General features: G+C 30.0%; 6 protein-coding genes across 6 annotated transcripts in view; 1 reads left to right on the top strand and 5 right to left on the bottom strand.

Moving 5' to 3' along the window:
- LOC112681212 (KICSTOR complex protein C12orf66-like) overlaps positions 1-141 on the top strand; it is a 4,939-nt gene extending 4,798 nt beyond the window's left edge. Inside the window, exon 9 of the mRNA XM_025551476.1 lies at positions 1-141. This exon is cut by the window's left edge and continues 87 nt beyond it. Within this exon, the coding sequence (XP_025407261.1) occupies positions 1-66 (66 nt within the window). The 3' untranslated portion in view covers positions 67-141.
- A 619-nt stretch (positions 142-760) lies between these two features.
- Positions 761-10,333, bottom strand: LOC112680783 (platelet-activating factor acetylhydrolase-like). Its single transcript, XM_025550981.1, has 9 exons — positions 10,288-10,333; positions 7,818-7,921; positions 6,498-6,615; positions 5,547-5,712; positions 3,267-3,402; positions 3,072-3,188; positions 2,853-2,944; positions 987-1,300; positions 761-922 (listed from the first exon to the last, which is right to left on the bottom strand). Exons 1-9 carry the CDS (start codon positions 10,331-10,333, stop codon positions 801-803), a joined length of 1,215 nt encoding a protein of 404 aa, XP_025406766.1. The 3' UTR covers positions 761-800.
- A 12,286-nt stretch (positions 10,334-22,619) lies between these two features.
- LOC112680559 (mediator of RNA polymerase II transcription subunit 15-like) lies at positions 22,620-24,694 on the bottom strand. Its single transcript, XM_025550691.1, has 2 exons — positions 24,352-24,694; positions 22,620-24,281 (listed from the first exon to the last, which is right to left on the bottom strand). Exons 1-2 carry the CDS (start codon positions 24,418-24,420, stop codon positions 22,791-22,793), a joined length of 1,560 nt encoding a protein of 519 aa, XP_025406476.1. The 5' UTR covers positions 24,421-24,694; the 3' UTR covers positions 22,620-22,790.
- Positions 24,695-41,403: 16,709 nt separating this feature from the next.
- LOC112680607 (transcription factor SPT20 homolog) lies at positions 41,404-45,525 on the bottom strand. The gene is made up of 2 exons (XM_025550766.1): positions 45,298-45,525; positions 41,404-43,493 (listed from the first exon to the last, which is right to left on the bottom strand). The coding sequence occupies exons 1-2, from the start codon at positions 45,316-45,318 to the stop codon at positions 41,862-41,864; spliced, it is 1,653 nt and encodes a 550-aa protein (XP_025406551.1). The 5' UTR covers positions 45,319-45,525; the 3' UTR covers positions 41,404-41,861.
- An 8,028-nt stretch (positions 45,526-53,553) lies between these two features.
- On the bottom strand, positions 53,554-60,681 carry LOC112680221 (translation initiation factor IF-2-like). Its single transcript, XM_025550262.1, has 3 exons — positions 60,579-60,681; positions 59,686-59,819; positions 53,554-55,151 (listed from the first exon to the last, which is right to left on the bottom strand). Exons 1-3 carry the CDS (start codon positions 60,600-60,602, stop codon positions 54,182-54,184), a joined length of 1,128 nt encoding a protein of 375 aa, XP_025406047.1. The 5' UTR covers positions 60,603-60,681; the 3' UTR covers positions 53,554-54,181.
- A 646-nt stretch (positions 60,682-61,327) lies between these two features.
- Positions 61,328-64,082, bottom strand: LOC112680229. Its single transcript, XM_025550271.1, has 2 exons — positions 63,976-64,082; positions 61,328-62,064 (listed from the first exon to the last, which is right to left on the bottom strand). The coding sequence occupies exons 1-2, from the start codon at positions 63,997-63,999 to the stop codon at positions 61,468-61,470; spliced, it is 621 nt and encodes a 206-aa protein (XP_025406056.1). The 5' UTR covers positions 64,000-64,082; the 3' UTR covers positions 61,328-61,467.
- Between the last annotated feature and the right edge of the window lie 8,007 nt (positions 64,083-72,089).

The raw sequence follows: 72,089 nt of genomic DNA, 5'->3' as shown, positions 1-72,089 counted from the left end.
GCAAATGCATTTGAATTTGTTTCACAACTTCGGTGTCATAGACTTTTTACTTCAGTCAATAGATAACATTTGTTAATCTCATATGTTTTGATTAAATTTTTAAGTAAAATTATAAAAACAAATTTATTATAAAACACATGACATATTGTAATTTATTTTTATAATGGTATTAGTATAAAAAGACCAGATATAGGCCAGCATCAGCTACCTCATTCATGAGTGTCATTACCACATATTGTTTAACTTATTTATTTATTGATCATTTTATATACCACTCTTGTAATATATATATATATATAGTTTATGTAGATCTACACCTATGGGCGTATAATTCTATGTACAGATACAGACATAATATGAATATTATGTTAATAGTTATTCAATTTATCTGTTGTCTATAGATAGTAATATGCTGTTTAAATTACAACTATTAGGGAAAATCATAGCATCTACTCATATCTAATATGATTTATTTTTTACTTCAAAAATAAAAAATCATCTTATAATCAAAGTTTTGATATAAAAAATATCTTTTGTTTGGAGTCAAGGTAATATTTTATAAAATAATCATGTTTTATGCACAGATACTCTACTTCTGCTTGGCTATAACTTCAAAATATATTTTTTAAGTGCATTTTATTTTATGATTTAATTGATAAAAACACTTCACTTAAAAAAATGCATATTTATTCTATAACTTATCAAACAATTGTAGTTTTAATATTTAATTTAAACATCACAACATTAACATTTAATATAATTCATATTTTACACAATCAAATTTAGGAAATAAATATTTTCTACCAAGGAAATATACCCATTTTTCTTATATTTACTTTGGTATAGCTAATTACGTCTTCAACTAAATCATCATTGTGTTCTTTAAAAAATGTTTGAGCATTATCACAATCACTTGGGTAACCTGTGAAAAATACACAAAGCCGCAGAAAAAATAAAAATTATTTGTGAAAAAAGGATTTACGTACCAATCATATCTCTTAAGAATTTCACTACAAGAGAACACTGTAGGTTTAATGCTATTTCTGCATCCATCTTCTTCAACATAACTAAATCGAGCCAGTATCCGTATATGTAAGGTGTGTCGGTCGGACTTTCATGGGTAGTATTCTTCAACGTATACAGTTGTCGAACGCCTTTGGAATGGACATACTTGCTAATTGAATTTAAATTTGCTGGATTATGGAATGTGTGGGAGTTGATGAATAATAATGGTTGCTGTATGTCAAGGAATGGTTCTGATTTTAATGGAAACATCCAGCCATCAAGAATTACTGCAGCTCTTTAAAAATATATAGAAAAAAACCATTAGTCATTTTTATTGAGATCATATTATGTTGGTTACTTTTTTCTACATTTATGTTGGTTTAATTTAATAACTTATGAGTAATCATAGTCATATACAGAAAAATAAATATAACTTGAAGTTCTTTTTTTTAGATGTATAAGCTTGATTTCTAATTATTTTCAAGTAAAATATCCTTATATGGGATAGGGTGTTAACTCGGTATATACCTAGCAACATTTCAAAGATATCAAGTAATTTTTTTTTTGTTGTTTCAATACGTTTATTAATATTTTTAATTATTCATAAGGATTAATAGTTTTCATATAAAAAAATTGTGGAAATAAAATACGTAATTTATATTTAATGGAACTCCCTTTTCCACATGTTACGCTCATAATTTATTAATTTGGCTCTTAATTGGAATTTAATAAAAATGATTTAATTCTGTAAAAAAAATAGTATCTATGCACAATTTATTTAGGAAGAACAATTTGTGCACATAGAAACTATTGATGGGAATTAATTCCGTGTTGTTCAAAAATCCGGATTTTGAATTTCAGAACTATGGATTTTGGTTTAAAAATTAGACTCTATTATCCCGTATTTTGGATTACCCATCACGTATATACCTAATTTGAAAATTATTTAAAAAATTAAATTTTTTCTTATAATTTAACATTTTAAAATTTAAATTATTGACAAATGATAATATCTAAATAAAATAATATTTATTTTATTATGCTAACAAAAATCTGAAAAATAAATTAAAACTATCTTTTAAGATAATCTACTATTCAAGTATATTAGTATTTATAATATTTTTAATGGCTTAGAAATAAAATCAATAATAAAAAAAAAAAAAAAATGCCAGGTACAAAACTCTGGAATCTATTTAAAAATTAAAAATTGACTTTTATTTAGTATTATAGCCAAATTGTACCAAACGTTTGAATTATGGGGGACTACACCCTTACTCCCTTTAAATATTTAATACCGGTTTACATAACAAGTAAAGGTATGATTTAAAAAGTCCCGAATTTTTAAAAAGTAAATTTGGGCTCCCAATTTTGTATTCTAAATAAAAAATAAATTTATTACAAAATATTTATAGTTATCAAAATTGTATTATAAGTCATTCATAAAAGAATACTAATTAAATTTTTCAAAATTTTTCAAATTTAGAATAAAATCCGGATTTCAGATTTTCAATTTCAAGAATCAAGATTTTCGAATTTTGGTAAATCCGGACTTTCTCCATCACTAGTAAGAACCAATCTATGTATTATCTTTACAATATATTTCAACTTATAAAAGTTGTATTATCGTAACCGTAAAATATATATATATAATTGTTATTATTTAAACCTTAATAATACTTAATGCTTAAGTAATGCTTGAGCAAAATGAAAGATTAAAAAGTATTGCGTTAAATGATCAGATTACCTATTTCATCTAGATATAATTTTTAGTGAATAGCACAAACAAACACACATAATTAAAATTATTCAATTTAACAAAATTGTAAACTGTTTATGAAGCCACTTACTGATAACGGCTGTCTTTGCTCGCATTGTACAATGCAGTTGCTCCTCCAAATGAAAATCCAATAGAGATTATTTTGTCCACATTAATCTTGTTCTGATAGCACATAAATACGTTTAAATAATAGGTCCGTGGTATACAATGTTGCGTGTTTTTAATTGCGTTGTAAATAGACGATTAATTAAAAATATTTATTAATCAAGTATATTTTTATAGTACCTACCTTGAATTGTCTAAGATCGAATGACGATGACTTGAGTACGTTTTTTATCTGAGTCCCTTTATTGATTTCTAAAAGCGTGTTCAGAAGTTTGGTACACTCTCTGTGTCTTACTTTCATCTAATTTAATTAAGTAGACGGATAATTATAATTTTTAACAGTTGTGCTCTATAGTTTTAAACGTAATAACATTTTTACCTGATTGTTTCTGAAAGTGTAGTGGTCCGTATTATTGTTGATTTTGTGTAAATGTAGATGGTGGATCCACGTGCGACAGTCGCTTTCCGCGTTTTCCGGACTATCGTAGAAAAATGTCACTGGCGACGACTTATCTCTTACTCAAAAAAAATAATTCAAATTGTTTTATACATGATTAAGTAATATTGAAAGGAGTAGATACACAATATTTTGCATTTCAATGATATTTGAAGCGCACGGAGCAAAAATAATTATCAATAAAATATTATGAATCGATCGTTTAAAAGTAACCAGTCTTTTGTATTTGGCTACAGTTCAAGAATATAAATTAAATAATGTTTATATTATCTCATATTTAATTATGATTTTAAATGTATGAAACTGCACAAACGCACTTTCTTCAGATCACACCAGTAATTTTTTAATGATCATAAACAAATTAAACGAAAAAAATTGAAATGAAAATAGTCAAACATCAACGCAAAATCTTTAAAATTTATTATTTATTAATTTTAAAATGTTAATATTAACATTTATAAATAGGTTGGAGTGCACTCTACTGCCATAGTTGTATTTTATTTTTTAAATATGAAGCGTAACATTTTAATTAACTGAGCTGTATTAAAGGCTTTTAATTACAAATAAAATATACACAGAAATATATTTATCAGAATATAATATACCTGTTAAAATCACCAGGGATAGTTTTAGGGGGGGAGGTGTTATACTCCCCGAACGTCGGTGGAACTGAATAAGTAGTCGACAAATTAAAATCGAAGACATTTATAATATATCAATATATAAATAATATATATAATTATGGATATTTGAATGCACATTAGTAAGCACATTTATTTATACATAAAATGTATTGGTTGCCTTTGTCTAAACTTGTATTATTATGTTATTTTTGGACTAAACGAGTGAATTAGTAAAAATAATTAAAATCAATTATATTGTCTCGCGTTTTTATCAATCCCCACTTTGAATAGTTCCTCCGCACGATTGATCACCCGGCACATCACACAGTCGTAAATATGTACGGGAATTAATGAAAATTAGGGCTCACAATATGCTCTAAAAAAGTCAAATAATGAATTTATGATCTACAAATTCTAAACAAATGCCCTTTTAAATATGTTTAATGTTAATAATATGTTTATATCCTAATGAAGTCAATTTTTTTAAATATAATACGAGAAATAGGTAAAAAACGTCCAAATAAATTAAAAAACTCAATAAAAAAAAGTCAAAAATGCCACATAAAGTATAAAATTCGCTAAAAATACTGAGATACTTTGCCTTGCATTTACAGTTTAAGTAATTAAAGCATCTAGTGAACGAACTTTTAGCAAATTAAAATTGATCAAACATAGTTTTTGCTCTATAATAAGTTTAGATCGTTTAAATTTATTAATGACTTTAAATTGTGAAAGAGACTTTACTGACAAAATTGACATTTATTGTATTTTTCAAAAATAGTCTTCTGCTAAACAAAAAAGAATTTAAATTTGAAAAATCCAAAAAAATCAAAACAATAAATAAAGATTTTATATTTTTATGTTAATAATAATAAATAATCATATGCTTTTTAATAAATTAGTATGAAATAGTCAATTAAATATGTGTCTATTAAAATTGTCTATAAACCTTTAACTTAATTATATTTTAAATTTGTGGGTTGACTTCTAAATAATCTCATTTAATGTTTCTATTTTTAGATTCTAACACAAATCTTAATAAATTTGCATACAGCTAATATTTGTAAATTAACCACTCCCCCTCTCCTCCCTATACAGTCAGAAATTTTTTTGGATGCGCCCCTCTAAGTATTTGTCTTAAAACTGTCCCTGGACATCAGCTAAGTAATAACCCAAAATACCGTTTATATAGTAGAGATTTTATAATAGTAATAATATGTTACACGTTAACAAATACGGGGAAAACGGGATTAATACAGGACAGACTTGGGGGAAAAAAAACGGGACATAATTATGTATTATATATTTCGGGACAACGGACGATCGAGACAAAACTGAAATACGCGACAATCCCATACAATACGATATGTATGATCACCCTAGGTTAAGTTTATGTCAGACGATCGCTGCGGATAGGGGTGTATCATTCGGGTTGGTATACTTTAATTTTGCGTGGTTGTCGCACCGATTTAACTTTTATCCGGCGCCGTTCACCGTTTTCAGTACGTATACGTGTGCATGTGCGGTACACAATATTATAATTTCACTCGACTTGATTTTTCAATACAATCATAATTACCTGTGTTCAATGGCAGCCACTATAAACCCGTACGACGCCAACGAGTAACAGAAATTTGAGCTGACAAATCTCGTCGCCGCGTAACCGTGAGAGAATATGACCAAGGGGAACGATTGTTCTCCGTCCGATACGGGCGCATCGCTAATGGACGGTATGTAATACGGTTCTGAAAACATCATAATTTGTAATAACGTAATATTTTTTCGTGAAATAATTTTCGATTGACCACCGCACGCCATAGCATGTTTTTAATAATAAAAAAAAAAAAAAATCGTGTATTCCCGTTCGAATCTCGGTAATATTTCCGTTTTGTGTCCGCGTGCGTTTAACGCATGGATTGCAGTTTAGTTTACTATGTGGTGTACGAAGAACCGAACGCACTGTTACCTATCGCACCGTTGTCAGTTTTCTACTCGTAGTTAAACTGTTGAAACGTGTGCCTGTAACGATTTAAATACGTCGATCTACTAATTTGTAGTGTGTCGGAACAAAGCGTTTTGTAAACCTGTATTGTACGTAAGTGTTATTTTCATCGTCTCACGAATCGTGGCTCTGACGATCTAAAACATTATCCTCGACACATGCGTTTACTCTGGTCCATACGTATTACACAACTCTAATTATCGTTTCACAATTCTTCCACTCGTAAATGCATTGATACGTTTATTAGCAATATGTAATATTGATCCACAAGGTTCTATAACTGACCGTAAACATTTTTATCGTACATAGGAGATCTATAGAGATATATCTATATCGCGGTGTAATATGATTCGAAATTTACGAAATTATTGCAGACTTATGACTAATCAATACGTTAGTAAAAAAAATTCTGGTATTGGTATTTCCATATCCATTTCCGGTTTTACTATACCATATAAATCGTTTGATTTAATATTAAATACAAATTGATATTATAAATATAAATTAATGCGTGAGCCAAATCATTACTCATTCTGATCAGTGTCGGACCATATTTGAATATGCAATAGGGTATACGAAGAGCACTGGCAAATGCTTTTAAGTACATTTCGTGTGGCATCCACGGGACCCATTTGTCGGAGTATTTCTGTAATCAAAGTGGAATTATTTATTACTAACATAATTTATTATTTTATTATATAATCGGTGAAAATATTTTTACTTATCGTTCACATTGCTTTAGTTGTAAATAATTTTCTTTGTAAATTAAAATGTAATGGTTATAATATCTGTTTAATATGTATCATAAAATTAAAAATATTAACGAAAACGTTAGAAATGATTACGCATTGTGACATCCATATTATTTCCGAACACATTATACCATAATAATATTGATATCCTAGTTTTATAGTTTAAACTTTTAATTAATCAATAACATAATGTATCTTAGCGGTTAGAAACTATCAGCTATGGCTTGCACAAAACACATTACATCAGTCATTATCATGTATATGGTATGTTATGCCGAATTCGTAAAATTACCGATTATATGAAATCTACGAACATTATTTTCTTTTTTGCACATAATAAATATATAGGAATGATACAATTATTTTATCGCGTAGTCCCTTTAAGATACACTTACCTATATACCGTATATGATTGTAATAATTTATTATATTCGATATATTTTTTTGGAGATGGTTAAATCTCTTAAATAGGTATTATTAGTTTGTACATATTAAAATATTATTGCAATTGTGTCGAATGAATTTTAATAAAATCCTAATTGTTTATTTAAATCGAATTATAGTTAGCGATCTACATTTATGTAAAATAAATCCTAATTGCTTATTTTAAATAGATAAAAATATTATATAAAATATTATACTATATTATAATATATAATATTATATTAAATTACAATTAGTAATCTAAATTAATAAACAAGCAAGTATTATTTTATTATAATGGTTTGATTTTATAAAAAATATTGTACGAGTATATTATCTTAGTTCATTTACTTGGTTCCAATAAAATTACTAGATTTTACTGCACTACATTGAAAATAATTCGAATGATGAAATGTAATTAACGATATATTATAGAACTTAAGATTTTTTACATTAATTTGTTAAATAAAAAAATATAAAAATTTATATAATTATATTTAAATTATTAATTGGTTAAATTTATCGCGGACCTTGTAAATTATTGTTAATTTGGAATTTGGTATTTAAACATGAGTATACAACTAAAAAGTAATTTGTATACAAATATATATATTTACCAAAAATCACTTTATTTTAAATCAAGAGTTTTAATGTTTAACATTCTTATACTTACATTCAATTGGTCGGATGGAATATTAGTAGGATAAAATATTCTTGCGAAAGACCCTTCTGATGAATATTCTGTCATTAGTTCCATACAACCTGTTGCATATGGACCTAGAAAATATGAAATTATTCTTAAATATGATAATTGTTAACAATATTATATACAAATAAATTATAAATTATAATAATTACAATGAAATGCATGTGACCATGATATTTAATATAGACTTACCTAGTAATTCAAAATTACAACGCAAACTGTTTTTTAAAATAAAGAATTTAAATAATATAAATCAAATCTTAAAATATGCAGGACTAAATCATTTTTAATGTCGAATAACGAAAAAGAAAGATTTATGCCCTCAAATTATGGATTTGCAAATTGTACCAATATATTTTTAAGAAACATCAATAATAATTATTCCATTATGTAGGTTTTGTGGTTAGATTATAGTTTTATGATGTAGAAAGTTGGTGAATTTAAAAATACTAATTACACTTCAATAATATTTATTTAATAATTTTAACAGTTTTGGATAATAAAGTATAAATGGCTTAAAAGGTGTAGCGTAGTATTAAATAATGTTTAAGTAAAGAAAAGAAGGTAACTTGCTATATGATGTATTTTGTAAAATAAAATAATCTAAAACAAATTTAAATTGTATTGTGTTCTATTACTGGATGTCTAGAGCCGAATGATTCGTCGACGAATATATTGTAAAAATTATTTTTAAAATAAAAAAAATAAAAACCAGTAATTACTATCTGCACCTGATCATAATTTAATACGTATGTATTTTATTTATAACGTACGGTAAGTGGTTTTAGTGTTGGTTAAGCATGGTACGTTAAATTTTACATTGAACTTGAAACAGTGAAGCGGGTAAGAAATGTTATCAGGAAATCATTATTCCAAATTATAAATCCAAGGATGCAAAGATCTATGATTATTACTATTATTATTTCTATTATTTTTAATATGTATAACATATTGTTCGCCTTACAAAATTTTCTCAATATTCTCAAAATATCGCCTTTAAAATGTATATATATTTTAATGTAAAAATCTAAAGTAACAATAGAGAGTGTCCACGGTGCTATTACAACCGCGTGAATGGTAGGAGAGATATTAAATTATCTTAAACTAATCAATTCTTGTGACACCTCAAACGGTTATGTTGAATCCAAATAAATGTAATTATACTGTAACGTCTATAGGTATATAAGTATACTGCGTGTTTAGTATGCATAGATAAATATAACTACAAATTGCATATACGAGACATCGAGGGAAAAATATGATCAGAGAAATGAAAAACAAACTGGCGTTTCAGTTACAGTTTACATCATAGTAAAATAAATCGTGGGTTTAGCTTAAGATTTTTATAAGTAAAGTCATTCTCAGAGTGAAAAATAAATTATCAATTGAATTCGAGAAAAATATTTTAAGTGTTAGTGTTTTTTGTATTATTGGTGGGGTTTGTTTTTAAATAGAAAAGCGAGATGATATCCGTCGTCGGATAAATAGACCAGAACAATAAAATTGAGCTATTACACGATAATAAGTATTATATAAAATCATTGAGAAAATAACAAATCGAAATAAATAATAATAATTATTGATTAGTGAATTCAAATTGATTTACGCCATTACACAAAACTCGTAATTTATATATAATATTGTGGGAAGTCAAAACTTATTATTTTAATGATTTCGTATCGACTTGGTCATTATATAACATGTTTGATCTTGTTATCGAGACTTCTAATATTTTTAAATTATATTCAATTTTTCTGACGATTAATAAATAAATCGTATACCTATTTATTTAATATTTTCTATTATGTTACAATTTTTTCTGTAATATGTGATTGTAATTAAATACTGTATATAATATGACCTGAGAAATTGACAGTGGTTTAGTAAATAACTCGTTACTATGCATATATATGACCTTATCCCTTCAATATCACAATATTATGCAGTAGATGTATAAAATTCATTGTTTATGTTGTGCAATGGACTGTGGACACTTGCTCTGAACAATTTTGCGAAACTATTTTAAATCTGTATGAATGTATAATTTCTGTATTGTGTGTCTAAAAGGGACTATGATTCTGAATATCTTTCACATGTTTTCTCTTCGTTTGTTGTGGAATGGGAACTTTTTTAATTTTCTTCTAATAAAGTACCAATTGGTTAAACAATTAAAGCGGTTCGTTTAACACTGTACCATTTTGTTTTTATTTTAACTGAAAGCAATTAATTAGCAATTATTTTTAAGAAGTTGGTTCAGTAAATATTTAAACATTAATTTCACTAAACTATTTTGTTAAAAAAATTTTTTTTTTGATAAAATACACATAATGCTCTCGATTAATGGCGATGGTAAATTAAAAATAAGTGTGATAATAATTACATCTACTACTTTACACCGAGAACAATCATAAAAATTATACTTCTCTAGAAATCTTACCCATAGGAAAGGGCAAATGGAGCCTTTTGTTCTTGTCCGAGTCCATTTTGTTTCACAAAACTTTAAACCAGCGATTTATTGTTAGTATACCATTGGATTAGCTAGTGTGTAACTGAATTGTGGCTGGACGTTAGCGAAATCGGTGACTGAGTAGTTTTCCTACACGTTTTACAAATAATCCAATGTGCAATTCTACAGTGGGGGAATACCATAGTGGTTCAGTAAGTAAACACATAAACACGTACATTCACATATATGCATATGTATATAAGCATATATTTAATTCACACATATTAATATAAATATACCATGTATTATGTAAATGTAGATACTTGTTTATTAAATTCGTACATTTTTTGTTTTTAATGATATCTCTATCACTTTTATTGTTTTTATTAAAAAAATATTAAATATAGATTATAAATATTTGTAACACTGAATCCATCATACATTTAATTATTATTATTCGTTGCAAATTTTAGTATTAAACGGTCTCAAACGTTATTCTTAAAGTTATTTATTTCAAGCAGTACAAAAATTAAACACGTTTGGTTATAGTAATCGCTTTGTATATAGCTATATTTTGTTTTTTTTTTAGTATGTTCGAAGGTCGATTATATGGATTATATATGTATTATTTATGTATTTTTATCACATAAAAGTGAATGATAAAAAGTTGCTATAAAATAATGATGTTTTGCTGATAAACAGATGTATATACCTGTAAGTCCTAATATAAACGTCAGGTTTACTTAGGTTTTTCGAAAATTGAAAATGAATAATAAAATAATGAATTGATGAAACTTATATACTTATAGTTATCACCGTTATATGACTATTATATTTTATGATATATAATTCTAAAAAAAAAAAGATGAACCTCTTCCTTGAATGCCCATGCCTAGCAGACAATAGAAAAATCTTCCCACTACCAACGAACCCAGAAGATATCGTATCATTAAAAAACTTAAATTTATTAATACACTTCCGAAAAAAATCAGCCCGTACCACCGAATTTAAACATTTACAAAGGCTAATGACTTTAATGTTGAAACCTTAAAAATAATCGAAAAAAATAAATGTATAAAGAGGTGTTTAAATTTAATTGTTATGTTATATTATTAAGTCAGTGTATTTTAAATATTTATATTTATTTAGATTTTGTAAACTGAAATATTATTATATTTTTTGGACATATCAATTTATGGTTCCAGATTTATGAAAACAACCCAAAACAAATACATATATATGCAACTGAGAACAATTATAATTAAATAACAAAGAAGGAAAAATATGATCATCATGGAGAATCCGTAGAAAACTGTACATTTTTTATGGTTATTTTATACTCACAGGATTCATGTAGGTATATAGTGTAGATTAAACAATTGTAAATAATTGAATCTGAAGAATAGGTTTAGGTAATATTATAGCATCACACAGATAAATTAAGTTACTGACTATATGGTATATGAATATCTAATGTATGTAATATAATAATATTAATATAAATAATAATAATAATAATATATAATCTATTTATGTCTAATGTTAGGATCTCATATTTAATCAGGTATAATATAAATGTGAGTAAACAATAATATATTATGTCTACATTGTAGATTAAATTACATTTAATCTTATTGTTTAAAAAAAACGAATCAATTTAGTTGTAGGTATAGTATTACGAGGATTTAATTAATAATAATCTACCAACTAACCAGTTAATATTATAGTTGAAAGGTAATTTTGGATGGCCTGTTTCATGGCCATGAATATACCAGTAATTATAAAATCGAAAACAAGTTGTTCTGAATGTACACACCACTTCTGTGGTTTAGTTAATAAATACACTGTAGTATTGAATAAATAAAGTAACATCATTGTTATAATATAAGACATATTGACATAATAGTATTGTATGTTTACACTGACAATATACTAGAGTCGCAAATAAGAGTAAATAATTTATCCATCGATTATAGAGTTCTTTAAAAGTTAAGAAATAATTAAATTTGATAGCCGGATTATTAGTTTATGCCATAAATTGTTGAGCATTACGAGTAAATTATAATTTGAAATAAAACGCTTAATGAATTATTATAGATTTTTGTTTGAAAAGTGATTGCCAGTAAAAAATGTTATCACGTTATACTGAAATTGTGTTTTGTCAATTGTAAATATGTTATTAATTTTATAGGTTTTGAAATATTTTCAATATTCGTAAACTGTTTAGTATTGTAATTTTAAAGTTTCAGAACTCAAAAAAGTAAGAGATACAGTATGGAATAATTCAAAAAAATGTATGGTGGTAATACAACCAATTTTTGATAAAATTAATAAAAAAATTAATTTACTTATAAAACAAATGTCAAAACTATATAATTGTTATATATATATATATATATATATTTTGATTATTAGTTTTCCCCCGTAGTCCTTCAATTTGAATATGTTTTGTATATGCGCTTTAGAATACTCTAGAATTTAGGAAAATTTTCTTTTTATTATTTTTCAGAGGCATTTTTCAAATTAAATATTTTTTCGAAGAAATAGTTACTAAAATATTTCGTACTGTTTCTGCTTATATCGTTATAATTTAAACCAAAAAATCTAATTTCTGGTAGTTGCCTCTCCAGGAGTTTTCCCCATTCATACCAACTGTGGCCAACTTACATTTTCTATGTATATGTCAGTGAAACAGGTAATACATTATTATTATTTTGGCGATGGCTGTCACTTTTGTATATATTAGCCGCAAGTCTAACTAGTCCTTTATATTCATTATTTTTTTGATTCCCAATAGGGATAGAGACCTGTTGGGTTATTAGATATATTAGGTGTGGTTTTTTCTTCTTACGGATTTGTTTTTTTTCGATTCACACTTTTTGAAGTAGTTAAAATCTCGAAAAATTCCACATGGCATCTCTATATATTAAAAACTGAGTGTATACTATTGAGTACTGCCTAAACTTTAACCATATCGTAAAAATAAACCAGCATTGTAGAATTTAGTCTTTAGTTTTTTAATAAAATCTTGATAATATTCGAGTAAATCGAAGCTGATTTAAAATGATTTTTCAATTGTGATAAAATTGCCACATTTAAATTCAACGTTGCTTTTTAAATATTGTACAAGTTATAATTTTTTTTTAATAATACCTGTAATTATTGTTATTTTTTATTCATATTATTTAATGTACTTTATGTATAATTATGTAGACGCCCTTCACAATTCCATATATCCTGTCACTGTGTAGTCATTGTTGTTTAATCGTATGGCCGAGAGCATTGTTAAGTTGGTGAGATTTTCGACTGTTGAACGCATACAAATAGTACATCATATTTAATTGATTTAATACATTTAAACTGTTTGTTATGGATATCAATAATCAAACAGTATGATTTTTAAAATTATAGTTTACTTATTTTTTTTTTTTTTTATGACTTCGATAGTTAAGAATGACTTTCACTTAACTTTCTCATATTTTTTTTACTCTCGGTTACTACATAAATGAGTGTATGACAGTAAAATAATTACGAAAATGGCCTTAACTTTTCTTTAGTGTTTTTCTATATTTTCAAATTAAATTAGTCTATTATACTACATAGCTATTATAAACGCGTAACGGGAAAAATCATTTACAAAAGAGGTCAGTTATTTTATTTTTTCAATATCATAAGCTTTTATCACATTTATACCTATGCGTTAATGAAATTATACTTGACTTCATATTTTTATACTTATTTATGAAGTGGTTTCACATTGTAAAATAATTTTTTCAAGGATTGTAATTTATGCTTGAACATCAACCACATCCTTCCTCCGCAATTAATTCGTTTAATCGCTACCCACGATCATACAATATACGTGTAATCTGACAGGAACACTTAGAAATGATACTATCACGTGTCGTGCAACACGGTTTAACGTCAAAAAGTTTTGTACGCTAGTTTTTTTTCGACTCGACTCTTGTTGACATGTATAATTCTACGATATTCGATATATTTTTTTTCATCACTATAATACAGCGCACAAGAATATTGGTGCCATATTTTTAAACACATGCGTTTAAGACGATACGTTTGATCAGTTCAAGTGCAATACGTCACAAACTGATGTCGATTTCCCTCGTTAAAATCATTCATTTATAGTCAATATACAATATCCGTACTCAGTGAAAACAAAATAATTCCATTTTTCGTAAAAGCAGACATTTTGGTTTCAACTGAGAAATTCGATGGTTTTATACAGGTGTTTGGTATCGCTGAAATGATAAAATTAATCGCGGTCGACGAGTGCCGATTACGATTTCGATATTACTGATAGTAATCCACTTCACCGATTGTATTTTAAATATAACTTGTACCAGTAGGTACATCTGATGCGGTCGTAAGCTGCGCTACTCTGCAATATAATATTATATAAAATAACATTTTGTTTCAAAAAGAAAGCGATTGTTTGAATTTACCAATAACCCGCTTTGACCCTAAAAACAGGTTTTTTATGTAAAAAATAGCATATTTTCTATTAAAACCCATCTTTAAATGCATTTCTTAATAAGAGAATATGTGGTACGTCCAATATATTTGAAGTTTTGTAAGCGAACACAATATAAATCCAAGTGCTAAGCAAAAGTTTGTTATATTATATGTGAAATAATGAAGTTACAGTAGAAATTCGATTAACCGGGAGTTGGTAAATTGGGTCACGGGAAAATAAAGGCAGTAGGTAAGTTGGGTTTCGGGAAAAGAAAGGTAGTAGGTAAGTTGGGTCCCGGGAAAAAAAGGTAGTAGGTAAGTTGGGTTCCGGGAAAGAAAAAATTTAGTAGGTTAAGTCCAAGGTAAATAATTTTTTTTAAATATCCAATAATTTTTATTGGAAGTTAATTTTAATATTATTGTATTTTTTATTAAATTTTCGGTAAAAACTTAAAAGATACAAATTTAACAAACTCAAATCGACGTACAGTACGTCAGGTGCGTGAAGTTAGTGGAAAAATTCGAGCACTAATTTCCGCTACTACATCAGTATTTAGTGCTCAATTAGTGCTGTTAAATGGTGCTATTTTCAAAATTAGTGCCAAGACCAATAAAAAGTTACGGGGGGTTTACGTTTCTCCGCTAACTTCACGTAGCGGGCTGACTATCAGCATCAAAATCCGCTATAATACCAATATTTAGTGCTCAATTAGTGGCTGTTGAATGGTGCCATTTTCAAAATTAGTGCCAAGACCAATAAAAAGTTACGGGGGCTTACCTTTTTCCGCTAACTTCACGTAACGGACTGACTACCAGCACAAAAATTCGCTTTAAAACTAAACTTTTGTGTTCAATAAGTACTATCTAGCTGCATTATTTTCCACATTAGTGCTGATTTTAAGATGAATTGCATTATATGATAAATGGAAATATTTTTTTAGTATATCTATGATAGAAATATTAAAATATTGTACATTTTGGAAATTTTTACTAATTTTTTACAATAATTTTGTCGGTATAATGGGATTTGTTTTTTCATTCCACAACATTTTGAATTCTATTTAATACTTCACTCAAAAATTACAATAATCAACTTTGTAACTTTGATAACGACTAAATTTTACCTTTAAATTTTTTTTGTTGTAGATAAAATATGTTAACTTTAACACGCCATATACATTCAATTATTGGAATATATATGTACAACAAATCATATTGAGTTTTGCAGGTTCCTATAAAGTTTTATTTGTTGGAATATAAAAATTTTAATGAAAATTTAAATTTATTTTGATAAAAAATATGTAATAGTTTAATAATTATAACTTTACTAATTATTAAATTTATTCCGTGTATAGCATAAGTACTACCACGACTGATGTTGATGATCGAACTGATTTTATTTTTTTGTTCAGATCATTATGGACCTGTAAATTATTTTAAATTATAAGTTTATGTTATTTTTTATATTTAACTTGGATCATACATTGATAAAGATATTTTCACTTACTTCCCAATAAAGATGACTTCTTTTAGCATAGCAAATATAATGTCCAAGAGCAGAAGTGCCATTTAAAGGTGGATTATAGGCTACAACACCTCTTAACATTGTTGATTTTTTATTTATAACTACGATGTTCGGTATTTCACTTAGTTTACAATTGAGAAATTCATTGGGAAATAATTTATTGATATCCGTTGAACACGAGAAAGACAAAATATACAGTGGTCCGTACAATATTTTGTATTCTAAACTCCCATTGCATTGTTTATTATCGTTTAATTCCTTACATATTTTGCTTATATATTCGGATTGCATATAATATTTAATTTTTTGTTGTAGGTTATTAATTGATTCATTATGAAACTGGAGAAGTAGCGATGGTAATATAAATTCTTTGGTTTTTTTAAGACAATTGTCGTTAGAATAAATTGTTTTTTCTATTACGGATCGGATGTTTAATTTTTCTAAAATTTCTATTACATTGCAATCGCAGTTTATACGAACAATGTTATTTAATACATTTTCTGCAGGAAATATGTTTCTTAAAATTTTAAATCGGGAATTCAATATGGTTTTACCGATGTCATTTTGTTTGGATATTTCAAGGGCCAAATTTATTACTGGTTTAATTGCTTCAGCATTTTCCAATGCGTTTCGGAGATGTAGACTGTCACAGAATGCAACAGCAAGAAGTTGTAAAAATGAGTCGAACCCACACGTGTTTGATAATGTATAAGTCTTTCCTGTATTTGGGCAAATGGTTGATTATTGTAATTTTTGAGTGAAGTATTAAATAGAATTCAAAATGTTGTGGAATGAAAAAACAAATCCCGTTATACCGACAAAATTGTTGTAAAAAATTGGTAAAAATTTCCAAAATGTACAATATTTTAATATTTCTATCATAGATATACTAAAAAAATATTTCCATTTATCATATAATGCAATTCATCTTAAAATCAGCATTAATGTGGAAAATAATGCAGCTAGATAGTACTTATTGAACACAAAAGTTTAATTTTAAAGCGGATTTTTGTGCTGGTAGTCAGTCCGTTACGTGAAGTTAGCGGAGAAAGGTAAGCCCCCGTAACTTTTTATTGGTCTTGGCACTAATTTTGAAAATGGCACCATTCAACAGCACTAATTGAGCACTAAATACTGATGTAGTAGCGGAAATTAGTGCTCGAATTTTTCCGCTAACTTCACGCACCTCAGTACGTCATGCACGCTACGAAAAATATAGTGAAAATGCTCTAATTTCGTACACTCGTGTATGTGTGAAATCATAAGAATCAATTTGGTGTTAACTGATAACTGACACACGATATGCGACAAACTAATGACCGTATATGCCTATATACATATCTTAATTAGACATAATCAAAGTTACGACGTTACGAAGTTATTTGATCTCAATGGAATCGATAATCGATAACAACAGTGTGAATTGTAATTTGTAAAACGATTACGGCCAGGTAGTCAGTAGTTGGGACTCAATTTACCTACTACTTTTTTTTCCCGGGACTCAATTTACCGCTTTCAAAATGTACACAAAATATTGCGGACTCAATTTACCTAGCCCCGATTAACCGTCACTGTCGGGATCGGGACTATGACGGTCAATGGAAGGTGGTTAACAGAAATTTTGCAATAAACATATATTTTTCACTTGGATTTTAAGAAAAAAATGTTACACATATATACTAAATATTACATACAATACTATACACTACTAAACTTAAAATAACGATTTTAAATAAAATAATTTTAATTTTCTTTTGTTTTTTTGATGTTTGAGTTTTTTTTAGCTGCAATACTTAGTATTTTATGTAGTCCTAAGACCAGATTACTCGTCAGTCACTGATTAAATTAAATTAATAATTAATTAAATTTGTTCGTTCACGTCACGTTTTTCGCATATGTTGAATTTTTGGAAAAAGTTTGTTTACCTGATAGTCGTCCCAACGAGTTTAACGCAATTACCTCATTAACGATAGCGATGACGGATAACAGAGAGTGGCATTTTATCGAGTTTCATATTCAAGTTTTAAATAATAAATTTTCAACCTATCTTATTAAGTATTTGATTCTACAACTTAATTAGTGATGGAATTAGGACCATTGAGGGCTGAGGATACAATTTTTTTAGAGGAGAATTATTATATCTGTAATTCAACTTTTTAAACATTGGATTGTTTATTTGTTTACAATAAAAAGATTTATAAATTTTTATAGTAAATGAATAACTTATAGAATTATTATTGCAATAATAATAATACTTTTATATTTACGACAAATGAAAATATTATGAAAATTATTTTTTTCTGCTACGATTTTGAGCAAAAGTCTTCATCAACAACAATAAATCCATTTTTTTAACATGCTAATTTTCTATTGAAATTATCGCAAGATCATTAAGTCGCGTTCCTAAACATGTCCTAAAATGATGCTTGTTAGATAATTTTTAATTAATTTAATTTTTGAGGATGTCCTTTCAGCACTTGTTACAGTAACCGGTAATGTGAGATACAAGTAATATGCCTTTAGGTCAGAGAAATAGGATTAAAAACATAACATTATACTCGTATAATATATTTCACATTTATAAATAGTAATCTAAACACTATCGTGTTGACATCGGATAATCCGTACACACCTTCAATAATCACTTATCAGTATAATTTGTATTATTTCAATAATCCATTATTTTATTTAATTGAACTGATATTTTAAAATAAAAAATTTGTACAAAATTTTACTGCGAAACCTCTTTAACAATGAAGTCCGCGGAAAATTACGCCTTCAATCATATGTTGTTCCACCTCTGTACTAAATCAATCATCATTAGAAGTATAAATTAGACGAACTATTTTACTCAGAGTAGTATTTTCAAAAGCAACGGTACATTAGTTTCAAATTTAAAATACCGATACAGTATTATTATTTACCCATTCCTGTATTTCACCTGACTGTGGAGTCTTATCCGACCTAGGAGTAGTTTCGCCCTCTTTTATCTTGATTTTATTCAGGAAGTTTACCATAATGCATTTTATGTATATAAATATGATATATAGAGATATTAATGCATAATGTTATGTCTTATTTTGCCCTTCTCTTGAATTTAGCAAAAGTAACTTTTATGATTACTGATGTTCAATATAATTTTTGTAGAACTTTGATATATAGCCTTTAAACCGTTATCTTACCATTTTAATATTAATAACTATAAATGAAATATATTTGATCACAAATGTCAAAATGTTTTTATATATATAAAAAAAATTAAGTATAGAAAGCTTATCCCAGAAATTATCTCCAAATCATGTTCCTGAAAAGAAACAATTTTATTTATCGCTAGAATATTATTTTATGATAAAATGTTCTCAATATATTTTTTTCTAATGCGATCTAAAATAAAAATACAATTTTAATATTATGTTTACACGTTCCCTGTTAAGTATGCAGTTACCTGTCTCAAATAATTAAACCTCATTAGACTGTTTTCGAGATCTAACATTGAAATAACTGATTATAGTTTCAATAATTTGTTTGTGTCATTGAGCATAATACAACTTTAATAAGTATTATTTAAAAAAAAAGGACTACCCAAGATGACAAATTATAAATTAAATAGAATCAACTAAATAAAAATATAAACAAATAAGCAAATAGTTAATTCATAGATATAAATAAATGCTTACCCTAGAGTATTATTATACTTTTAAAGTATGATTATGATAGGTTTCGAATTAAATATTCATACTCAAGTAATTACAAAGTTAATAAAATCGCGACTGAATATAAAAAAATGAAATAATGAATACATATTTTATATTTTCATTATTTACTATTTATTATTTATTTTTTTATATTAAGTCTCAATTTTATTGACTTGTATACTCCTGACATTGAATTTTTAATTTAAACCAGTCGAATTTTATAAATAAAATACATTTTTTTATTATTTTATTAAAATGAAAAGGCAGGTTTTAATATTAGCAATAATTGTGTAGTTAGCTAAAAAAATAAATGGATTAGTTATTATACTAGAATATTCATCGTTTTTATAACATGTAAAATAGTAATATTTAAAATATATAATATCAGTAATTTTAATTTTATAGATAGTTATAAAATATTAATAAGCACAACTTTTTATTTAAAACAAAAGTTAAAGAATTTTATTTTACGTTAGTTTATAATTCTCAAAAGTTTGGACTATCTAAATACTTTTATTATTGTCAATTAAATATATAGATTTTTAATAAAGAACATAATATTTATATGAAATACTTTATATAGTAAAGATCAAAATGGCAAATGATGATTTTATACTGCGTCTAAGTTAAAATTTTTAATCAAATAAATGGTTCAATTTATAGAGATATAATGTTCATTGAGAATATTTGATAAAATATTTAATTGTATTATATATTTTATATATTATAAAATATTGATAAAATAATCTTAATAAAATATTGCTACAATGCTAATAATGACTATACGATATAATTATAACTTTGATCCATGGTTACTATATAGAGGTAGTTGGTTAATGCAAGTATATATTTTAATTATATATTGTACACACACACACACACACACATATATATATAAATAGTAACCATGAATCAAAGTTATAATTATATTATATATATATTACTAGCTCAACGATCCGGTTTATTTCTAGAATTGTTTTCATCACAATTATTTAATATTTATTATATGACACTATATTACACTTATTATAATCTACAAATGTATACATTTTTTTTAAAATTAAGGTTATTCAAAATTTACGAGGTTTGATTACAACTTTATATGTCGATTTAAATTTAAATTATGAATGTTGGTGCAAATTTAGTATAATAAAATTTAAAATTGTATTCTCAAAGTAACGTTTTACGTTACAGATGGACCAATTGTGATGCAATTTATTATCGTATTGCAAATGGATTATTTGATATCTATTGTAGGTGCATGATACATTTACTTAAATCAACTTATGCGTTATGATTATTTTGATTAAAAATATTTTAATTACAAATCATGTGATTTATTATGAGAAAGCTGGACCTCATTAGTTGATCATAACGAGGAATTTTTATATAATATTGGCTAAAAAATTAATTATAAGCAATATATATTATTTGATAATAATCATTTAACTTATATGATTTTATGGTATTAGTTTGTGTATATAATGAAATTAGTAAGCTTTTGTTTACTAAATGATAGATCAGATATTTAAATAACATTCGAAAAAAATAGAAATTAAATATTTGTTACAATATATGTACAAAAATATTTTTAAAACAAATTAATTTAGAAGAAAATATTTCAAAATAATTCATTTATTTCTTACTCTAAGACCACGGATGAGTGAATTATTTAGTTAAATAGTTAAAGTTAATTCAATAAGTAATAACTTTATAAGTTTTATCAGTCTAATTAATTAATTTATTAAATTTCTCAACTAGCTTAAATAATTATATTTAAACGAGTAGCTAGTTTTTTTTTAAGTTAATTCTAAAAATATTATTTGGTTCTTTCATATTTAAAGCAAAATTATTAGTAAATATTTTTTTGAGAACAATTGTCAAAATTACTGTGTTGATGCAAAAAATCAATTAATTATTATAAAGAAATGAAAAAATTAATAATAATTAATATTATTTATGAAAACTAAGTAACCACTAAAAAAGCTTATTGAAAATTAAATTGAACTGTCTCTAAACGAGTTTGATTTGAATAAGTTAATATTTTTGTAGTATAAACTTATATAATTAAATTAATTATTTATAAATATTAATCATAAATAAATGTTATAACACTTAATTTAACTTATAAATAACTCGATATTTCTATGATAAATGACTTTAGTTATAATATAATTTTTTTTTAAAAATAGGAAATTTAATGTTGTCTATGTATATGTTTATCAATTTAAGACGATTTTATTCCTGACTTGTTTGATGCGCGTAAAAAGTAATTAGTTATACGATTTTAAGGCAATCATTATTGAGCTCACTGTTGACGAACAAAATTAAAGTAATGTTTTTCCATCATGTTTTGTATTCTAAAACAATAACAGTTTTAAAGAAAAACTCATGAAAATTATATCAGTTAAAAAAATTACTACAAAGTAACAATTTAATTACTATGTAGATATTTGCAATCACGAAGTAGTATCACTTAAGACAATGTAAAATATCCGTCAGTACGTCATAACATGTAACTAAAAATATAATTTAAATAATAGTTTGTGGTTCAGCAATGACGGTGCTCAACAATGTCAAAGGTGTGACGCGTATTTAAAACAGCGATTAGTTATAAATAAGACAAATGATTTCAAATAGACATTATTTCTATGTGTGTATTAAAACAGGTTGCAAATAATTATAATAATAATAATAATAATAATAATAATAATAATATTACATATGATATGTACAAAATACTACTTGAAACTGTTTTGGGGCTAGGTCTAGGAATGAGGAGCGTGTGACGAAGGTTAGGGTTAGTCGGGCGTTTCGGTGGTCACTGGTCTGGTACTGCTCGCTTGGTCCTCTCCGATGATCTGCACGTTTCTGACTGGTGTCGATTGGGTGGTCCGTCTGTAAGTGAGCCTGGGCGTGGACCCCTCTTCGACGAACCTTTCCGGATCGTACCGCGGACTAGTGGACAACAGCATGCGGATCAGCCCATCTTTGAGAGTCTGTGTGACCCTAGGTGACGATTGTTGTTGCGCAGGGTCGACCGTCAGGTAGTCGTCTTGTTGCTGTTGTTGTTGTTGTTGGGTGAATTGTTGCTGTACAGCGATCCCAGCCACGGATGAAAGCCTCGGTGATCCTTGAACCCGAGGCCCTTGGTAGTAACTGGGCACATAATAGTTGGGCTGTTGGTAAGGCATTGGGTACGGCGAAGGCGCGTACGGCATGAGCTGCGAGATGCGCGCTTGCACGAACGACAGGATAAGTTCCATGAGCTCGTCCCTCAAGGATGCCAAATTGGGACCGTACACGACGGAGGGTTGCTGCTGGTACGGCGGCAACACCGGATACGCGGCTGGAAGATGGTACGGTTTGCTGCCGCGGTACAGCTGTTGCTGCTGCTGTTGCTGCTGCGGTTGTACTGTTACCGTTCGGTATTGCGGTGACGATGGCTCGTCATCCTCCTGGGCCTGCCTGCTGATCGTGATCCGTCGGACGAACTGGTCGGTCGGGAGCGTTGTCGGCGGCGGTGACGGTGCGGTGTCGTACGAAGCCGGAAGTGTGGTCGGCCGCGTCCTGTACGCCATGATCGGGTCCAACTCGGACATGAGCGCCGACACGATGGGTGAAACGGGACCTGATTGTAGGCTGGACCGGCTGTGGACGCCGTACACGTCGGGCGTGTCGTCTTCTTCGTTCCTGGGCAGCTGCCTGCGCAAGTCGTTGCCACCGCGGCGCCGATCGGTGTCGTCCAGTTCAGCCGGTGCGGCCATGACCGGTCTTTTGGACACCAGCACCTTTTTCACGCCGCCAGTGGACTTGCCGTCGTTGGACACCGATTCGTCGTCTTTTTTCTTCCGGGGAGGGATCGTCTGCAAGGACGACAGCGCAGCCAACGAGTCCTGCAACGGCGGCGACGGCGACGATGCACCTCCGGCTGCCTGGAAGCCGGACGAGTTGTTGGCCGAGTACGTCACCCGTTTCAGCTGCCCCGACTCGTCCACGAACCCGAACATACCTTTCACGTTGCCCGCCACGTCGCGGCTTTCCACTTTGAAGCTGCCGTCGGACGCTTCGTATCCGAACGTGTACGATCCGTCGTCGTTGACCTTGTTGATCTGCTTGATGATAGACACGTCCTTTGGCAAGGCCGTCGACGCGGCCTCTGCGGTGGCCGTGGTGGCCGCGGTGGCCGAGCTCGCCGTCGTGGTCTTCGTCGCCGCGACGGTCTCGGGTTCAGCGTCCCGTTCATCGCCGACGGACGCCGCGAACGCGGCGCACGCAAACAGTAGCAGCACCTGCGGCAAAACAACCATTGTTACGCATTGCGTTCATTGCGTGTCGTGCACGGCAAACATCATAACGTACCTGAACCGCGGTTGTGGACCTGACCATTGCTCCGGGTGAATTGACGACGGCCGCCGCGTTGCGGGTCATCTAAATAGATTTCGGCCGGGCCGCCCCGTGCGAAAGTGACGGAAAATTCGCACGGTGTGTAGTAACCGCTCGTGAGAACCCGTAAGTTTCGACAGACTTTTCTCGTTCCTTACTTTCTGTCACTCCGAGCCCCCGTTAGTCAAATAGACCTCAACGCTGCGAACTCAAAAGGTCCAAGGTCAACGAAGGTTGACTTTCTTTTCTGCCGCCGGTTCTTCCAAAACATCCCGCGTCGACGATTTGCTCGACGCGGACCTCTTCTGTGCGACCCGAGTGTATTGCATCCCGATATTATTGTTTCGTTTTTGCAACCGATTCCGTTGCACATACGTTTGTTGCGCGTCCCATCCAAGGCGATACGTGAAATTACGCCCTCCGTCCGTTACTCGGTCGGAACACGCGGATACGGTAAGCCGAGTAACGTTTCCTTAAATAGGATGAATAGGATAAATGAGGTTGAAAGTGCATGCGTAGGGTCGGTTTAGATTTATTGTTTTCGACGGTTTTTACGATTCACCTTTTTCGTATCGGTGTTCGATGTACCGTGCATACTGATTTTTTCCATAAGATCAAAATACACCGTTATGTGTATCGTAACATATTATGTTACTTTCGGTATTCCGTACCAACATTGTAAGAATAATATCGTATAATATTCGGAATAAAGAGTAATAATCGGATTATTATGGTACAATTCTATGCATACAGTTTAATACCAGTGCATGTTTATATAATCATATCAATTTAATGCATTTGTAAGAACATACTATATTTTGTTGACTCCTTCGACCACAATCAGTTTTTGATCACTGAAATAATTAATCGTTTTATTTGTAATGTATAATATAACTGATAAAAGTACTTATTTTGCTTTGATGCTGATTTCATTACCCCTGCACATTGTTTTACCGTATTCTATTGCAATTTATTGTACTGCACTACACTGAGTGTTTATTTTTAATCTAAAGAGATATCGAAAAACCAAAAGCTAAATCGAAAGTAAAGTTTATATGTTTATAATATATAAATAAATTATATTAAGAAAATTTCTTCTATATTTTCATCAACGATAAGTTATCGCATTTCATTATCTATTTATATAATAAATAACCGTGCCTGAGTCCAAGATAGTCATTTTTTAATTGATTATTTCGATTAGAGTTCTGAATCTACATAAGTAGGTGATGTTCTCCATAGTACCCGTAACTTAATAGATTTCGTGGATATTAATATTTATTTAGGAGTATAAAATCCAATAACAATAAAAACAACGATATGTGGTTGCTGCAGTGAACTATGGTTATGGTAACTCTAACAATAGCGAGCTATTGAATCTAATATTTTTAGAGAAATGTGTTTCATAATTTAAATTATTACTATATAAAACAAGAAATATAAAATAAATTGTATCAAATGACCTACATTTTATTTATTATTGAACACCAGTAGCTTCAATTGTTAAATAAGCCTTGACAGACTTAAGACTATCATTTTATGAAAAAAGGTTATATGCTCAAATTTTTAAATCACTGCAGATTTCGATCTCTGCCAACAATAAAGAATGAAGTCATAATAAATGTAGGTCTTTATAGTTGAAGTATAAATTATATTCTCTGTAATGTTCGCAAAATTACGTACAAGTTATAACTCGAATAATATAAGACAATAAAATATTATTATGACGATAGCTAAATTTATTATTTACCCAAAATATTAATATTATAGTTTTTTATATTTTTGATTTTCAGTTGTACTCGTAATAAAACTTAGTACATTGGTAGTTTTATTGTTCTGATAGTGAAAATTGAACATGGTTAAATTTTATTATGAATCAAAATATATAATCTCTTATAATTAAGTTTAAAAATATTTACTCAATCGTGAAAGATCTTGTAACAAGACCGTACAAAGAGTAATTCGGATTACGATGTATTATACATTTATTTTATAATGTTTTAGTAACATGTACTTGATATTAAGATCTTTTTATCAACATTTGTACACCAAATCAGTAAATGAAATAACATAATATTATAATAAAATATTATTATAAAACACAATATTATAGTTTTTTTGCTATTTATTTTGTAATTTTAAATAATATAACTATTATTAAATTCAATTTTTTATTGAGAATTCGAATAATGATTTTCCATCATAATACACGCACACACATTTTAATTATTACACTAAAGTAAGAGTAAATACAATCCTTCGTTGAGCTCCTTGTAAAAAATGGTTAGGAAAAAAATATGCCTTTCATTCATAAGATTTTTAATCACCATAAAGATATGATATTACGAATAAATGCCCAATAAACTTAATTAAATTAGGTACTATAATTTGTTTCAATAATTTATTTATCTGTTGAGGAATTAGTTTATGCGATGGGAAATATAATGAAAAAAAAAATTAATAAGCCTTATAACTTAATTATAATTATATTTATATACTCGTCAAAAAAATTTCTCGCCAAGTAAATAAATTATTGAAACAAATAACAATTAATTTTGAATTTTTTCATTATCATATCTTTATATAATTTTAAGAATTTATACATTTTTTTTCTATGCCTTATTATTTATAATGTTTGACGAAAAATTGTTTTTATTGAGATATCAGTAGTTATTTTTTATAAGTTGTGTAGATTTATAATATAAAATTTAAATTTATTAAATGTCTATAGTTATGATTATTTATTCATTTATATATCACATGAAAAGTGACTGCGTTCTTTAAAAAGATCTAATTTCCTAAATTATAATAAAGAATTTTACTGAATTTTTTTATCATAATATAGAGCAGTGGCGCCGAAGTGTTTTAAAAATACTATGACATTCACATCAATTGGCCACTCACTTCCATATTTATTTATCTTTATAGTTAAAATTTTTTATACATAACATTTTCACAGCCAGAACCCAATTTCCAAAGGAGGACACCCAACTTACAAAATATAATATGACATATAATGTACAGTGTATGCGACCATTTTACTTTACATGATTATTTAAATTTTATATTAATATTTACGTATAATCGAGAAATTTCAAAAACGTTTAACTCGATAGATCATTTTTAAATCAACTGTGAAAAGCTATGTTATTTCAATTGCCAATTAAACTAGTTAAGTTAAAAAGTTAAAAAAAAATTAACTTTAACTTTTTAACTAGTCCATGACCACCTTTGGTTATACTTACTTAGCTTTTCACCATTCGCATCGCACTGTATGTATCCGTCTTAAATACGCTTAGTCTTTAAATTCCTTTCTAATTAGGTACTATTTTAATAGTGTATCCCACCTTAAAGGTTTTAAACGGTGATAACTGATCGATATTGAATAGACTCATCCTACAAGTTAACGAGATGATAAAACTTATTTTCCGATGAAATATTTAAATTTCAAAAACTATAATGCATTACAAACTGTTAAAGTCTGATAAATGTTTTGTTGTTGTTACGTATTTTTCGAGTTAAAAGGGATAATCGTGCACGGAGACTTCTGAAATAATCCTTACGACTACCATACAAGAATCTAAAAATTTACGGATCGCTGTTCTGATCTTACAATGATCGTTACATACGATATGGAAGACCGAGTATCATGTAATTATGCTATCAACGAATAATGTTCGGTATCGACGGAAAGTGTTAATTAATCCGACATATGAGGCAAGGGCGTCCGCCTATACACGAATGTTCGTTAATATTTATAAGTCGTTTCGGACTGGCGAATAAACGAATCGGTTTTCCGTCAAGGTTTGTGTCAACAGTATTCAACACGGACAAAAATATAATGAAATTATACCTAATGTTTGCGCCACGTTATAGAACATAACATCCGGCTTCGGTCCGGTGTAATATATGATATTGTACGTATGAACCGCGCGCGCGCATATTTGTGTCTACTTATATATTATTATCAGAGCTAGGATTTGTATGCAATAAAAAATTGTAAAATATGCATTTTATTTACCAAAATATGCAAAAATATGCATTTAAATTTTTTATAAATATATATAATAAGATAAACACAAAAATTTAGTTACAAAAAAAAATAAATATTTATTTATTGAAATACATCAGTAGTTGGCTGTTTGTCTTAATATAATATAATTGAAAAATAAAATAAAATAAAATCATTTAGAAATAAAATGTATAATTTAAATTCACTACGTGTGTTACATGCTGCGAGCACATATTTTTAAATTTTCGAAAACGAATGATCGGCGATTGAATGGTAGTATGGCTTTGTATTGACTGAAGCTCTCTTCAACGTCACATGATGTAGTTGGCGAAATAAACATTCATTTTTCGCATTCTTAAAATCGAAACATGCAATAATATGCATTTTATCCAAAATATGCAAAAACATGCAAAATAAAAACACCACCATTTATCTCATCATGAGATGATTCATGGACATTACTGACAAAATCAATATTCAAAAGTCGCAAAAGAAACATGCTGTTGCATACAAATCCTAGCCCAGATTATTACGAATCGACGTATGTCGTCGTGTCGGGTCTGCAGATTCAACTGCGTTTGATTATTTGTGCAAGCCAACGGGTTATAGCAGGGGTTGGTCACTGGCGGACTACGGTCTGGATCCGGACCGTGGAAGACAATAATCTGGACCTTGTCAACTTTTATTTTCATACTCCTGATATTGTAATTTTTAATATAAATTAAATGTAACAGCCAAATAATAATTTTTATTTTTGCACTGCTATTTTTAAAATATAAAGATTTGAAAAAGATTGTTTTCACTGGACCTCATTGATTTATTATTTTAATCTTTAGAACTCCAATATAAATTACTTGCTGACCCCTGGGCTATAGTGTTCTGATCGGTGTACGGAGAGACGGTTTCCCTACGTCTACGATTACTCTATACGACCAGCACGTGGACATATGAGTGTATGAATGTATGCATAATATGTACACGACCAATGACCTGTTCGAAACAATTTCGTGTGCAATAACGTCGCAAATGAAAATGCATGTGTATACACAACGTGCATGTGTATACGAATTTTTATACGCAAGTGTACATAATAGTATTATACGAACCGACCGCCTCGTGAGAATGACAGTCTTGTGACCCCGTTCTTACGCGTGTGTTAACTGCCATATTATTATTATTTTGTGTACGAATTTCACTGGGAAAATAATTTCCATTCCATTAAACGGTCATCCGGTTGCTCAATAATAATCATAACTGTTTTGTAAAACCCCATCGGTTCGTTTTTTTCCGTTCGTTTATTGCTGTTTAAGATTTGGTACAGAAAACTAGCAAGCCGAATTCACGCGTACCTATCACGTCCACAGTTAAACTCATCACGATTACTATTTTTTTTTTGTATTTATAATAAAACCACGGAAATTCGTTTGTGGCACTATCGGTTGACAAATTCGAATAATATTTAAAAGAAATACCGATACCCACCGATTTGTTATGATATTTTATCCAGAAATATTTGAATTTTTTTAAAAATAAACAAGTAGACTAGCAAGGAAGTAATGTACATAATTCTATTATTTGTAAATTTTATTTTAGCGAGGCATAGATTAAACTTGTTTATAAAAATTCATGTTGGTACAAGATATGTTTTGATCAAGGTTTTAACACACATGTGACATTATAATATAATCTTCAGATTGAAAATTAATTAATACGTCTAATTATATTTGTTTTTTATATTTTTTTCATACTTTTGAGTGGCAAGTAATTTTTATTTCTATTTGAACACTACATGTTTTAAATTTTAAGCTCTTCAACAAAAGGACTTTTTTAACAATTCAAAATATGCTAATAAATTTGTGGTGTGATAATTGCAGAACTGCCGTATCTGGATTATTCATATGCATTAACCCTGCACTTGATTTTATATTTATAATGAATGTAAACAATACGCAAGTATAGAATATGTATAATTTACCGAAGGGGAAAAAATGAAAATGCATGCGTTTGTATATTTTTAATACACATATTTTAGTTTATTTTTAAGTTATGGTCGTGTGACTCTTAGTTCCAATATTATACGCTTTCTTTTAGATACAATATTTAAAACAAGATCATATTACTCCAATATATTTTATAATTTTACGAGTATTGATCAAAAATATGTAGAAATGTTATTTTAACTTATTGATTGATGAAAGCGAATCACATAACGCATTTTAAAATACCAATAAAGTAATTTATGTGACTTAAATAAACAATGAACTAAATTATAGGATGTTACGTGAATAAATCACAACATTATTTCATTATTATAAATTCGTATTGTCTGAAAGAGAAAGAAAATTGTTATAGTTCAAGAAAATATATTATGTGTAAGGGAAAACAATAAATACTCATATGAAAATAGTATTGGTGATAATTAGTTAGTAGTACGTTTTCTTTTCAAATTGTTAAAAATGAAAAATATAAACATACATTTTGTCTTTGTATTAAATTTATATATCTCGTATGAAGTATTACAATGCAGTATATACATAATGTACTAATGAGTATTGAAATACAAATTATTTTATGTTAATTAAAGGAAAATTCATATTAGATTAGGTTTATTATGATTTGATAAATTCCTTAAGATAGTTATAAATGTTTTTTGGATTTTAAAGTTTTAATAATAATAATACGGCAATATTGAATGGATGAACGAATGTGTATTTAGCAGTTTGTAGTTATGTACATAATTAATAATTAATATTTTAGTATTACACTGCGACGTCTATCACTATGGATGATTCCTTGTATTAATAGATGTAAGTATCTAGAAGAATATAAATAAATAAATAGATAGATATATAAGACTAATTAATTATTAAATATTAAAAATCTTCTTTGAATTAAACTTTTTTATTTCTAATATAAATTTTCTAAAATCTAGGAAAGTATTAGTTTTTTATGATATTATTTTAATCAAATGTTGTTAATTTTAAATTTAATACGATCATAATATCCATGTACTCATTAAACTAAATCAATGTAACTAATAATTATTAAGTACTAAATTATGTTTATGTTTACAAATATGATGGTAAACAAAATTCCCTGTTTAGTGTTATATATACGTTTTAAAGACGTATTACTTAAACGATACAAAATTACACCATAAGCACTGCCGTATATGAAAATGAATTTTCTAATACAATATCATATAAACATTTTTAGCTTTCATATATAACTTAAACATTTTATTATATTATTCTGTTTTATACTCGTAATATGACAGGTTAACAGGTTATTGCTTCTTTACAATAAATGAGGGTTACTTTTATCAAACTTGCTTTTGTTTTTGTGTAAGAATAATTCTAAACAAAGACTTGTTGATTGTATTGTAAAAACGTGTAGTAGAATCCATTAAGTATGATAATTTAGATTTTCTATTACAAATGTTGTACTTATAAGTAATAGGTATATGATATACCTATTTGACATGATCTTGAATCTAAATTTTGAATGTTGTTAATAGCTATACATAATGTCAGCAATAACAACTTGTTTTCATTAATGTTAAATAATGTATAATTTATTTGAATTATTCACTACATAATATTTAAGATATTGTTTATCTTTGAATGACCAGTTATATCTAGATTGATAGTTATTTTAACTTTAGTATACTTATAAATTAGGCTTATGTTAAGTTATTTTATTTGATATTTAATAAGGTAATCTTACGGAAAGTAATTAGTAAAAAAGTAACAGATAATAGTAATTTTATGTCATAAGGATATGTTTATTTTAAAACTCAGGGTTGATTAAGAAAGAAGATTTTCGATATATTTAAATACAGTTTCATCGTAAGACTGTCGTATTACATTCGAGATACAATGTAAATGTATGAATCACATGGTTTTATTAATTTTAAACAATTGTCTTACAGTCGTATTTCCGTACATATAAATGTGTATTGATCAATCAAGTGTGATTTTCATTATGTTGCTATATTCACGTAAAAATTAAATTAAGAATAATTATCATAATTCAAACATTGTTTTCTAATAACGGATGAAAACTTAAATGTTATTTTTTGTTTTATGTGCCGTATATTTAGTTTGTTAGATAACTTATTAGTCGAATGTGTCGTGAAATTGTGTAACACCAGCGCCGGACAATGTTCGTCGTTCGCCGACGTGCTGGATTCGCTTTATGGATACGTATTTTATACATATTATTATCATTTGAGATGAGATCAAGATCAAGATGTTATGCTTACAACCTCAACGATTTCACTTTATAACACCTGACTTTAATTGCAGAAAGTAACGTTCAAGGCACTTAATGTTTTTCCTTGATTTCCAGCGAAAAACATTTTTTTTTTTTTTTACATTTATTATACATTATTTATACGTAATGCTTAATTTTTATTCGGATAAATTTCATTTCCCCGCACATATTTTACGACTTTATTGAATTTAATTGTACACGATATACTCTGCAGGGAATAACGGATTTACGATGTTATAAAATGACGGAAAAATTCATATAGACGTATATTGATCAACATTGGAAATAACATAAAAATAATGCTTCATCCACGTCATTGTTTTCAAATTGAATTACGTTGAACATTCAAGCATTCAGTTTTATTAGTCGTAAACGATGAGCCTAAAAAACTCAAAACACTCTAAGAAATGTATGTATGTTACATAGGAAAATACGCCTTGGAGTTCAATTATTTGTTATCTAAAGAAAAAAATACAGCCCATTGATAGTACTGGTATTTCTTGTACGATTTCAACTGTTTGATTATTAATATACAGTTGTTATATTATATGTATGAAACCTGTATGTTACTGTACATTATATTTGTGAAAATTACACAAATAGAGTCAAAGTCCTTAAACATGTGTAATATAATAGGTAGATTATATTTAAATGTAAGTTTCATGAAACTTAAGAAAACAAATGAAAAATTCATTATACATTCATATATATATTGAAAAATGAAGTATATGAATCATAAAAAAAGAAAAATCCTTAAATTTATGGAATTATAATTTTTATAATTTGAATTGAATAAAATAGGTAATATTTACTGTTTAAAAATTTTAAAAACCTTGAGCTTATAAAGTTAAATAATGTGAATTTAGCTAATGTAAAATAAATAATAATTATAAAAAATACTATTATAGTAATAAATCAGCATAAACTATATTAAAAAATTCAAATTATTTACTGTCCAAAATTATTTTAAAAACTGCCTATATAATTTTTTAACATATTTCAGGAATGTAATATTATATAATTAATATTTATTTAAATAATATATTTGATGCGAATAAATATTTTTGCTTTTAAATTATTTATATTTACTTTCATAAATTATTACATTTATTATATTTTATAATATATTAATATATAGCTACTAAATAATTTACACATTATTCATTAATGTATACTTTCGACAAGTGTAAAGCTAAAATAATGTTATTAATTTTAGAAAGCTAATATTTTTTTTTTTTGCTATTTATATTTCCCTAATAATATTTTTTGTACTTTTAAAAATTGTAACTATACATTTAAGTATTACAAATACTGTGTTTTTAAAATTTAAAATTAATCATTGTTATTTATGTATATCTATAATAAAATATGATAATATCATATATAATAATTAAGTATATTAAATTAAATATATTATATGGTATGGTATTAAAATATTTCTGTGGAATAATTATTGGAATATATTGCAGAGACAAATATTTTTCTTAAAACAACTACTGCGTATTAATTTTACGCACTGAGTTATAATATAGGTAATATACGTGCTCGTCATATAAAACGAAGTCTACTATGGATATACGTAATTGGAAAGATGCCTATCCTTATTTATATATATAAATAGAAAAATAGTAGAATAAAATATTTGATTCTCAAAGTATTTCAGAATTACTTACATAATATATGTATTTAATTTACAAATTACTGCGCTGGCATGATCTTAATGATTTTTTTTTATCGTTGACATACATATTGGCTTTCTTTTAGTATTTTGTTTTGTTATTGATAAAATATATTTTTTTATATTTGATTAAATTACTTTTAATAATTTCAAAAACATGCACTTATGGTATAAAAATGTATATATATTTTCAGTTCAATTTGATGTAATTGTAATGATAATTATGAGATTTAATTTTAATTTATTATTCAGTAGATTGAAATTGCATGGACATTTATTCGCTTATTTTTATCGAAGTAAAAAAGGAATTTTATGAATTTAAAATTTACTTTGAAATTTTTGCAAACTTTTATTGTCATAAACTTTTACTTCTACTTAATTAAAGCTTTACATTAAAAAACTTTGGAAAATATTTTCTTCCTGAATAATGTACTACAATGCTTTCAATTGTTGTGGAAATATTAATATTTATGCAGTGATATTTGATTCATATTAAATATATTTAAATTTAGTGTTTTATAATTAATATTTCATAACAAAATTCAATTAAATGCTCGTTTTATGTAAATACAAAACAATATGATTTTATAAAGGAAGTGGTGCTTGAAAAAATTATCAGATTTCATAAGAATATTACACATATAAGAAAGTCATGAGACGTTTAAAAAATATTTGATATTTTAATCGTATTCATTTTTCTAAACGAGGTATATGTTCATAAATTATTATTTGAAGGATTTTGTTCTATATCTTTATATACAAACATTAAATTTTCTTCAACTTTGCTTATATTTTGAATCTGATTTTTAAATAAGATATTTCGTACGTGTAAAAAGCTTTGATTATTTTAATTAATCAAAAACAGCATCTTCTGGAGTTTGTCGACAACGCCGCCACAATTGTACCTAAAAAGTGCAATGCAATTATGTTGTTCTTAATAAACAATAGGCTTTTTTTTTTTTTTTTTTTTTTAAGAGAACGCGATGTTAAAGATAAAAAAAAGAAAATATTAATCTAATAACCTGGCCCCCATACCGCAGAAGATATCCTGTTAAAACAAAACAACGATTCTAGATGTTAAATTAAGTGTACCTAACTATAATTAACGCTGACACTAGTCTGTAATCGAACTCTGAGTATATTACATATGCGTGAATCTATTTTGAATACATCATTAATTTATCAAGGACTTAAATTGTTTTAAATTTGGAACGTAGCTCTGAATATGATAAAATTGTTTAAACAATATTTATCATTGTTACGAGATAGTAGATTGATAAAACCTTGATATTTGTTTTTTTTATGATGATTACGTTCCTCACATACAAATATTGTCTGATGTTTATTAAATATTTATGTATGTTATTATGTAATGATATTAGCCGATCATGTATTTTTAAAATTACGATGACTTTAATATCGATGAAATAAAATATATTTTTGGTAACTTAAATAGAAAAAAGCAGGGCTGTAATGGTTTAACTATCTATAGCGTATCAAGATTAATGTGGGTTCTTTTTATGTTAAGATTAATTTATACCTTTTTTATTGTTTTGGAATTTTCACACTCAGTATGTTTAGTCTATACCAAAAAAAAAAATCAACAACATACTAAACCAAAAAAAATAAATAAATATAAAATCCGCTTCAATATTTATGAAATAAAACATTGTCAAATGTTTTGACCATTGTTGCGTCTTTTACAATTTATAATGTATGGGAAACGAATTTTACTGTACTTAATTTTATAAATCGATGTTACATAATTATTATATTCAGTTGTTCCAATTTTATTCATGTTTATATATATAAAAAAAAAAAAAAACGCGATGAAAGCTAGTATTTTTTTAACACAAGTTATTTCAAGTCAAAGCATATAATTTGTAGTAGTTTTTCGTATTGAACCGGCCAGCCATGTTCATAATAGCATCTTGTCTATAGAATAAATGTCGAACTACATATTGGTCTGATGTAATCACTCGCCAATTTATCTCGTATAATACGGGTACAAAATCGACCATACTGGATTCATAATATTTGGTCGCAATCTGTCAACTTCCGAAGCGCTAGGCGGAGAAAGCTGATATACCTAACCCAGATGGACGGTTATCGAATATCCTCATTCCACGTACAAATGGGTGTGTCCTGCTTACTTATTGAAAACTGGTTCATTTAATTTGTTTTTATTTACGCAACTTTTACACTGCATATTTGTAAACCATGGATTAAATATTTGGTTCGCCGATTGAATTTCGTACATAAATCGGTTGAATATCAATTATACAAATGGAAATTCATAAAATTAGGGAAAAATAAAACTACTGAGAAGATTGTTTGTATTCAAAAGAAGCAAAATAACTATTAACATTTTATTAAAAAAATTAAAAAGTTTTTCTATCAAGATATATTTTAAAATAATTGATTTTTAAACTTATACAAATGTGGTAGGTTAAAGTTAAAGAAAACATAAAAAAAAAAAAAATACTACTTATAAAGAAATAAAAGAAAGTAAAATATAATTCGTGTATTTTATTATACGTCCTGACAATGAACCGTGCCGAAACTAAATATTAGTGAAAAAGACGAAGGAAAAGAAGAAAAAGACGTCCTGACATCGAATAAGTTTGGAATTCAAAAACCAAGATATTGTTCAATAGGGTAAATTATAATTAAAAGTGTGAACATTTGATAAATATTTAACACAGTTAATATTAAAAACAATAACTTACCTGTATGGGAATAGGATACTTATTTGAAAATAATTTATTAAAAAATAATAAAACCATAGTTTGTTTTGTTTGTTACATTTTGTAAAATGTAAATTAACAAATTCTAATTTTATTGTTGTAATATTTCGGTGTAATAAATGTACAAAATTGGTCAAGCATTTACATAAAAAAATATTTTAAATAGATTTTTAAGGTATTTAAGAGCAACTATTACTGTCATTAAAAACAATTAACAAATATTGACAAAAAAATTGATTTATTTGTTTTTTCTAATCTAATATCTGTTACAAGGATCAAAACTAATGATTTTATGTGTGTGTATAAATACGGAAATATAAATTTTCCTAATATACCTGATTGGGTTTGAATCCCCAAAATCGTAACTTTTATATGTTAGTTATTAGTAATTACTGCAAATACATAATAATGAAGAATAATACGTCCTTGGAAGTAATATTTATAACTACCAGGAATTACAATCAGTTTTCGTTATCAAAAACCGTTTGTCCTTTTAACCATATTACTTTAAAAAATTGAAAAAAAAAATACGAATCTTTAATATAACAATTAATGTTTTTGTTAAAAAAAAAAAAAAATATATTTTTTGAAAATAAATATTGTGTTTGCTCTAGTTCAATTTTATAGCATTCTTATTAGCTTTAGTGTGAACAAAAATTTCATAGTCCTTAAACTTTAATATTATTAGTTAAAATTTAATTAAATCAATGTCATAAATTGTTTATCAAGATAAGAGAATAAACATTATATAACAATATAGCATCAATAATGATATGATATTGTACATAGAGCCGAAAGTCATAATTAGCTTAGTGGTTATTATTTGTTTTGTGAAATTATCAAATATTGTTTTTGTTAATTAATTGTAATCAATTGTACAGAATATTTAAAAATTAGAAACTTAGTTAATTTAAATACTATTACCTAATATCTAAAATATGACACAATAATTCAAGTAGCCTAGGGCTTTTTTTTTATTTGGTATTAATCAATAAACTTATAACATTACATAATAGTTATAATTAACGGTAAATTGTTCTCAGTGAACATATAGTTATTTTTTCGACTAGGTAATTGAACTACGTTAAAGGATTATTATTATTATTCATATAACTAATATAACATATAACTCTCCAGCTATCCAGATTATTTTCTAATGTTATTGCATATGCAATAAGAATATGAAAAATGTATTTATTAGACTTTAAATAAATAACTGAACAATTCAATATTGGTACAGGTAATGAGTATATTTGTAACTACCAAGTATAAATATTTTTATATTACAATAATACGTTATAGTTTTGCACTTTATCGGTACACCGTCATATAATTTAATTATATTAAAATTACATTTTTTTGTTTTAAATATATATAATAATATAATAATAATAATATATAATAATAAATAATAAATAATTAGTAAATACGTTTCAGTTAAAATATAATGATTTATTGTCAGGTATTATGCAATCTATACAATGTGTCTAACTGTGGAAATAAAATACATTTATTGAGAGTATATTTAATATTATTTAAATAAGTATAACGTTGACGTTTATTTATAATATTTTATAATCATTATAATCATCATGCTTTTAAACATTATTGTTATTTGTGCAGTCTAATTAAAATATGTAATAAAGAATATTTAATTGAGAACTTAAAAAATATATACAGTTAAATTCTAAACTGTTATTAATAATAACATTGAAAAAATACATTATTATTGAGTGTCCGTCTGAGTGACATTAGATATAAATATTCGTCGTTTGAGAATACTAATTGTTGTGCTTATGAAATCGAATTGAGAAATGTATTGAAAATAGAATCAACAGTAGTAGTAGTAGTAGTAGTCTTAGATTTTAGATTCTGAACGGAACACGTTCGAAAAATGTAATGATTCACAATAGAAAATCACTATTTATAATGATATCTGAAAAAATAATTTATTCATTCATCAGAAGCAAAAATATAATTGAGAAACTGTTAGTTTTCAAGAAAATATTCTACATGAATGTTTATAACTAGGGCTAGGATTTTAATAACAAAATAAACATAAAAAATGACCTTAAAAATGTCCAAAAGATAAAAAATGATCTTAAAATATTATAAAAATGCATTATAAATTTATAAATATTAATTATTAATTAATATTTCGGTACAAAATTATTTAAGTTATAATATTATGAAAAATAGTAAAAAAAAAGTTAATAACTACAGTTTAAAATTTGGACTTATCATATAATGGCCAACATGAACTTTTTAGAAATAAACAACAAAAAATACTACAAAATAAAAAATATATGTAAAACTTTGAAACGAAGATTATTGTTGTAAAATATACGTCGTTTTATTATTGATACCGAGTATTAGTACACTATTTTTATAATAATTATATAATTATTGAGATATTGAATATGATATTATTTCTGTTACGAATTCAAAACTTTTATTGAGAACATCTAATGTTAATGAAAATGTATAAAAATATTACTTAGGTTTCAAAAAAGTATAAAAAATGCTCGTAAAATTGAAAAAATGACCGAAAAATGCTACAAAATGACCCTAAATCCATAAGAGTACAAAAAATGCAAATAAAATCAAATTAAAAACTATATACTTGGACTCATATATGACCAAATCACATTTAGTGCTTGAAAAGCTATGTCCTGTAAATCCTAAAAAAAAAAATAATGCAAGATCCTACACTACCCTAGCCCTAGTTATATTGGCTATCTCCCAATATGCGGTCTACCTCCGTTTTGTGTGCTACGTAACTATAAATATAAGTATAGTATGCGGTCTACCAATGTTATGTGTTCTACCTACAGCTGGGAATCCCCAGTCATTACTATTTATTATCCACCAATTTATATGTCTTATCTTAATTTTTCATAACGATATATATATTTTATCATGTAAAAATACAGGTTACTGAGTTATATTTGGTTTAGTGTCGTTTGTGGTAAAAAAATTTTTTTTAAATTTTGAGCTGAAAAATTAGTTTTTAAAATGCTAGTTAAAGAATTTTATGAATTTTTTTTTAACTGAAGAATCTATAGTCAAATACTTGCAAGATTATAACCTACTACCTTGTGCAAAACAATGACACAAATGTGGCAATGAAGTCAAACTATACCAAAGAAATGACCGAGGAAAAATATAATGGAGATAATATTTTTGATGCTTTCCTTAGAAATATGAAATTATGCTTTGTGGATCCTTAATAAATTAAAATTTTTTTTATTTATACTATTAATATTATTATGGTAGACCACGTCCATTTTGGTAGATCGCATATTGGGAGATAGCCTTTATAACTATACATGCTGTTTATAAATTTTGATTATTATGCTGATAATTTTTCATTCTAGGCTAATAGTATAACATAGCGAAACATTCCCGAAATTCGACGAGACAATAAGTTAGAATGTTGTATATTTTCGTTTCTTTCGAAACGTGTGTAAACGTAAACGTATAATTATTACGAAAGGAACGTAACAGTAGATTAATAGGAACGGAGTGTAGTTGGATCCATATATACAAGACGAAAGCTATGGAATTTACATTTGAAATAGTTTTCTTTTAAGTTTTGGATTTTCCGTGCGTCCGCTGACGTTCACTACGTTAGACGGCGATAGCTATTTAATAATTATCAATAGATTATCATAGATTACCAGCGCTTGTCTAATAGCTTTCATTGTTATTCTATCGCTTCGGCCGAGTTTAACCGTTCAACAGCACTTCAATGTACTTGTAACAATAATATTAGTAAATTCCACAACATCGTTATGGCAATACACGTGTAATGCGTTGTATATTTAGATAATATATGTTCTGCCGTGTTCTTTTTTAACCTTCACCCATCATGTATTATAACAATAGGTCCACAATATTGTTGTGACATTATCGTTCCGTTGCGCTGGTTGCAGAAGTCCACCGGATTGTGATTATGACATAACTATGTTATTTCGAACCCGACGTGATATACATACAGTGTTGTACGGCCGACCTGTGGTCACCACGCCCGCGGCGGTTCGTCCCGATATAAATCCATCGACTGCGGCGGACGGCGATCCAATTTGGGTCAACGGTTGTTGGATCCATGTACATATATGCGCATATCAATTAAACGCACGATCGGGTTGTGTCATCTAGAGCAAACCGGATTCAGGTGCGGAAGTGATACGTATACATACATCGCGTTGCACTGATCGTACGCGTAGGAAAGTGAAAACAACAGTAATTTTTTTTCTCACACTGTTCATTTTTATTTCCATCGATAAGATAATAATAATAATATAATAGAATAATATACAACGTAAAAGGTAAGTTATTATTTACAAACATCGAGAGAACTTGAGCATATTTGTTTTTTTTTCTTTTCGTTCTCGAAACATTACTATGGTACGAGGATCAAACGTTTCAGAAGAAAGAAAGAAAAACAATTATTATAAAAATAAACAAAGTAAAACAAAAATTAAATCATCAGCATTTAGCGAAGTATACATTTGATTCGTGGCTTTCACCTGCGTTCGGTGAAACCGATTAGCCGAACGGGTGTGAATAGCGCGTGGAGTATCAAACGCATTAAAAACGCGAAACGCGTTGCACATTCTTAATCAAGCTTAAACGAAACGGGCATTATTGTTATTGTTATTGTTGTCGAGCACGTTAGTAAAGTTGTACCGTGTACACGTGCCACGCGGGCAGTATGATATACCGTTGTTGTCTATTTACAAATAGAAATTAAATATAAAAACGTATTCGTCTAGAATTGCACGTTGTGGCCTCTGAGAAACGCGTCGATCTGGCCGGCGGCCAAACTCTGCTGTCCCGGCGTCCGGCCGGGCTGCACGAGCACGAACTGTTGCTGATGCGCTTCCGGCTGGGGCTCGAAACGCTGTTGCTTGGGCAGCGGAGCGAATTGCGACTGCTGTGGGGACGGCGGCGGCGGGAAGAACTGCGTGGACTGCGGTTGGAACGGTGCCTGCTGCTGTTGCTTCTGTTGCTGTCTGAACAGGTTCTGCGACTGTTGGAACATCAGGGCTTGCTGTTGCTGGACCAGCTGCTGCTGCTGGACGGCGGATGACGGCGCCGGTCGCTGGAAGTCGAACTCAATGGGTCTTTGGAACGACGGCTGGACGGTGGATGGCCGGAACTGTGGTTGCGGCTGGAACGACTGCGGCTGCGGTTGCGACTGGAACTGTGGAGGCGAGTGCGGCTGGAACTGCGGTTGCGGCTGTCTGGCCGGGGCCAAGGGCAGGCGCTGGTTGATGTTGATGCCGACCGGCTGCTTGGGCACCTGCTGGTATATCACGGTGTTGTACTGGCCGGTGGATGGGTCGAACACCAGCTCGGTGGTGTACAGCGGTGAGTTGGGCCCGGCGGGCACCAGCTGCGATTTGCCGGACGGTTGCGGCAGGTTGCGGATAGCCGACTCTAGGTTGTCCGCGGATCCGATGGAAGGCCGGAACGGCAACTGTGGCGACGACGGTGCCACGGTGGACGATGGCAGGTCAGCGAACTGCTGTTGCTGCTGCACGGGCGACAAGATCTGGGGTGGTGGTCTGCGCACCGTTTCCTGGCGACCCGGTTGGCGAGGGGCCACGGACTGTTGCGGCTGCGGGCGCGGCTGCGGTTGTGGCTGCTCAAAGTCGCCGAACGTCTGCTGGAACAGCGTGGTGGTCGGCCGGTTGTTGTTCTTCTTGGGCTTGGGCCTGGGCACGTTGGCCGGTACGTTCTCCTCCTCGTCCGGTTTGCCACCGGCCAGCTGCTGTTGCTGCTGCTCGTCGTCGTCTTCGGCCGACGCGGCGTTCGGGTCGCACGGATTGCCCTGCACGTACGAAAACTCGCGCTTGTTGCCGTCCGGATCCACGTAACCGTACTTGCCGCGGACCACGCAGTCCGTACCGCGTGTCTCCTCCTTGAAACTGCCGTCATCCGCCTCGTAGCCGAACGTGAACGAACCGTCGTCGTTCAGCTTGTTGAAGTTCCGGATGGTCTGCGCGGTCGGTTCCTTTTGCTGCTCCTGCGGCTGCTGCTCCTTGTTGGACCTCTGCTGGAGCAACTGTTGCGCTGGCGGTTGCGCGCGTAGCTGCTGCACCGACTTGGGCGATGGTTGCCTGATCAGCACCTGTTGCTGCGGTTCCTCGTCGTCCTGCTCCTCTTCGCGCGGCCGTTGCTGCAACAGCCTCGGCGTCTGGCGGACCACGACCACTGGCTGCCGCTCGCTCTCCACCTCGGTGGCCGGCACTCGCTGTTGCAACGGTCTGCGCGCGATCAACACCGGCTTAAACTGTTGTTCGACATCTGATTGCGGTGCCGCATCGTCCTCGGCCGGTCTTGCGCCTACTCGTCTACTCTCCACCGCTGTGCTCAGCAGTGTCACGAGCAACACGCCCTGTGGACAGAAAATTTGAGGATAAAGAAAAACGGGAAAGTACGAGATTGAGTCGCGGCGAAGGGCTGCTCGCTCGGCGGAAGATATGCACTGCGAAATCACATTTTCACCGTCCCGGATCGTATCGCTACAACAATCGCGGTGAAATAAATCATTTAATTTTACCCACGCGTCGAGTCGGCCGGTTCGTTGAAAACGATAAGATTCCCACGGGGAACCGTGTGACCCGAATATTACAATGCGGTTGATCCGTGATCGCGAAGTACCAAGGACATATTATTGTAGATCTAAGCGGCAGTATAGATCACGATCGAATCTTTAAGAAATAGCACGCGCGCACGCACGCACACACCTACAAGTCGGACGGTTGAGTTGACCCGAGGTGAAATGTTCTTTTAACGAATACGAATTATTAATAACGGATACATCATTGTTTACGAAAAAATTAGAAAAAAAAACGATATTATAATGTAATGACCATGTGAATGTGAGAAATGTTACGGAGCGTTGTTTTGCAATCATTATTGTATAACGGTTATTGTATATTACGCGTGATGACGAACACAGATAATAAAAGCCTAGATAACGATTAGAGAAAGCGCATTTGTCCACGGGTCTATGCTTATTATGTTCCGGTCTACGATTAAACGTTCAATATTAATTTTGTTTTCGAAAAAGAAAAAAAAAAGTTGTAGTTACAATACTACCTAGTTGTAGTAAGTATGATTTTCGAACCTCGATTATTGTTTTCTGATACGCGTCCGTTGGGAAACGGCGCCGTAAACATTCGTGTCATGGGTGTTGGCTTGGGAATCGATTGCATAATGCTATATACTCGCTGGTCAATTTAAAATAGACCACTGACGCGTAGGTTTTCGGAGTAAAATATTAAACACAAATACATCCATCTACCTATATATATATATATTTGTATATCTTTGCGTTAAAGAAAAATAAGTTTTTCATTTTCGTTTCAAGGTCTGTAATACAATCATAACAACGATGTATTCTTCCCGTCAATCGCAACTATCGAACGTGCTGAGTAACCGTGGTCAGAAAACATAATTGACAGTCTCACCCGAGTAATCTGAACGTGCGTGTACAATGCACGAGGATGAAATGTATCAAGGACCAAGGTCTTAACGTGACTGCGTAAAAAATATATATCTAAGGAAGTCTATAATATAATGGAGTTTTATCGACCGCTTTTGTAAAATCTTAAGAAAAAAAATTCTCTGTACCATTGTTTTCTAATCTTTTACGTGTGTCACTTTCAGTCAGCGATGTCGGTTTTCATCGTTTTTATCCACCTAAATATTTCATATAGATACCCTGCATGCTATTGAAAACCAATAGAATAGAAATATGACTTTATCATTATACACTCGGAACAAAAGGACATCTGTAAGCAGTGCTTATACGAAAATCCTTAACCAATAACTTTGATACAACATTGTTTAACAAAATATAATATTTTTAATTGAATATTATCATGTAATCAGATCAAATCAATTATCGTATTGAAGTTGTGGTTTGAAAATAATCTTATTTTAAATTAAATGAACGGTTAAGTCCATGCGAAGAAATCGTCTTCGTTGATACTTATGAGTTTAAATAATATTAAATAGAAGTTCTGTGTTAAGTACTGCTACCAGTTGAAAATGTAATTAAAAAAAAGAGCATAACAAGTACTGTTTACATATTCAGCGTCATGTTTACTATATTATATAAACATAATAGAAAGATAAAGTATATATATAGATATATAATATACAAGTTTACAAAATGTGATCGAATTACTCACCCAAAAGTATTTGGCGTACATGATTGCACTGCTTGCGTGTAGAAGTATTAGTAGTATAAGTAGTAGGAGTACCAGTAGAAGGCTTCAAATTGACGTATTTATTGTTTTAAACTCAATTTAAAAAATAAAAACTCATGCTCCTGTTAAGGGCACTGCAGCGATGTCTCGAACGTCCTAAACGATATCGTCTTATTCAGTGGCACACTGGCCGGACGAGCGGGCACCGCGACGGTTTTATAACTTTCCCCCGCCTCGGCGTTTCGGCCGAAACCTGCAGAACCTCAGACTTCTGCTGATCCTCCGGATCGGACCTCTCCCAACGACGCATGTGCGCGCGCGTCCGCTGCGTGTGCGTGTATACGTGCGTGTGTGCGCAGGTAATATTACGCGAGACATGACTATTTTGCGTAAGACCTGTGCTCTGAATAACACTATGCTTGCACGCAAAAAAAAAAAAAAAAAATACTTGAAATACTCGGGACTTTCGAGAAATATATGGTATCCCTCCCGTACGCTTGTACGCCGTACGGATTCACCGACCCGCCGAAAACAGCTTGTTCGTGTTTTCATTATTGCGCGTTCCGTCACCGATCGCCACCGCGTACCCTCCGAACGTTACCGCACCTTTAATTAATATAATGTAACGCGTTTTGTCATCATAACCGTGTCCATGTAGATATCGATTGCGGCGCCCCGGGTCAATACACACGCACACACTCGAGCACACTTTGGCCACAATAAATTAAAAGTTTATTTTTACGTCTCGTGTTCTATACAGTGCAACTCATCGTACACACGTTCCCTTTGTGTCGGTTAAAGCGCCCGTGTTTTGGTTTTTTTCTTCGTAACACGCGTGCATTGTTCGACGGCCAATGGCTCAGCCGAAGAAAGAAAAAAAACCTCAGTCTCCAGGATAAATCTCGATCCGGACGAATGATATTGTTTGGTACGCAATCCTTGCTGACGTTCACACGAACGCGCTCTCGCCCGCGGTGTAAACTGTAGAGTCATTGGATAGCTATTACTATTATCGAACGCGTCACCATCACGAGTTTAATGTTATTTCCGAAACCGTATAATTTGTTCATCCCGACACTGTAATGTTTTCAGCCGTGTTGCACGTGAACATGTTGTCGTTGGATGTCGTTGGATTCGCTAATTATTTTTTTTTCTTCAGATTTTTAGTACCTACCTTCTCAAGCATTCGATTGTAATAATTGTTTTAGACGATTTATATATTTCATTGTTTACCACACTACGTGAAGCGATCCGGGCAAATTTTGTTATTAGTATATGCTTGCGTTGAGTTTGAAATCCGTTATACTACGAGTATAAATGCGAGTTTTTCCGATCGATTTTTAACGGCATTGCAAATCTGAAGTAAAACAATTTACAATTTCCGTTCGCAAGGCCATAAAATGAAATGCACACGATACATGCATTTAAATACTATAACTTTAATACCAACTAATGCATCGTACACAGTTACATTTATCTATACTCTATAATGAATAATTAATGTAATTATGTTCTACATAAAAATAAATAGTAACGTCAGGAAATCATTGTGAATTCGTTTAAAATAAAAAAAAAATTCAGAGGCTAAGTTTTCGTATAATGTAATCAGTTGTAACACAGCCTGCACCTGCTTATATATTGTTCATAAGTATAAATTATATTTAGCCTTTGGGTATGTATTACATTGGACACACTAATAATACATAATATTTAAACTATAATTGTATAATACGAGTATTGTATGACGTGTTCGTTAAAAACGCAAACAAGACAACTCTCCAAATTGAATACATATATAATATATGCACAACACAGCATTTTCCAAACACGCATTCTATGTGTTATATTTAAAACGGTTTAATATTATCTATTCACTACAATTCGTTTAGTATATTAGAAACTCTTGAGATAACAAACGATAAGGATTAATTATATTACGTTATGATATTTATTATGTAACAAGATTATTAGATTAAACGATTGATTAATCTAATCTCATTACATAAATATTAATTTTCTTTTGTTATTATTGTTATAATTATAATTATATCAACTGAACGCAATAAACTTTGTTGTTACTATAGTTGTTAGTTGGGCAGACTAATTTGTATTTAAATCATAGATATATTATAATTTTATTTCGGTTATTGCCGATTATGCTAATATGCATGTGAAATTGAATGGAATAGATAACACGACAGTTAAAATATTTACTATTCAACAATTGTACTTATAATATGTTTAAATGTTTATTAATTATGTTGTAAATTTTTCGCAAAATTTAAAAATTGTTTAATAGCAGGTGTATCGATACATTTTAAAACGAATTACCGTAGTAAAAATCGTACATGTAGCTAATAATTGAAAATTATATGATCTAAATCTAAGAAAATGCTCTATCGTGTTTATTTGTACGTTTCGTTTAAATCACATTTTTGTTGATTTGTTTAGTTGCGTTTAATTCGTTCATTTCTTTTTGCGTATAATGATTTTAGCGCAAGAAATAAATTTGTGCTAAATGACTCGATACTTTTCTAAACCTTTATGTTCCTTTTCAGTCTTTGGTAGATTGAATCGTATTGTATAATACAAAGGTTACACGGGTTGTTTGTAATTTATTTTTTTGGCCTTGGATAATTCAACAGGATCATTGACCCAATTGCATTACACGAACTTAAACATTTGCCTTATGTTAGCTTTGGTAATCTGTCAACTGTAATTTGTATTTCATAATAGTTTATTTTTAAATCTTATAGTTTAGGCGTGAGAAGATATTTTTTGCTTTCTGTATCTAAAATGACCAAGTATGTCACAGAGTATGTTTTAAATATTTCAACATTCGGTTTTAAATGTAGCAATATTTTCTATAAGAGTTGTGTATTATATACCTGATTATATTGAAAGGATCAAATTATCAATAATAACTGGAGTCTGGATTTATATACACTTAAAAAGCTTAAAATAATATGCATTTATTCATTGAAATATCTTTAAATATGCTCTTGATATACTTTTATTTTTTTTTCATAATATGCAAAAATATGCTCTTATCCAAAATAAATACATTTTAATATATTTTATTCATTTTTTTCCCATAAATATAAATGCTACTCAATTAAATAAACTTAGTATCTTCAGTACAGATTTCAACTTATAACATTAACTGTAGCAAATATTTACACATATATTCAACAAATAGAACAAATACTTTAGTTAGTAATAATAATAAACAAATAAAAATGAATTAAATCCTTTATACCATTTCTTTGGTAAATATTTACGAAATATAAAAAATATTGAAATTTAATAAAAAATAAAAATGTATTTATTAACAAAAACGTTATGATGGATAAATACAATTTATGATATTTATTTTTTATAAAAATAATTCATAATATATGTGTTCAGGTGTCATATTTGTCTTATCACTTATTATATGTTTATAAATACTTAAATTATCTTTCCACAACTATTGATGTTAGTGAAAGTGGCGTGGCGATGTGGGTATTCGAGAAACGGCTACCTCTCAGTTTTTGGAGGGTGGATAGGCATCGTCAAAATACAGGGCCGTTCCGAAGATGAAAATCAGGGTGGGATGAATAGTATGAAAAATGCCGTCTACAATTTTTTTACTCAATGTATGTAGTATATTTAACTATATATAGTCGCATTTTTACTTTTTAACATGTATGTATGTGTCAGTGTCACACGTTCTTATAATTGACAATTTAATTATATATATATAATAAGTAGTTATATACGTTTTATTCGTGTATACACTGTATTACAAAGTATGTAATATTTGTTTTCCGTAAGTAAAATTAGATCCTTCTAGGCTAAAATGAAACAAGTCCGACTGCCGACTGGTATTTTTGTTGTTGGGGGGGGAGTGAAATACCCCCAAGACCTCCCTTTGGGATGGCCTTGACAAAATATACTTGCCTCCGAACATTTTTAAGTTCACCACACCATTGGTTAGTGATGCATGTTTCATATTGACCATTGAGCAAACAGTGAAGTTTTCTGAATGCTATTTCATTATATTTCATTGTTTTTTCTTACTACCATCAAGCTGCATACACTCATTACAAATACGTAAATGCATAGAAATCCGGATTTTAATAATAACAATTATCAATGTTAAATCATGACACGAGCTAGAAAAATGTGTATTTTGTAATATTTATCGGACTCTTCGACTGTTGATGGTGCTATAACAATCTGATAGTTATAGATTTATTCATGACACAGTTTCGTTCAGCGCGTATTGACTGCGAATGAAATCGAGAACCAAACGAACACTCGGTATGTCGTAATGTTGCATACGATACATTTAACGAAGAAAAAAATGTACTGTCCGCTTTTGGACCGTCGAAATCGATCGTTTTCGAAAATATCACCACCAGTAGGATATAGTCGACTGTCAATTTTGGAAAATGAAAAAAAATCTCAACGTTTTCAACCTCTAACGCGTACGCGAGATCTGAGAACGATGAGTTGGTAACACGCGAGCTGACGCGGATCCACCGTGATCCGCTGCCAAAACCTCGCGCCGCACGAACAACGCGAAAACGCGTGCCGCCGTCAAGAGGGTCAGATTCGCGGTCTCGATTTCTCCGGGCGGACAGCCCATTGTGCGACGGGACATCGGTCCGGTGGCCGCGGCGGTCGTTGGTCGTCGCGCCGGTGCCAGCCGGTCAGTCCGCGGCCTTGAACTTTGCGTTAGCGAACGGCCACCACAGCCAATGCTCTCTCTCGGACGTCGCCGATCGCGCCGGGAATACCGATGACCGTCGGATACGCGGTCGGATCACGGCGGCGATTTCGTCAGTCGGTTCGGACACGCATCGGGCCCGGAATGGTTAATGCCGCGGCCGGGTTTTCACCGTTTTCGAGCTGTTGCGCCACCGTAATGTTTCATTCATTCGACGACGACGACGATGACGACTCGCGCGGATCGGTTTCACAACCGTGGTGGATGTCGCGAACCGCCCGTCCGAACCGAGGGGGAGTGAACAGAACGAGTGTGGTCGTCGCGTAGGCCGCAGGTCACGCGGCAGGAGGTCGGAGAGGTCGCGAAAAACCGTTCCCGACAATCGATTAAACGGCGTATAAAATAATACGGTACGAGCCCGCGTATTCTGTTCGTATTCAAGTTATCGTCACGTTATCGGACCGTTGTACCGATCGGACGATAAGAAAAAACAAAAAATACCCACGCGGTCGGAAATTTAAATCTCGACGGATGCGTTCGCGGGTTCGCGGTTAGTCACGGTGAGACGTACGCGCCGGTTGCGTAACGCGTACGTTTTACACGGGTTTAATTACGAATTTAATTGGACCCGGTGCCGGCGTACACTTGGTGTACGTTTGCGCTAGTTTACCAGAAACGAAGATGGTAAGAAGAAACGAAAACTTCGTGTTTCATTTATTTTCGATTTCCGTGTATGCACTTTTATGCAACACGAACAATCTCCGGGTCTAGACGACCGGTCGAATTGCAAGTGCGTTCGTTTCGTATGTTATAAAGAAACTGTTCTTGTCCCTCGAAAAGTTATAAACTTTATTTGAAATCCTATTTGTAAAAATCGTTTTCTGAGAATTATTTCAGAAAATAAATAATATTCATACCATAACGATGGCCGGGTGACAGGTTTTATTGGTCAGTGAAATTCAGAATCGAAATGCAAGACCGGCTCGAATGAACTTTGTTACTTTCTTCTCCAGCCAATTCTGTTCGATGTTCCCAGCACTGTTTATAAATTAGAATTTAGACTTTTAATTATTGTGTATACCGATAAATAGTACAAGTACGATTTAATTTGGCTTTTTGACGAATTTAGAAGTTTATGTAAAGCGTTTTAAATTTTTAATGCTATGATACGAATGAACAACGAAGAATCTAATTAAATTTAATATTTGATTGCTTATTTGAATATAATCAATGGTTATTATTTCTTACAGGTTTATCTTAATTATATTTTTAATCAGGGATGGGACAAAAGGGAGGAAGGGGTGTAATTTTTATAGTATACAAATTATTATTGACTACTAATTTAATATTTTTAATTTTTTTATAAACTGATAATGTGTTTAAAATAAGTATGGTTGTATGCTAATTATAAGAAAAAATTATATGGAAGCGTATTTGATTCTTGATTAATGATAATGCGTAATTTAAACATTTTCCTCGAGCGTAAAAATTCTTAGTTCCGCCTCAGTTCATTATTTCTTCTTTCATTTTCTATTGCACTATATAATCGGGTTGTATAATGACTCGATTTTAAGTTAAAATATTTAATATATAACTCATAGAAAAACTATTTTATATTTATATAAATTTATAAATATAATGATTATACATAAAATTATTTAAGTTTAAATCACCTCTGAAACCTTTATCTTACAATTACGTAGGTTCTAAATAACAATTAAAAATCAATTTGAAAAATAAATTAGAAATGTTCAAAACGTTCAAAATGCTATTAATACACCTTTGGTGTATTTTACAGAATTTTAATATAGGGAACATCCAAGTTATCCAATTTATAAAATATTCAAACGTTCCTATCAATTTCACTCTACCTAGTAATAGGTCCGTCTTATGATGTCTTATATGTCTTATGGCATAAATTGCATCCATATTTTACAAGCGATTTCGATTCTGCTTAGTCATCTATTCAAACCCTCTTATCAGAGTACTAAATTCAAATATTATTTTCGTATATTCTCCGGAACAGTTAGCTCGCCAATGTTGAAAAGACCTCATAAATCAAAATCAACTCTCATTATTAATTAATCAAGTTAAAAAGTGCCACCGTTAGACGGCTCCTTTTATCAGTCAGTTTATATGTATCAAAGAAATTATATTAATGAAAAAAAAAAACAAACTATAGATTGTGTAATTCTAATCATTTAATAAAATCACTTTTAATCATGTAAAATAAGAACATGAGTACTATTGTATGATTATTTTTTGTCCTTAATATTCGTTTGGAATTTATCATGGCGTAGAATACAACTCGTTAAAATATATTTATGTTTACAGAATAAAACTTTAAAGGTTCAAATTATATTAAGGATGATTTTTCTGTTTTCATTTGTTCACATAATACGTGAAAATATATAATAAATATTATATTTTTTGTTAAACAGTGCAATGTTCTAATTGAATCGGTCATTTCGAAAAGGCTATTTCTCCATACATTTTCAAAACTAGTTTTATGTGATAGATGTATTGATGATCTAATAATGATGCATATTTCATGCAAGACTACCATATCATAGTTGGTTTTTTATAAGGGAATTAAATAATTCAACCCATTTTTAATTTTTATCTAAATTTAATTTTGATCTCTAAAAATAGTTTTTTCATTTCCTGACAATTTTAATTTTATGGAGATATGGCATTTTTGAAATGACCGATTCAATTATGGCTGAGAAAAGTATATGTATCTTCATTTCAAAATATTTAAGTAGTCTTTTGAGCTTAATGATGTATTAATGTATGATTATTAATTGTGATATGTGTTTACCTATAATATCAACAATGACGATATATTGAAATGTAATACATAAAGAGTAAAATGATACTTTTTGGAAAACAAACAGAATATTAATTTCAGGGCAATCGAGTGATTTAAATTATGCATGTTATGCATGTGTTATCTACATAAAAGTATTATACTCGTATGTATAAATTGATGGTTAGATTTTTATATTATTATTTAACTAAATAGTTTTATGACATATTTGAAACATCAATTTAAGGTAGTTCAAAGAATATACATTATAATACATTTAAAAAGTAATGTACATAGAATACATGTTTTTTAAGATATATCATAAATGATTGTGTTCATTCTTTAATACATTATATTTTATCTTTAAAAATAAAACAATAAAATTGCACACATATGTCTGATTCGGAATCAGTAGTAATCTTCTTTCATTTTGTTAATATAATGATGTAGAAGGTACAGATAATTGGATTTAATCGAAAGTTGTACAGGTAACTGAGGACCAATGCATTATTATATTCATGTTATTTGTATGAGTTTGAAAACAAAAATGAATATTCACATTCAAATTATATTTCAAACGGAGGTTGGTGTATAATATATATATATATATATATATATGTACTATATTATTATTGCAATTTAAATATTTAACGCTATAAGGGCATTTTACATGCTTGTACTGAAATCCCTATAAAACCAACAAGTTATCAACCAATTGCAGATGTTATCTAAAATATAATTGTAAATTCTCATCAACACAATGTAATCTTAACTGACAATTAAAACTAATAATTTCGGTGTAAAATTAATTTTGAATGTAAAAAAAAAAATTCCTAACCTTCCGTGTTCTAACTCTAGGTAAACTGGTTTCTTTGTAAGCCACGCATTACATTTTTTTTTAACAAAAGAGAGACACCAACGTTATTGGACACATTATCTGCACTGTCGATGTGCGGTTGAAGCCTTGATTAAATATCCTGACGAATAAATAATCTTGTGCAACAGTTTTATTCCTCGATAAATCGTTAACAGTAAAACATTACTGTGCTATTGTGGGAATCTCATGAACTCGGACTGATTCGCGATTGCATTCTAAGATGATGTACCATTATACACTCGGGGCATTATATTATCATGTCTACCGCGTGACCGTAAAAAACGCTCTTTTCAAAAACACACATGTGTCATATACCAATATGTATATATTATATAAAAAAATGTAAAAAAAAAAAATTAAAAATTGATTTTAAACTACATCGTCGTAATGTACACTTAAAAATATTTACACGAGTATTTACCGTACAATATAATAATTATGCACATCGTGACATTGGTAGGGCGCGTCAATGGTCCAGCCCAAACGAAACGCTGTGCGCGACAGGCGACCCGGACTCGGGCAGCGCGTACTGTTCGGCCAGCTGGTCAAGAATGCTGCTGGTGCGCATTTGCCGGGGCGCTGAACGGTAGCCGTTGGCAGCCGACGGTGACTGCGCCGCCCTGGCGGAACCACCGCCGTTGCGTACAGCCGGTTTCGCGGCCGCCCGGAACACCGCCGGCGATTCCGTCTCCGGCTCTTGCTGATCCTCGAACGTGTCGTACGAGTGGTCGACCGCGGCGGTCGGACGTTCGGCGTCCGATCGGCTCGCGGCCCACGCCTCACCGCCAAACGCCTGCACGCTCCGGTACGATCCCGAAGGCGCCTGCTGTGGTGATCCCGTTTCCGGCGCGGCTCTGAAAGATCCGGCCACTTGGGGAGGTGGTGGCACCGGCGACTTCGGGCGAGCCGCGACGGCCGCGGCACCGCCGAAACGTCCGGCCGCCGGCCGTGGTCGGGCCGCGGGCTTGGGCGCGACGGAGCGCTGCGGTTCGGCTGACTGCGCGGACGTCCATCCGGCCGCGTCGTAGTCGTCGAAGTCGGCCACGGACGACCGGACCGTGTCCGTGGTCGGCCGTTGCGGTTCGCGTTGCAACTGCGGTTGCGGTTCCGGCCGCGGCTGCTGCTGGACGAACGCGTGCTTGCCGGGCCGGGACGCGGGCGACGGTTTCTTGGTTCGTTCCTCCTCCTCCTCCTCCACCGGTTCACCGTCGTTTTCCTGGCGCAGCTCGACCAACGTGGGCGCCGGTACGGTTATGCCGTCGCCGGCCGGTTGGAACCCGTACTTGTTGGCCCCGTACTCGACGACGCGCAGCTTACCCAAGTCGTCCACGTAACCGTATTTGCCCGACACTTCGCCCGTGCGCGTTTTCGTCTCGATCTTGAACGATCCATCCGATCCTTCGTAACCGTACGTGTACGATCCGTCCTCGTTGTGCCTGCGAAATAAAAATCGACAAATCAAATTAAATGCGATAAAAAACACTCTCTTGGGAACGGAATCTACCGGCACCGCGGATTCGTTTTCGCCGTTTTCGTGCTAAACGAGCCGACATCACGTGCTCGTCCGCAGTATGATACACACAAGTTTCTTGTGGTATAATCGGACGGACAAATAACAACGTGGTGCCGCCGAAATTATAACATAAAAATAACGATAACGTAAAAAAATAACTTATGCTACATAACAAACGTACACTATGTTGTTATAACCGAAGAGGTGCTCTCGTGTGCGCGCACGTTCGTCCGGTGAAACTTTGCGCGCACTCGACTTTTACGTAAAAAGTGAAGAAACTGAAATCCCATTGTTCCGGGATTCTCAGGGTTACGGTTTCCGCGCGGGAAGCGTTGAAATACGATTTCGTACACGGACGTACGTGCTCGCGTACCAGGTAAAATCCACTTGCGTTCCATGTTCGCGTTACGTCATTATCGTCGTGTTATTACCCGTGAACGGGTAATACAAAAATTCAAGACCTCGGAGAATGGTTAGTTTACTTGTTACGCACTCACTGTCGGGAATTCGCACGGAAACCCATCCGACGGATTGCCACCCGATTCTGGAGTACCGTGATGAATTTGTAACGGAAGACACTATTATATTATTATTAGGCATATCCTGTTATAAACAGAGGCGTAGCAAGGATATGGCGAACTGGGCCTACGCCAGGGGCGCAAAATTATGCAAAAGTCGTACTTTTATCCTACAATTTATTCGACATTTTTCCATTATACATTTTGAAGTACGTATATGTTGTCTATTTATATACACTACGTGCGAATTTATTTATGAAATTATGAAAATAGAGAGTTTAAATAAAAAATTTCATATGAAGAAACTATCGATGAATTTGTCAGTTATAAAGAGAGAAAAGCAAATTTTCAAAGTTTAAAATTAACACGGTAATAATAACTTATAAGTATAAATTGTATACTTAAAAATATTAGTAAAATTAAAGGTTAAAAAAGATATCATGATATCACTTTTTAATTGGTTAGTTGGTAACTTTTTCTAAGTTTTTAATGTCACTAGCGAGTCTTCTTACGCCGCTGGTTATAAATGTGTGTGTACCGCGTAATGTTAATCACATAGCATAGAAGAAAAAAATCAAATCGAATGAAAGCACTGCGTGAAAACGCAGATTCTAAACAAAATAACGGTGCGTTTGAGTCTTAACGAGTAGAAGATATTATAATATTATTATGGTGCACCATTTAGTTTTCTGTAATATATAGTCATCACCAGAGTTGAGATGCTTAAAAAATAGCAGATTAAGCTAAAAATGTGTTTCGTGATACAGAGAATTCAAATAAATAATTGTATTTTGCTTTTTTATGCATATTTTGCATTTTTTAGTTTTTAGTGTTTTTTTTTGGATTTGTTGAGACTTTTTTGCATTTTACCTGTGTTTTAATCAAAATCGGGTATATTTTATGAAATTGTATTTTAGTCAACTTTTTTTTTTTATTTTTATTAATCGAATTTTCAAGTAAATTAAAAATGTATAGATTAAGTAAATAGACCAATTACGCTGATGCAACGCTGTACAATTACAGCGATAATATATAGGTAGGTATAATATAATATTACGATAATTTCGTTTTAGTTATTTGGTTTTAATTTTTGTTATCTGCTGATTTTGTTTGTTTTTTTTTGTCGATTTCTACTAAATCTACTAATAGTCGATTATCAACGAACGAGTGTAGAATTAATGAAATCATTTTATACTGTCTACATTTGTCTCTTGTACTTGTATAAAATTACTAAACAATACATTTCCTTTTTTTTTTTTTTTTTGCATATTTTATTATTTTTATTGCATATTTTTAGAGCTTATTTAGCGATTTTTAAGGTAATATTATAGCGCATATTAATGCAATTTTAAGTGCTATAAAATCCCAACCCTGGTCATCACTATTGCTGCACGCTCAAAATCAGATGTGTCTTAATTGTTTAGTTTTAAATGTCTCTAAACTGTCTCATAAATCGAAAATGTATTCGATAACCTTCGCAGTTTATATCAAATTGATTAAATATGATCAGTAAGGTTGGAATTTTGATGCAAATGCATTTTATTTTCTGATATGAACGAATAGGTCCGGGAGAAAAAATTGTGTTTCAAGTGATACTGATTATTTTAATGTTGTTTTTATTTTGCAATTTATGACAAATTTAACTTTATATTCATTTTTAGGGTTTATATTTTTAAAAAATTTTTCAGAATTTATCTAAACATTCTTAAATATTAGGGTATTCAATTATGTGTTTCGGCATTTGTTCACTCAAAACTTGCACGTTTAGTATATAATCTACTAAATTAATAAACCAATAAATACGAAAATATCGACCTATGTACTTATTTTATCAAAAATAGAACAAAATTAATATAGTCGAAAGAAATTATTCTATTTACTAGAATCCAACGACGATTACAATAGCAAGTTATGAAATAAATTTAATTTAATTAAAGTTAAATAAATTATGAATATTAAACAAATAATTAGCAAATAAAAAACAAATAATAACCTATTATTATGTTAAATAAATATAAATAATAACAAAAAAAAATAAAAAAAAATCATTTTAAATAAATATAATTAAATATTTTTGACAACATGTTTTTTATTATATAATTTTTAAACAATTATAAATACGTTTTTTACGCATTTTACAGTGCATTTTTATGGTTTTAGAAGCATTTTTGCATTTTTTCAGAGTATTAAAATCATAGCCTTAATGATAAGCATATTTAATATATTATTGAAATTAATAAGTTTGTATTTTGTAATAGAACATTATATTTTTTTTTCCTTGTACGACAAGAAAATTAGGCATTTATTTATTGAATTTTTTCTTATGAAACCATTTGCAGTTGAACAAATAGAGTTACTGTACTTATTCCGAACATATTTCTATGATATATATTTTATATTATTTATCTAATTTTTATTCACATTATTCAATTATCTACAAGTATAAAAATACTGAATTTTGATATAGTAATTCATACACTAATTACGTAATATATAACAACATTTAAATTTAAATTGTTATAAATTGGTAAGGATATAAAATAATTGAAGAGACCATGCATTACACATTTTTGTTTAAAACAAGTTATACATAATAATAATTATTTATAATTTTTGTGTGAAATGTTATAAGTTACAATTTATGATAAAATAGTTAAACAATTTTTTTATCATTACAATGTAAAATCAGATAATTGAGAGATAGGAGTTTTCTAAAAAAAAAATTGAAGTTTATTAAAAACGCAATTAAAACCATTAAAACTGTATTATTATGGTTATACTTAAATTAATTTTACGTGAACAATGATCAATATAATTATTTTTTTACTAACCTGACATTCACTATTGTAACCTTATATTTTATAGATACACACATAAATGTATAAAATCGTATACATTTTGAAAAAGTATTGTAAGTCTAATTGCTTTGACATACCTATAGGTCATAACTTTAGACCAATATATAGCTACTTAGTTAATTGATGGGACTAGGTACGTATACAAGGGGGTTCAAGGGTTGAAATCTCCCCCCCCCCTCTCGAAATATATAACACATATTAAATATGTTTTTATAGAGTAAAATTGATTTATAAATTATATAAATATGAAAATGAACAACCTATTCCTCCTTAAAATATGTTGCGTATATGCGTCTAGACTAAAAGTGATATTTCTTTCAATTTAGTCAATACATTTCTATTACTTTGAATTTTTTTTACAACCCAATGCTCATATCTTACTGAAAACATGATAATCCTTCAGATTTATTAGTAAAACTTTGGTACACTGAACCGATTAAATAATCTATTTTACGTTTAACTGATCAAATAATTACCATCTTCGTCGTTATCTATCTTTTATTCTTTACCTTGACCTCACTATTTAACAATCACATTATTTAAACTTTTGTTAGAAACAGATTTTCAGAAATTTCTCTTTCGTAAATCACTGATCAGGAAATCATTGTATTCATTATTATTAAATTCCGATTTTTCATATCTGATCTCCGTATAATACAAGTATGGTATATTAAATTTATCTGATCCTTAACGAAATATATCCATTACAAGTATAACCATCGAGTTGTAATTTAATAGCTACTATATAGAATGTTTATAATAAATAAACAAAACGTGAATGAGTAGGTATTTAATAAATATTTTACCATACAGATATTATTTTGATTGGTAACAAATCTACAGCGATGAATAATTACTAGTATTATTATTTTTGCATTGATAAAAAATGAGGTACACCTATGTGTAAGCTTAAAATGTATTATTTTCGTTCAAAATTACCAGTACTTTGATCTTGCACAGTGAAAACGTATTTTTTGGTCTATGTTTGACTATTATATGTATTATCTTTTTGTTTGACTAATGGAGTCATAGTATTATCAAAGTAAACTTTGGTATTAATAATATGGAAACGCGTAATTACCTATGAATTTGTTTAAGTATTGATATATCTTGATCCTTATTTCGAATCGACACTACTGCGGATTTGCCATTATTCGCGTAGTTTTCGATGTCATCTTGACCGGAGCATGCACTCAAGCCCAATAGCACGATTACCTGCAATTAAAAAAAATTATAGTGAATGTATTTTCTATTGTATGGTGTACAAAATATGACGGCTCGTACGCATAATAATATAAAATACACTGCGGTACAGGCGCCAGAATCGGACCTCCCGCGTATGCCCCCAAGTTGATTAATTTCACAATAGTTTCATCGTGAGAATCAGACGATCGCGAGGTCAAACACCGTGGCGACTGTCTTCTAAACAATGGTCGAGGTAGATAACCCCACAAAGGGCCTTAGGATATTATTTTCTTTTTTATTTCGTGATACGTTAAAAATAAATAGAAAAAATAAAAAAAATATAATGGATGTTCCCGGTTAAGTTTTGAACGCATTGCCATATTATTTGACTCGAGATTTTGTTTTCATTCATACTCGAGAGTAAATGGTATTTTCATTAAGCTTCATTAAATACGCTGTGCAGTGATGAAGGTAAGTAAAATTGAGTTATTCGATTAATTTTATGCACTAACAGAGCATGCCGAAAACTTGATGCACAATAAATATCTTCCAAATAACTATAATACTTTCACAAATTTAACAAAACAGCAAATTATTTGTGCACGTATAATATAGTGTCACGTCCGAAATAGAATTAATAATAATACATATTGTTATTTTCATTAGATCTTTAAATAATTTAGTCAAAATATTTGATGATTAATAATTTTAGGGACCAATGTAGTATAGGTTTAACATACAGTCTGTATGATATATTAACGAAACTTAGTACATATAAATCGTACTTACCACTGATCTGACTAGCTTGTACATGATTCTGATTGTTCTCTAACAATAAACTGACGAAAAATCATAGTCTCTAGACTTAAAAGGTCTCAAATGTAGCCCCTCCATGGGTGAATAAGGGTGGTACCAAGGTTAATGTAATATGCATATGATTAATATATTACCTTTCACATCACAACCCCAAACAAGTTTAACTTGAGGAGCTAACGATAAATATATATAAAAAAAACCACTTGTTTCCTACATCAAATAATATATATATTGATATATACGATTTTTTTTTGGTAGGGTGTATACACGAATGTGTATGCGTATGTGTACGTGTGTGCTCACATATGTACACACTATACACTATTTAATAATATTGAGTCTTCGATCGGCTGTAGGTATTCGAATTCGAGGTGAATGTCAAGGATGGGTGTTGTCGCTTTCGTTTCAATGCCGAAACGCCCTGGGGAAATGTATTTTATGGTATAAAATTTGTTTTTACTTCGTCAAACTAGGTTTACCAAGGCAAACAACAAAACGGTTTGGGAAAAGGAAAAAAAAAATATGTGTAGTGAAACCGACTACACCTTTAAGTCATCGGTTCCTGATCCACATAAAGTGCTCGGCAGTTGTTGTTTAATGATCGCGTTTCATAATTATTGATGGTCTGTGGCCGACGGGTGGTTGTGGTATTGTGATAAATATGTGTATGCATTAGGAGACAAAGAACAAGGTGCACGTACGTGATGTATAGAAAAATAACATATGTTTTATTGGTTTAATATAAAAAATAACACTAATAATAATAATTGAAAAAAAAATGAAAAAAAAAATAGTACAGTTTTACGATCGTAACGCGCTACGCTACACTAATGCACCACGATCTCCCCCTCGCGATTCGATTCTATCCTGTGTACGAGATGGAGAACGATCCGGACGCGGGGTCGAAGTTGTGCACGGACGGATGGGCCTGGTACTGCCTGGAGTCGGGGCGGGCTTTCTGCAGACCGGCGGAGAACCATTGCTGCTGCTGCTGCGGCTGCTGCCTCATTACCGGGGCCTGAAGCGGGGCCCTTTGCGGCTGTTCCGATCTGTAGTACACGCTGGGATCCTCACGGTACTGGCCATCGTCGTAATCGTCCTGAGACGTTGACGAAGACGAGGAGGAGGACTGTGGCCTGGGGTCCGTGCGTAGGTCGTTAGAGTCACCGCCCAGCACCGGAGGCGGCACGGTGATGTCGGTGCCAACCGGCTCGAAGCCCCTGGCAGACGCGCCGTACTCGACCGTCCGCAGCTTGCCCGTCTCGTCCACGTATCCGTACTTGCCGTACACCTCGCCCGTTGGGTACTTGGTCTCGATCTTGTACGTACCGTCCGCATTCTCGTACCCGTAGCTGTACGAACCGTCTTCGTTCTGCCGGTTCACCTGTTTCAGGATCGGCACCGGTTGCCCGGCCGGCGCGGCCAGAGCGCCGCACACGCAGAACGCCGCCAACGATGCCTAGGTGATGGAAATAAAAAAAAACGATTGGTTGGACCAACGGTTATCGAACTGGGGGGGGTTAATAAGCCCCCGGATTTTTTTTTTGAGGTCCGGTAAAATACCGTTTATTTTGATTTTATTTTCTACGCGTTTAATACCTACTACTATTATAGTTGTAATTATTTTTATTTTATTACCTTCGAATGATATTTAAGTGCTCTCGATTATCCGCGGTATTTCGCGCAACCATGCAGATGTCTACATGTGCGAACGAAAAAATATAAAAAAATAACGTTTCCTTGCGTAATACAGATATGAATCGTTATGGTTCTGTGAATCAGTGTAACGGGCATACGATAACCGGAAACCTGACGACGTGTATTGTTTCCTAGGCTTGGTACACGACCTTTTTTTTTTCATGAGGAGAGGTATTTACTAATATCGAACTCGATTTATAGGTAACATTTTGAAAAAGGTTAGGAGCCGCTGGATTAGATTAATGTTTGTCGGTCGATTACTGTCAATGTGCGTCGACCGACTGGTGACACACTCATTTTTTACGTATCCCGATGGTCACGTGGTAATAACATTTATAATATATATATAGTTCTTATGTTACATTTTAAAATATTAAATTCGGTTCCGAACGCTTTACAATCATAAATGTTCGTTCAAGTAAATACCCCGAGTTAAAAAGTACTTTGCTGCAAATCTATGTACAACGTTTGGTTCAACGTATCTATGCGAAACTATTTTTTCGAAAATTAACTATATTAAAAATAATTTTACATTTCGGTTATCAGATGAACATCTCAAAGACTTAATGAAAACAAGTTGCAATAACTTCACTCCGAAAACTAAGCAAATAGTTAAAAATAATAAAAAATCTTCTTTAATAGCTCCTTTTGCAATTGCCATCAAAAAAAATTTAATACAAATAAAATGCGTTAATTTGTTATTATTTGTTAATGTGTAAAAAAAAATCATTGAAATTATTTTGGACCGCAGCAAGTTTGGTAAGTTTGTAAACGTACCCACATAGAAATTAGTTGATGATCCCTGATACAGACGGTCAGCTAATTCGGTAGTCGCACCGTCGTCGATTTACTGCTCGTAATTATTGCGAGTGGTTGGTCATCGGCTTGACGGTCGCAACATTAAAGTTAGTCAATACCGCTTAGGTCGTTTTAGCTTGCTCGTTATCGTTACGCAGTCGAGATTTTGATTGTGTATAATGTCTATTAATGTTCCCAAATCTATGACTTGATAACAAGATTGAGCATTATATTATACCACTGTTATTTCATTTACCCTTGTTGGTTATGATCAAATGTTATGCGTTATCAATGTGTGCCTTGAACGACCGGGGATTCACGTAATTAAATACACGAAAGCATATTGTATTGCCTATGGTCGTTTACGAAAATATTGAATAAGTGAGAAATATCGTGCACAAATAGTAATAATTTGTATCGGTTATCAATCTCTTTTTTCTAAAAATAATTTTCAAATCGGAAACGATAAGACCGTAAATAGTTTTGAATCATAATTTTGAAACCCATTTGACTGTTTTATTTTATTTTAGTTAAAAAAATAAAGCGCATCTTAAATTTCACTGTGACAAATGTTTCTACTTGAGAATAAAAATAAAACACCTCAACAAAGATTTAATGTGAATATTATTTATATACTACACATAACGACCACTAAAATTCGTGTAATACATAACCTTCATAACGATTAAAGTTCAAAAGCCTTGAGGTTGCATTAATAAAATATTCATTCGGTAAATTAAATCGAGTCCGTAATAATTTTAATTCATTAATTATTTTAAAATACCGCGGCTAACGAGATAAATAAATTCGTTTTGTTACGTCTTATACTGTCGAATCAAAAACTGAAATCTTTTTAAATATTACAAATACTTACAGTGAATAATTTGAAGTTGCTCATGATGTTTGCTTACGATTTGATGTACGTGCGACCAAGTTGAACGTCTTCATCGGCAATGGAACAGAATTGATTCGTCGTTAAATAGCCACCGTGCGTTTTCTCCACCCATTGTCCACCGTAAAATAATATGATACGACCTCTACCGATCGAATACCAACTTGTTTTTTTGTTCGTGGTGTACCACGCACGAGGGAGGTATTCCATTAATTTACTCAAGTTTGAGTTAGCCTTGAGGGTATTTAAAAATAAACGAATACCAAGAATGTGCGTATTATAATTAATATTTTATTACTTCTTACATCACTGTAGTGTTACAGTATTACTTGCACTTTAATATTGTATAATAAACGTAGATTATTGCCTCGCAAACCAAACAGACCGAATAAAATTAGTAAAATGTGTGCACAAACCATCCAATAAACTGGTATAGACCGCATTTCCTCGATTTAATCATTAATTATGTTCTTGATGAGATACCTACACTGATTTTCAATATAAATGAACTATCAAACAGGAAGTCTTGGAACCCAGTATTTTTATTGATTTAAATAGATTAAAAATTAAAAAAAAATTTTCTCATACAGATAGATTTAAATTATGTTTATTTTTTAAAGTCGGTAGGAATAGAATGTCAAACTTAAAAATTATTGAATTTTTTTTTTTATTGGAACTGATATAAGAATATTTTTAAATTGAATTAAGACGTATTTTGATTTTACTTGAAATAAGTCTTCACGTGTGGTACTTTATGAACTATTGAAGTTAAAATGTTTTGTCACTTAATGATTTTAAATTAATATTAGTAAATGCAAATTACATTTTATTCCAATAGCGATATTGATTACACGATATACTGCTTTTAGGAAATATTTAGATTAAGGAAATAAAATATTTTTACTTAAAAAAAAAATTTACAATATGAGCATTAAACTACCACATATAATACCGATATAATTTTTTTTTTTTTTTTTTTTGATAAATTATGTCATTATAATTTAAATAATCATTGAAATTTAAGCATTTTTATAATAAGTATTGGTATATATTACTGTTGACACAGTCGTGAGGAAGTTACAAAGTTATGAAGTACCTATAGGCAATACATTAATTACAAGGTTAAACATGTACTTATATAACATAATATGTAATAGTATTATGGTATGATTCAAATTATTATATTATTAAATATATGTGAATTACTGTAAGGGGTTGGAGGCGGAGGTTTTCTGTATATGTCTACTTTTCACACAAACAGATATTTAGAAGTATTTTCATTCCAACAAATTCATTGATCTAGTAATATTATTATGAATCTAAAAACAGATTTGAATTCTTTAAATATACTCTAAATTGACTTTTCCAATATTTTAATTTTGTTCCCATAAATTCCACAAAATATAATTAAAAATTTAGAAAAATAAAAATCAACAATGGTTAACCTTTTAATATCTGAAGTACAATATTTAAAATATGTGCGACATTTTACATAAGAAGAATTTATGACGAATTCAAATATGTTTTTAGATTTCTTATTACATCATTATGTTGATTGATACGTTTAAATGAAAATACATAATTGAATTAAATAAATCACTACATAATTACTAAGTAATTATGTTGTATGTATGATGTTAAAGAAATAAAATTACCGCTTCCAATTTTCTAAAATGTATGAAGTATAAATATTATACACACATTTTATATAGATTAATATTAGTTTGAAAAATCAACTTAATTTTACAAGAAAATAAAGATAAAGGTTGTCTGGAAAAGAGAACTATTTATATTTAATCTATTTGGAAACCTAACTAATTTTAAAGTATCTAAATTTTTAATTATAAATTTTAACTCTTTTAAAATAAAATATATATATGGACATTTTTAGATTTAGGCGTGAAGTTATTAGTTTCTATATTACATAACATTCCTCGCATTTAGATTGTCAATAGCATTTACAATGCATACATCAAATTGGTATAAATACTTCTGTTTAGATTATGATTGATATAAATTTATATCCAAAATGTGTAAGCTTGCATACCTTTCACTTTTCTGACGAAAGAAATGCACTAGGTATAGCTATATGGAATACAAATCATATATACTCTTTTACGAACGTTTGATGAATAATAAAGTACATGAAAGTATTTGTTTTGAAAAAAAATTATACCTTAAGGTAGTTTTTAAAAAAATGCTAATTTGTTATAACTAAATATTACATGGGATTACAAATCTAATATTGCTTAGAAATAATTTGCATTATAAACATGAATTTTGTTTTGAATATTTATTAGCACTTAATGACCGAGAATAAAAAGTTTTCGTTTCCGAATCGATATTGAACTTAAAAAAATAATACGTTTTTTAATTTTAAATTAATAATTTTTTTAAAAAATCAAAATTTGATACTAAAAACTAAATTTAATATGAACAATGGAAATAACTACACGATTTTCCTTGATGATTTTAAATCTGAAAAACAAAGTGTTTTTTCATAGTATACTGATTGTTGAATATAGCAGTTAATAAAATAATCATTATTATTTATTCATAAAAAATGTATGAAATTACTCTTGTTTAAAATACCTAATCAATTTAATTTTCTGCGCAGAAAAAAAAAAATTTCTTAACCCAAGATTTAACGTATTCTTCCCAACTACCTACCACAGAAATATATTGGTTAGCAAGAATTTAATGTGGCATTTCAATCTCCATAGTATTAATTATAAGTTTTAAAACGTTAAATTTGAAAAAAATGTAAAAAAAAAAATGATAAAACTTAATTTTGTTTTTAGACGATTTTGACGCTACTGATTTGTTTTCTACATGGACAGTTGATACACCAGTCATGGCGCAAGTCATACGTCAAAACAAATCACGTACAATCATATTCTTGTCTATATAGTTGTATTAACAAATGTTTATTTTTGATTATGAATTCTTCAGAACTATGTGATTGGAAAACAAAAGAGTTATGAGTCAACGTACCAAACAACTGTGAAGCAAACTATTGATAAGACTAAACAATAATTAGGAAAATTACTAATATAAGGTTTAAAAGTGTCTAAATGGAATCGTCATGATCCATTTAGATACATACTTGAGTCAATGGTTCTTAATTCAAGTTGATATATGAGATGAAAACACATCTCAAGAAGAATAGATGATAAGAACATGGGTATTATTAACATTCATTTTAATTAAATATAATATTAATGTAATAAATCGATACATTTATTGTTGACGACTAGTCGGACTCTTTTATATAAAATGTATGTAATTATTTTAATTTATATATTATTTAATAATCAATATATGTTAGATAAAGATTACTCATGTATAGTAATAATGTAAAAATGCATATTTGTATTATTTGTTTAAAATATATTTATAGTGAATATTTTTAATTTGAATTTGATGGTTTTGAATATTTTTATTTATTTATTTATTTTTTTTTATTGTACCAAATGCAAATAGACAGACATTATTTAATATTATATAAAATATTTGAAAAATATTTATTTTAAATAAACATAATCCATGGTACTTTTGACAAAAATATAAAATATACAGTTGAATTAACTCGAGAAATACTTCAATATATTAGATAAGATTAAATACTATTTTTATGTAAAAAAAAAGTTTGAAAAAGCACTCAATCATCATATCTGTATTCTAATGATATTTATGTAATTAATATTAAATTAATTTACATATACCCTAACCGGTAATTATTCAAATCAACATATCAAACAAAATAAAATATTTCCTAGATAACAAAAAAGTAAAAACATTTATATATTCAATTTACAGCTACAATAATTGCCGCTCATTAGACTCACTTTGGGACCTGACCATTTGAGTTCATTAACCGAATGAATTAATAAGGCAAATAACCAAAAAATTTAAAAAATGCTTAAAATTAAAAACTTATTTACTTAAAAATGTTTATTGAGATTCGAGATAAGTATAAAAATAAAAATCTAGCTTCGCTTTTAAAAATAAAATAAAATAATATGTATGTAAAATCTAATTCATTTTTTTATTTAAATGATGTGTTGATTGAATTATCCTTTCTTCAGCTAACTTCTTAATCATATCTTCGTAGGATTTATGTTGCCCGAATACGTCAAAATTGTCTCTTTGCTGAATACCTCTACGTAGAATTTGAAGTCCTTCTAGTATTTGTTAGTTGATTGAGGTTCTTTTTCTTCACTATAGTATGGTATACCACCAGTCACATTTTGTTTTGGCCGTTTTGACTGTATTTCACCGTATATTCCTTACTTGGTTACGAGTTCAATATTTTGAACTTCTTTATTACTATTGATCCTTTCTGGTACCGACTTATATCGTATTTATACTCGTTTATTTGTACTCGTTTTTTCAATTTATGTACATATTTTCTTAATTTATTTAATTTTCAAATGACACTATTAACCGGTGTGTGAGTTAAATATACGGATGTTTATCCGTGTATTAATATACATGCGAATCGGGACCAGCCGTTTTTGAGTCTAATAGACGAATGAGTCAATTAACCACGAGTTCAATAAGCGACGACCACTGTATAAGCTGTTTTTGACTTTTAAAAATGTGATTTTCAAAAAATCCTATCTTATTGTACTCGTATTTATAAACAGTAATAATTACTTTCCTCCAACATTTAAAATGAATCGGTATTGTAGTTTTGGCTATACACTGATCATATTCATATTTGTAAAATATTTTATTTACCAAATATTATATTCTGCTATTAGAAGTAAAAGATACAAAATTAGGTGGATATACGTATATTAGATATACGTACAATATTTATATGTACAATATAATTTGTTTTTTAAAGTTTAAAACCGTCAACTTGACACCAATTGGGTTTGTTAACATTTTTTTTTTTTTATCTGTGTACAAAAAAAGTTATATTACACAGTAGTTTTACATTGCTTTCTGTGCATTCAATATTATACTTATAAATTCAGTATACTTTTGTAGTTGTCAATTTATTCTTTTCAGTTATATTAAAAAAATAACAGCATGGGATGTTATATATGGTGAATACATTTTATAGTGGTTTTTTTGTAAAGGTCTTCCATATACTTGATTACTTCGTAGAGCTACAGGTTGAATGAAGGCAAATAGTAAAAACTATTCATCACAAGTCTATTTTTTTATAACGTGAAATAGTAAACTTACAGTAACTATATATTGTGTGCTGGTTATATATATTCAAAATACGACTTGACATATTGAAAATAATTGAATATTAAAATTATAATGTTTCGATTTTCGTAAGTATTTTAATTGAATCATATTTATCCTACATTAATGTTAGTTACATCTACTTTTATTTGTGGGCAATATCGTTTATTAATGGTTCAATCTAAATTAACCATAGCCTAACGATCTTTGAAATTCTGTCAAATGATCACGTACCACTAAAATATAAACCTATTTTTGTGCTGTTTAATCCTAGCACGTGCAAGTAATGTTTGGTATAATTTTTAAAATTAAAGATAATTATGTACTTGCACTGTATCAAGTATAATATACATTTTTATTAAGCATTGTCATGGTAACGTTGAACTGGTAGACAATATAAGTCGTTTCTTGATTACTTATTTAAAAGTACATTGTTTGAAGTTAAATTCAAATTCGTCGTACTATTAAAGTAACCACGTACATTCTTATGATTCTGTGCTTTTATTTTGGGGTGAATTATCGGTGTTAAAATGTTTCACTTTGATGTATGGCACATAACACAAGGTGCATGTTGTTTCTACAAGATTTTTATCCGTCTTTAGCCTATTCCATTATCTACGACAAAACTATTGCGATTTATATTAAATACAATTAAAAATAATGATCAAATCGTAGTTTACCTTTAATCACGAATGTTACATTCAAAATCTTTTATTCGATTTTCTTTAGAAAACGCAGAGGCGTATCTGAGATTATGATAAAAAATCTTGAATTTCTAAAATATGAAATACTACTATTACAATAATAAATACCATAGAGTAAAGAATATGAAAACAACAGATTAAAAAATAATTGAATATAATTATTTTTTCCAATTTATTGGAAGAGTACTACAGCATTGAACATTTAATAATAATATTATCTATATTATACATAGGTACATATTTAGTTGTTTAGTATTTAAATTGTACTATTATTTTAAGTATAAAATTAGGAAATAACCAATAAGATACATAATATTAAATACATATAACAAATAACCAATAACAGATAACCGTAATATATGTTTTTTGTGGCTGTTGAGAGTTGCACCATTTTGATCGTATTTTGTATTTTCAACGTGCGCATACGGACAGGGTTGTTAAATTTTAGATTTTTTTTTTTTCACAAAAATAAATTTTAAAACTTTATACTGTTGTGACTCAACTATTGTCATAGATTATTATTGTTCGACTAAATATTACTTTGACGTTAATCGATTTTAATGACGTAGGTTGTATTGAGTATTGCTTGATACTATATAGGATACAACCTCTACACCAAAACAAAAGGAACAACAAATCATGTTGTCTCGAAGCTTTTAAATCTTTACCACAATGCTGCAAATTATATAGGGTCGTAGATGGACAATAGCGTGCGAGATTCGTCGCAGGTTTTTATTCTTGGGTTCTAATCATTTTTTTGAACATCCTGCGTTTTCAATCATAATGTCATATATTACAGTGAAATAGTGGCTGATAATTTATTAAAATATACTTTCCGAATTTTTGATTACATACACTTAAACAGTTTTTCTTATAAGCCCCAAAACCAGTGGTGGTTAGGTTTTCCTTGACAAATTCCAAAGGAGAGGCGAAATATTTTTTACATCAAATACAATCCTTAAAAATAGTTTGTTAAATTTAAAAATGTATTACATGTAATATTATAAAATTAAAGTTCTTTTTCGGACTTTATAAAAAAAAAATTCTTAGGACTAATAAAATACTTTAAATAATGTAAAACACAGATATATTATCAGGTTTTTGAATCGCTAATACTTATTTCTTCGCTGATTATAAATAAAGCAAAAAATGGTTTATAATAACTGGTCATTTAATTTTGGACTAAAAATTTCAATCTACAATTAGTCAGACTAAAGGTTTTTGTGTAGGTTTATATCTTCTAACTCTAATTAGCAATATTATAATCTAGTTATTTGATTGATTAATAAATATTCGAAGTTAAAACAAAGAATGATTTTGTTAAAATATATATTTATTTTTCAAGAAAAAATAAATGATATATATATTAGATATATTCTAAATAAAATACAAGTAAAAACTATATATGAACAAATTGAAAATGTTATAATATTATTAATATTTAATACTATAAATCATATAATCAAATTAAATTCAAGGTTGATACAATATGAATAAATTATCTATAAATATTATAATGATAATGTATTCGATTTAGTTTTATAAGAATATAATAAACACCGTTTAAACACCATCAACATAAATCATGTCTTCATGAAAAAATATTGTAGGGTCTTGCACTCATTTCATATATTATAGGATTCGAAGAGAATTTGAAATTATTTGATGTATGCTAGTTGTTATTAAATAAACACAGTACGTGTGATATAAAATACATTAATCATAATGTATAAATATTATATTTTACATTAGACGGAATAAGTTAAGATATAGTGTGTCTAAAACGTGTTTGAAAACTATTTAATTGTAATGGAACTTTTTACATTTATTTAGACTAATTATTTTTTTAATTCATAAAATCTAGAGTTACTAATCATTACTTTTTTTATTGTTGTCACCACCATTGTGTTCTACATTTAAAGTTTATAAAGTTTATTTTTATATGGATTCTGTGGTATAATGAATAAGAAAAACAGTAATAAAAAAGCATTATACATAATTTTTACGAAAAAGTTTTTTTTTATACACAAAGATTGTTGGTTACAGTTCATTCTTCACTCTGGAATTCTTCTAACGCGTTTTTTAAATTACATAACGTTTGAAAAAAACGCCTTGTGAAAAATATCTCAAAAGTAAATAGGTGAAACATGAAAAAACTATGAAAAATACTATTCTCATGAGACCAAA

Source organism: Sipha flava, unplaced genomic scaffold (genome assembly GCF_003268045.1).
Source record: "Sipha flava isolate LNK unplaced genomic scaffold, YSA_version1 101_pilon_pilon, whole genome shotgun sequence".
Lineage (NCBI taxonomy): Eukaryota > Metazoa > Arthropoda > Insecta > Hemiptera > Aphididae > Sipha > Sipha flava.
The sequence above is the reverse complement of the archived record's forward strand: the minus strand, read 5'-3'. Positions and strand labels throughout refer to the sequence as shown.

What these genes read in the sequence shown, in the direction of transcription:
- LOC112680229 (XM_025550271.1), bottom strand. Translation starts at nt 63,999, where the DNA reads ATGAGCAACTTCAAATTATTCACT. An exon ending in GCAACTTCAAATTATTCACT is followed by an intron (nt 62,065 to 63,975) that starts GTAAGTATTTGT and finishes TCCATCACCTAG; the next exon opens with GCATCGTTGGCGGCGTTCTG.
- LOC112680607 (XM_025550766.1), bottom strand. Translation starts at nt 45,318, where the DNA reads ATGTACGCCAAATACTTTTGG. An exon ending in TGTACGCCAAATACTTTTGG is followed by an intron (nt 43,494 to 45,297) that starts GTGAGTAATTCG and finishes TTCTGTCCACAG; the next exon opens with GGCGTGTTGCTCGTGACACT.
- LOC112680783 (XM_025550981.1), bottom strand. Translation starts at nt 10,333, where the DNA reads ATGGACTCGGACAAGAACAAAAGGCTCCATTTGCCCTTTCCTATGG. An exon ending in TTCCATCCGACCAATTGAAT is followed by an intron (nt 6,616 to 7,817) that starts GTAAGTATAAGA and finishes CTTTGATTACAG; the next exon opens with AAATACTCCGACAAATGGGT. An exon ending in ACACTTTCAGAAACAATCAG is followed by an intron (nt 3,189 to 3,266) that starts GTAAAAATGTTA and finishes TAATTAAATTAG; the next exon opens with ATGAAAGTAAGACACAGAGA.
- LOC112680559 (XM_025550691.1), bottom strand. Translation starts at nt 24,420, where the DNA reads ATGACCCGCAACGCGGCGGCCGTCGTCAATTCACCCGGAGCAATGGTC. An exon ending in GGTCCACAACCGCGGTTCAG is followed by an intron (nt 24,282 to 24,351) that starts GTACGTTATGAT and finishes GTTTTGCCGCAG; the next exon opens with GTGCTGCTACTGTTTGCGTG.
- LOC112680221 (XM_025550262.1), bottom strand. Translation starts at nt 60,602, where the DNA reads ATGTACAAGCTAGTCAGATCAGTG. An exon ending in ACAAGCTAGTCAGATCAGTG is followed by an intron (nt 59,820 to 60,578) that starts GTAAGTACGATT and finishes TTTTAATTGCAG; the next exon opens with GTAATCGTGCTATTGGGCTT. An exon ending in ATACTTAAACAAATTCATAG is followed by an intron (nt 55,152 to 59,685) that starts GTAATTACGCGT and finishes TTTATTTCGCAG; the next exon opens with GCACAACGAGGACGGATCGT.